We start from the raw sequence: 72,089 nt of genomic DNA on the forward strand, positions 1-72,089 counted from the left end.
TAACTTCCAAAGAGCCTTTTCTTGCTAATAAATGAGTGGCTTCTACGGAATCCCAGCCATTTGTAAGCAGTATCCTGAGCGCTTTTAGTCATCCCCTGAGGATGTGACACTCTTTGGAATTCATTCTTTATTGAAGGATTCTGATCACTGAGAATCAATCTGATACAATTGGTTATTTCCTTTTCTAACAATGTTCCTTAAAAGTTAAATTGTAAAAGTACTTGTACTCATACAATAAAGGTACTATTATTCCATTTTACAAAATAGGAAATTAGCATGGGATTTTTTTTTTTTTTTTTAGCATGGGAGTTTTCAGCTCTCAGAGATTTTCCTAGCAACATGCAATCTATCCTACCAATAAACTCAAGACTACACTATTACCTGCTCCAACAGTGACCTTACAGAGGAGGCTACCCTTGAGTCAAACTGTTTGTAGCTGCCTTTTACTCATAGGATGTAATTTCTAATCTTCTGAAATTCTGTCTGCAATATTTTTCACAGACAGCATTATACCTAATGATAAAATATAATGAAATGTTTTAATATAGTTTACCACAGATAAAGCTCCTTAATTATGCTGATTCATTTCTGTACTTGGATCATCCTACAATTTGCACATAGATAAATGGACTCATCTGCAGAAGTAATCAGGTCATAAACGTATTTAAACAAAAACATAATTAATTCCAAATGAATAACAGTTAATACGTGGTAACCCTGTTTTTTTTTTTCTTTTACATTGTTTGTCTTTTTAAAATATTTAAAATATTTCACCCTTATAGCTTATTTTGAATTTTTCATTTCTAGGTAACATGCTACGGATTTTTAAAGAAATGTACTTTTTGGGACATCTGGGTGACTCAGTCTGTTGAGCATCAGACTCTTGATTTTAGCACAGGTCATAATCTCAGGATCTTGAGATCCAGCCCTGCCACAGGCTCAGTACTCAGCTGAGAGTCTCCTTGAGATTCTCTCCCTCTGTCCCTCCACCTGTTTGTACATACATACTTTCTCTTTCTCAAAAATAAATAAATAAACCTTTAAAGAAATGTACTGCTGGGACAGCCTGGGTGGCTCAGTGGTTTAGCGCCTGCCTTCAGCCCAGGGTGTGATCCTGGGGACCTGGGATCAAGTCCCGTATGGATCAACTCCCTGCATGGAGCCTGCTTCTCCCTCTGCCTGTGTCTCTGCCTCTCTCTCTCTCTCTCTCTCTCTCTCTTTGTGTTTCTCATGAATAAATAAATAAAATCTTTAAAAAAAAAGAAGTGTACTTCTGGAAATTTAAAGTTAGGGGCTATATTTAACATATAGAATATAATCAGTACTCAAAATGAATGTATGTCCAGTAATAGGCTATGATATGGCTAAATGTGCAATAAGTGAAAGCTTAAATCTGAAAGATTACATGCAACATGATATACATATTACAAATTAAAAGAACATTTATATACTTTTTAGGAGATAAATGGATATAAAAACAGGTTAGGACATTAGGTTCAGGGTGTTGGTTGCTTCAAGGGCAAAAAGATGAGGGTACAAGATGGGGTTAGACTACACAAAGAGATTTTTGTTACCTTAGAGTCTGTTTTTATTGGGTTACTGTGTTCTTATATTACAATCCATACAAATTGATTATATATAAATTTATACTTATGTAAAATAAATAAAAAGTTTTATATAGACCAAGGACTATTGTGCATGAGGCGAAAAATATGATTAACCTAATTATTTGTACCTGACAGCCTAACAGAAAATGAACATAAAAATATAGATATGTGATTAATTTCTAGCTCAGCCACTTGCTAGCTGGGTCTTCATGGTGAGTTACTTAATACTTCTGTTGCTAATTTACTTCATAAATATTTGTGTTGAGTAATAATAGTTATGTCTCCAGGTGAGGATAAAATGATGCAATTATCCTACTTCCTGGTTAAAGTGTAAAGGTTATTTTCCTTTTAAAGAATTTAACTCACTCAAGTCTGAACTAAAATTATGTAAGAAATATATGTGCCTAAATTTTAGAAGTGTTAAAAATTCTCCCATATTATTTTTATCTACTGTATTTCTATGCATTGTTTGTATAGTGGATTTTTTGCATAAATACATATTATAAAGGGAGAATAAAAAGTAATTTATCACATAAAATAATACATGAAAAATTCTAATTCACTATTAGTCTGAGACTGTACAAAGAAGTTAAAAGAAATCACTTGCATTCTTTTATTTGGGAAACTTAGTCCTCTTAAATATCTTTTTTGCTATCCTCATAACTAATTAGCTCAATTACAGAATTCCAGATATGCCTAGTTTTCCTAGGAAGATTTCCATATTCTAGAATATGGAATATCATTTTTATTTAATATTTTTTGAAGATTTCTAAAGGGAAGCCATTGACCTTGGTACTTGAATTTCCTTGTAACAAAGATTCAACATAGCCCCTGACCTTAGGGGTGTACTATATAGATTTGGAGAAGAAATTTATATGTCAAATATATAATATCTAATATCCTAGTATAATAGAATTTATTGATCATCTGTTTCAAGCCTTTTTCTAAGTGTTTTACAGAGTATCACATGTAATGCTTTAAAATCTATTAAATAATTACATTATTTTCATTCTCATGCTATAAATAATGTAGCTAAGGCTATAAACTCTCTATGAGTTCAAATCATTTGCCAAGGTCACAAATTTTGACAGCAGCTGGGATTTGAACCCAGCTGCTAACTCCAATCCTTTGATCTTGACCACTGTGCTGTTTATTATTTTCTGTTTTTCCAGTGCCTCACAGTGTAATGTGATACATGAAAGTAATAAATGAGTACTTCTGATAGTGCTCTAAAATTCCACTGGATGGAGGTGACACTCCTATTGACCATTTAAGATATGACTGTACTGAGAAGGTTGGATTTGAAGCAAAAGTAGGATATGAATATACCTTGCCAGAGTAGTAATAATGTGATACAATTACTCATAAGAAAGTAGTGAAGAGTAACCAGCTACCCATTCGTTTACATTTTTATTTATTCATTTAAAAAAGCATTAGTGGATACTTATCATATACAAAGCACTATATGGTGCTGAAGCTACAAAAAAAAATTAATATAAAACCAGTGGTCCAAATAAGTTAATATGTAGTAGAAAAAGCTGTATGAAGCATAAATTATACACCTTACAATTGGCAGAAGTTATCCAACCTCTAATAGACATGATGGCTCATAAAATAAAGATTGGATGATGAGAAAAACATTATTAGTAAGACATTACCAATATTTCACCAGGACTTACTTTTCTTCTCCTTCCTGGGTACAGGAATGACAATTTTTCCAGTACCCTTGTAGTTAGATGGGGTCAGAAGATTAATTCTATCTTATAGGATTATAATCAGAAGTGATGCATAATAATCTACACCAAAGCATAGCACGGTAGGTGTAAGCTCTCAATGTTCCTTCTCTCCCTGCTATGGTTATAGACACTCACATTGAGATTGTAGAGCCCATTACACCAAAGGAGGCTTGAGAACAGTTGGAGAGCAGCCACCCACGTGGGTTACCCAAACACATCATGATTGTTGCATGAGGATAAATTTGCTGTAATAAATCACTGGATTTGTCTTTGATGGTTGTTTTACGCTGCAGCATAGTTTATTAAACCAGATTAACATAAATTATTACCTTTGTCTTGAAAAATTATTCCAGAATAGAAGTAGAGTGTTGTGAAAAGACCATAGGACTGAGCACAAGAAGTTAAGTTTCCTAGTCTTCACTTCGCAGTAATGATTCACATGTCTGTGGATACATCTTTCTGACTCAAGTACTCATCTCTAAAATTAGAAAATTTTATTAAATATTTAAGGTCTTTCAGTTATAAGAGTTCATGACTATATCAGATATAATCTTTGAAAATTTTACAATGGTAGCTCTATGAGAAATGCTTTTGAGAGAATGGACATGACCTTTTCTCTTCAAGATAGTAAAGGACATAAAAGAGAATGGTCTGACTTTGATAGCTATGTGCTTTGACAAAGAGAGATAGGTTAAAGTCTTCTTGTGTGTTCCTACTCCTTAGCTCAAATGCAATATTAATGTTTGGTTGAAGTATAAATATTTTTTCTTAAACCTGTCGAGACTGTTTTCCCCTTAAGATAAATTAAATATACTAAATTACTTGCTATTTGAGGTATTTAGTAATAGTTTACATTCGCTTACTAAATGTATGCATAATAGCTTATCATGATCTTCCAGTCAAGCCTTCTTACAACATTCTTTATAATTCACTTCATAATTTATTAAGATGAATAGTTACATTCATTAAATTTTGTTACATTATGAATAGAATTTTATGGATGATACTATATAATGAGTCACCAAATATTTTACATATTTTAATTCACAGAGTTCTGTTCAATAACAACTATTATCTATTTCATAAGTGTGATGAATACAGTTACGGTCAATTAAAATATTTATCCTTAAATGAATTAGCCAAGCTCACTTCCCTCCTAGGAAAAGAAAAGACTTTTTTACTAGTTAAGGAAAAGACACAATAGTCTGTCTTCTCTTTCCTTTGCTTCAAAAGATATGAGGGTAATGACCACAGAGGCACAGACTTGGTTGACATGAAGGACTAAAGAAAGTGGACACAGAGAAAGGAAAGTGTTCCAAACTATGATCTCTTTCCAGCTGCTGGCAACAATCAGTACAAAGCCCTCATCCCCATTTACTTTCCTTCTGCATGAAATGTCTCCAGATCACATCTGTAAAGAAATAAATACACTGCAAAGCTTATTAGAAGCTTTCTTTATTGTTTGATGTAACAGAAAGTATTGTTAGCCATTTCCATATGTAGCCTTGAAGCAATTTAGCTCCTTTTCAAAGACACCAAGGTTAGCCAGGAATTTTGCTGTCAAATCTATAAATGAGTCCCCTGATGTTTGTAATATTTTTCAAAGGATTATTATAGGAAAGGAAATATTTTGTTTATTACTTAGAAATGTCAGCAAATATTATTTCCAAATCACATTTTAAAAAATTTTACCTTTGACTATAAATGGCAAATAGTAAGAGCAATATTGCTATGTTCTCAGTATGAAATTGTTAAAGTTCATAAAAAAAATGCTACAGGTGATGAGAAATTCTCCATCTCTGTCTCTCTTCATTGAAACAGGCATCTGTCTTCATTCCTGTGAAGTTGAGTCATTGCACATAGTGATGGTGGTGGTGGTGATAGTGGTGGTGGTGTGTGTGTGTGTGTGTGTATGTGTGTGTGTGTGTGTGTGTGTGTGTTGGAATTGGATGTACACAAATGTAGCTAAATTATTTTTCTATGTTGCTTTCAGACAAGGAAAGGAACTGATACTCCACTCATTTTACATTTCCAGAGGTATAAGCCTTAGAAAAGACAGCAACCATAACATTTGTCACCGTCCATTCTCACAAAACTGAGTGGCAAGCCCTTCATAAAACTAGCTTAATAACAACAGATTAATACATGTCATATCGGTCTAAACAATAAATGCGGTTTAGGTTGCAAACAAATTTAAGCCAAAGTGCCTTTGCTCCTCTTTTGATTTAGGAAGCTTGCTTAAGAGAAGCCCCATAAGTAGTATTTGAATAACTGAATGCTATTGCTCTAAATAATATGGATTTGTCAGTACAATAACTTGAGAGACTTACTTAAAACAATACATTTTAAAAATAGATAAAGGCCTAAAGTGAAAGCCAAAGGTTTGAATGTATTCAGCAAGTTTAAGGATTATTGTTAAGCATCTACATGACTAGCTATTTTTGTAGACCTTACCATAGTTGCTAGGGAAGTTGTAAGGAAAGCTAATGAAGTCGCGACAATTGATGCTTTATGAGATGTTAGCTGTTTTATTTTGTTAACATTTTCCCAGTAATATTTAGGTTCAGTTTCTGTATTTGAGGTATATGAAAATATTATATCATCATGATGGATTTAAAAATGTTAAAATAGGGATTCTCGGGTGGCTCAGCGGTTGAGTTTCAGCCTTCAGCCCAAGGTGTGATCTGGAGTCTGGGATCAAGTCCCATGTCGGGCCTCTGCATGGAGCCTGTTTCTCCCTCTGCCTGTGTCTCTGCCTCTTTCTCTCTCTCTCTGTGTCTCTCATGAATAAATAAATTAAATCTTTAAAAATTGTTGAAATATTATTGTTACCCCATCTTATTAAAATTTAATTTAGATTTAGAAAGACCAAATCTAAACAACAAAACTATTAATGCCTTTATTGTTACTGTTTATCAAGCTGGCAACATTTTCATTATAACCAAATTGTGTGTTCTGAATTGCTATATACCTTCAAGAAAACTGACAGAGATGTTGGTTCCTAAATATTTTATAAATTGATTTATTCATATTCTAATTTCCTTATCTGCAAATTAGTGGTCACTTCTATATTTGATTGAATGAACATCTGTTGCAAGCAGAGAATTAATGAGGATTGAGGAAAAAGTATGTAGGTGATGATTCAGTATCTTGGGGTTCTGTATAAATTCGAGGTAAAATTGGACAGTGTACTACATGCATGAAATAAAGGAAGGTCAAAGACTTCACATTATTGTAGTCTCCAGGCCAGATAAGTTAAATTGTCTTTTTTTAATATTAAATTTATTTTTTATTGGTGTTCAATTTACCAACATACAGAATAACACCCAGTGCTCATCCCGTCAAGTGCACCCACAGTGCCCGTCACCCATTCACCGTCACCCCCCGCCCTCCACCCCTTCCATCACCCCTAGTTCGTTACCCACAGTTAGGAGTCTTTATGTTCTGTCTCCCTTTCTGATATTTCCCACACATTTCTTCTCCCTTCCCTTATATTCCCTTTCACTATTATTTATATTCACCAAATGAATGAGAACATATAATGTTTGTCCTTCTCCAATTGACTTACTTCACTCAGCATAATACCCTCCAGTTCCATCCATGTTGAAGCAAATGGTGGGTATTTGTCATTTCTAATGGCTGAGTAATATTCCATTGTATACATAAACCACATCTTCTTTATCCATTCATCTTTCGATGGACACCGAGGCTCCTTCCACAGTTTGGCTATTGTGGACATTGCTGCTAGAAACATCGGGGTGCAGGTGTCCCGGCGTTTCATTGCATCTGAATCTTTGGGGTAAATCCCCAACAGTCCAATTGCTGAGTCATAGGGCAGGACTATTTTTAACTCTTTGAGGAACCTCCACACAGTTTTCCAGAGTGGCTATACCAGTTCACATTCCCACCAACAGTGTAAGAGTGTTCCCTTTTCTCCGCATCCTCTCCAACATTTGTTGTTTCCTGCCTTGTTCATTTTCCCCATTCTCACTGGTGTGAGGTGGGATCTCATTGTGGTTTGGATTTGTATTTCCCTGATGGCAAGTGATGCAGAGCATTTTCTCATGTGCTTGTTGGCCATGTCCATGTCTTCCTCTGTGAGATTTCTCTTCATGTCTTTTGCCCATTTCATGATTGGATTGTTTGTTTCTTTGCTGTTGAGTTTAATAAGTTCTTTATAGATCCTGGAAACTAGCCCTTTATCTGATGTGTCATTTGCAAATATCTTCTCCCATTCTGTAGGTTGTCTTTTAGTTTTGTTGACTGTATCCTTTGCTGTGCAAAAGCTTCTTATCTTGATGAAGTCCCAATAGTGCATTTTTGCTTTTGTTTCTTTTGCCTTCGTGGATGTATCTTGCAAGAAGTTACTGTGGCCGAGTTCAAAAAGGGTGTTGCCTGTGTTCTCCTCTAGGATTTTGATGGAATCTTGTCTCACATTTAGATCCTTCATCCATTTTGAGTTTATCTTTGTGTATGGTGCAAGAGAGTGGTCCAGTTTCATTCTTCTGCATGTGGATGTCCAATTTTCCCAGCACCATCTATTGAAGAGACTGTCTTTCTTCCAGTGGATAGTCTTTCCTCCTTTATCGATATTAGTTGACCATAAACTTCAGGGTCCACTTCTGAGTTCTCTATTCTGTTCCATTGATCTATGTGTCTGTTTTTGTGCCTGTACCACACTGTCTTGATGACCACAGCTTTGTAGTACAACCTAAAATCTGGCATTGTGATGCCCCCAGCTATGGTTTTCTTTTTTAAAATTCCCCTGGCTATTCGGGGTCTTTTCTGATTCCACACAAATCTTTGTTCTAACTCTCTGAAGAAATTCCATGGTATTTTTTAAATTTTATTTTATTTTATTTATTTATGATAGGCACACAGTGAGAGAGAGAGAGAGAGGCAGAGACATAGACAGAGGGAGAAGCAGGCTCCATGCACCGGGAGCCCGACGTGGGGTTCGATCCCGGGTCTCCAGGATCGCGCCCTGAGCCAAAACAGGCGCTAAACCACTGCACCACCCAGGGATCCTCAGTCCATGGTATTTTGATACAGATTGCATTAAACATGTAAATTGCGCGGGTAACATTGACATTTTCACAATATTAATTCTGCCAATCCATGAGCATGGAATATTTTTCCATCTCTTTGTGTCTTCCTCTATTTCTTTCAGAAGTGTTCTAGTTTTTAGGGTATAGATCCTTTACTTCTTTCGTTAGGTTTATTCCTAGGTATCTTATGCTTTGGGTGCAATTGTCAATGGGATTGACTCCTTAATTTCTCTTTCTTCAGTCTCATTGTTAGTGTATAGAAATGCCACTGAATTCTGGGCATTGATTTTGTATCCTGCCATGCTACCAAATTGCTGTATGAGTTCTAGCAATCTTGGGGTGGAGATTTTTGGGTTTTCTATGTAGAGTATCATGTTGTCAGCGAAGAGGGAGAGTTTGACTTCTTCTTTGTCAATTTGAATGCCTTTAATGTCTTTTTGTTGTCTGATTGCTGAGGCTAGGACTTCCAGTACTATGTTGAATAGCAGTGGTGAGAGTGGACATCCCTGTCCTGCTCCTGATCTTAGGGGAAAGGCTCCCAGTGCTTCCCCATTGAGAATGATATTTGCTGTGGGCTTTTCATAGATGACTTTTAAGATGTTGAGGAATGTTCCCTCTATCCCTACACTCTGAAGAGTTTTGATCAGGAATGGATGCTGTATTTTGTCAAATGCTTTCTCTGCATCTAATGAGAGGATCATATGGTTCTTGGTTTTTCTCTTGCTGATATGATGAATCACATTGATTGTTTTACAAGTGTTGAACCAGCCTTGTGTCCCGGGGATAAATCCTACTTGGTCATGGTGAATAATTTTTTTAATGTACTGTTGGATCCTATTGGCTAATATCTTGTTGAGAATTTTTGCAACCATGTTCATCAGGGATATTGGTCTGTAATTCTCCTTTTTGGTGGGGTCTTTGTCTGGTTTTGGAATTAAGGTGATGCTGGCCTCATAGAACGAATTTGGAAGTACTCCATCTCTTTCTATCTTTCCAAACACCTTTAGTAGAATAGGTATGGTTTCTTGTTTAAACGTTTGATAGAATTCCCCTGGGAAGCCATCTGGCCCTGGACTCTTGTGTCTTGGGAGGTTTTTGATGACTGCTTCAATTTCCTCCCTGGTTATTGGCCTGTTCAGGTTTTCTATTTCTTCCTGTTCCAGTTTTGGTAGTTTGTGGCTTTCCAGAAATGTGTCCATTTCTTCTAGATTGTCTAATATATTGGCATATAGCTGTTCATAATATGTTTTTAACATTGTTTGTATTTCCTTGTTGTTGGTAGTGATCTCTCCTTTCTCATTCATGATTTTATTAAATTGAGTCTTCTCTCTCTTCTTTTTAATAAGGTTGGCTAATGGTTTATCTATCTTGTTAATTCTTTCAAAGAACCAACTCCTGGTTCTGTTGATCTGTTCCACGGTTCTTCTGGTCTCGATTTTGTTGAGTTCTGCTCGAATCTTTATTAACTCTCTTCTGCTGGGTGCAGGATCTATTTGCTGTTTTTTCTCTAGCTCCTTTATGTGTAAGGTGAGCTTTCGTATTTGAGTTCTTTCCAGTTTTTGAATGGATGCTTGTATTGCAATGTATTTCCCCCTCAGAACTGCTTTTGCTACATCCCAAATATTTTGAACAGTTGTATCTTCATTCTCATTAGTTTCCATGAATCTTTTTAATTCTTCCTTAATTTCCTGGTTGACCCTTTCATCTTTTAGCAGGATGGTCCTTAACCTCCACATGTTTGAGGTCCTTCCAAACTTCTTATTGTGATTTAGTTCTAATTTCAAGGCATTATGGTCTGAGAATATGCAGGGGACGATCCCAATCTTTTGGTATCAGTTCAGACCCGATTTGTGACCCAGTATGTGGTCTATTCTGGAGAAAGTTCCATGTGAACTTGAGAAGAATGTGTATTCAGCTGAGTTTGGATGTAAAGTTCTGTAGATATCTGTGAAATCCATCTGGTCCAGTGTATCATTTAAAGCTCCCGTTTCTTTGGGGATGCTATGCTTAGAAGACCTATCTAGTATAGAAAGAGCTAGATTGAAGTTACCAAGTATAAGTGTATTATTATCTAAGTATTTCTTCACTTTGGTTATTAATTGATTTATATATTTGGCAGCTCCCACGTTCGGGGCATATATATTGAGGATTGTTAAGTCCTCTTGTTGGATAGATCCTTTAAGTATGATATAGTGTCCCTCTTCATCTCTCACTACAGATAAACTAAAACTAAATTTTAGTTTATCTGATATAAGGATGGCTACCCCTGCTTTCTTTTGAGGACCATTCGAATGGTAAATGGTTCTCTAACCTTTTATTTTCAGGCTGTAGGTGTCCTTCTGTCTAAAAATGAGTCTCTTGTAGACAGCAAATAGATGGGTCCTGCTTTTTTATCCAATCTGAAACCCTGTGCTTTTTGATGGGGTCATTAAGCCCATTCACGTTCAGAGTTACTATTGTGAGATATGAGTTTAGTGTAACCATGATATCTATTCAGTCCTTGTTTTTGTAGATTGTTCCACTGAACTTCTTCTTAAAGGGGAATTTTAAGAGTCCCCCTTAAAATTTCTTGCAGAGCTGGTTTGGAGGTCTCATATTCTTTCAGTTCCTCCCTGTCTTGGAAGCTCTTTCTCTCTCCTTCCATTTTGAATGGAAGCCTTGTTGGATAAAGTATTCTTGGTTGCATGTTCTTCTCATTTAGGACCCTGAATATATCCTGCCAGCCCTTTCTGGCTTGCCAGGTCTCTGTGGAGAGGTCTGCTGTTACCCTAATATTCCTCCCCATAAAAGTCAGGGATTTCTTGTCTTTTGCTGCTTTAAGGATCTTCTCTTTATCTTTGGAATTTGCAAGCTTAACTATTAAATGTCGAGGTGTTGAACAGTTTTTATTGATTTTAGGGGGAGATCTCTCTATTTCCTGGATCTGAATGCCTGTTTCCCTTCCCAGAGTAGGAAAGTTTTCAGCTAGGATTTGTTCAAATACATATTCTGGCCCTCTGTCCCTTTCAGCATCCTCGGGAACCCCAATTAAACGTAGGTTTTTCTTCCTCAGGCTGTCGTTTATTTCCCTTAATCTATTTTCATGGTCTTTTGTTTTTCTCTTTTTTCCTCAGTTTCCCTCTCTGCCATCAACTTGTCTTCTATGTCAGTCACTCCTTCTTCCACCTCGTTAACCAACATTGTTAGACTTCTAGTTTGGATTGCATCTCATTCAATTGATTTTTAATTTCTGCCTGATTAGCTCTAAATTCTGCAGTCATGAAGTCTCTTGAGTCCTTTATGCTTTTTTTCTAGAGCCACCAGTAGCTGTATAACAGTGCTTCTGAATTGGCTTTCTGACATTGAATTGTAATCCAGATTTTGTAACTCTGTGGGAGAGAGGACTGTTTCTGATTCTTTTTTTTTTTTTTGAGGTGAGGTTTTCCTTCTAGTCATTTTGCTCAGTGCAGAGTGGCCGAAAGCAAGTTGTATTGGGAAAAGGAGAAAAAGAGGAGAGAAAGAAGGAAAGAAAAGAGAAAAAGAAAAAAGGAAGAAAAAAGAAAAATGAGAGAGGAAAAAGAAAGAAAAAGAAAGGAAAAATGGGTGGCGGAAGGAAACAAATCAAAAAGCAAAAAAAAAAAAAAAACCCACAAACAAACAAACAAAAAAAACCACAGGGGAGTATCTTCCGATTCTGTATACTTTAAGTCCCTTGACTTCCCCTGGAACTGGTCCGTCTCGCTGGTCTTCTGGGGGAGGGGCCTGCTGTGCTGATTCTCAGGTGTTAGCACTTGGGGGAGCTGCTCTGCCCCTGCCTGGTGCAGGGCTCAGTGGGGGTTGTTGACCCCGTGAGGCCCCGGGAGGAAGCCACAGTGGCGGGGGCAGCTCTGGGACCCTGGAGTCAGCCCTCGCAGTAGCTCCGGGGCTCTCCGTCTGCAGGGCCTGGGGGCTTCGGGGCGGGGCCGCTGATCTGCTCAGCTCAGGGCAGGAGCGTCCTCGCTGTCCTGGGCCCTCCCGGCCTCTGCCTGTCCCTGGGGGGAGGCCGGATCCTGGGCTGTGTCCCGGCGCCCTGTGCTCCGGGGCCTGCGCTGTTGGATTCGCGCTCCCGCCCCGCAGCCCCCTCCGCGGAGCCGCCGCCCGAGCCCCTCCGAGCTGCTCCGGGTCCCGCCGAGCGCTGCAGCCCTTAGGGAGCTCGGCGCATCTCCCGGGGCGCAGGTGTCTGTTAGTGCCCCCGGGAGCCCGAGGGCATCCCAGCCCTCCTGGGGATCCTGCTCCAACTCCCTGCGAGCCCCTTTCCGCCCCGGAAGGTTGGTGCAGCTCCTGCTCCTCCGGGACGGGGCTCTCCTGTCCTGGGGACACTCGCCCCGGCCTCAGCCCGGCTCCTCGCGGGGCCCCTCCCCCTTGGAGGCCTTTTGTGTCTTTATTTCTTCTTCCCCGTCTTCCTACCTTGATAGAAGCGCGAACTCTTCTCACTGTAGCATTCCAGCTGGTCTCTCTTTAAATCTCAGGCCGAATTCGTAGATTTTCGGGATGATTTGAAGGTTATCTAGGTAATTTGGTAGGGACAGGTGACCTGGGGACCCTACTCTTCTGCCATCCTGCCCCCTCTAAATTGTCTTTTTCAGTTAACACAAATTAGCATATTTTAAAGAGAAAAACATGTTGCTTTACCTTATTTTCTTGCCTTTCCTTATTAAATGTATTAAATTTTTAATCAAGATTGGCCAAAAGATATTGCCACAGGGATTGATTGCTTGTCCCCATAGCGTGGTGGTAGGAATGATGTGTTTGGTCTCTCTAGCTGAAAGGATACCTCAAGTTATACCTGACACTGAAGGACACAAAGAGAAGGCTCCCAAAGCTCAAGAGGGTGGTGCACCAAGTACTTGAAAGTACTGCTCAGAAAAGATTGCCAGAAGGTAGTAAAAGGTAGAAAAGCAAGGGATTTTAAAAGTTATGTTTTGAAAATATTTAGCTTTGCAGGGTGGAGAACTTCCTTTTTTAATCTTCTATTTTTCCCCTATAGCACTTAGTACAGTATAGCACTTAGTACTCCTGTACTAGAGAACATTAATTGATAAAATTTGGTCTACAGTTTGAAGCAGCTATTGAGCCAGTGCTATAGCTCATTTCTATAGTCCTATTGAAATAAGTTTCAAATTTAGAGAAAGAGTAAGCGATACATTTGTTCAGAATACTATTACATAATTTGACCTTTAATATGACTTCATTTTCAGAAATATGCCAATTTGAGGAATTAAAGTTATATATGTTATGGGTTTTCCCCTTTTTAAGCAAAAGTTATTCTAGTTTAGACCAAGGATTAATTATATTTCTCAATATATATATCTAAGCAAAAGTTATTCTAGTTTAGACCAAGGATTAATTATATTTCTCAATATATATATCTCAATCTCTCTCTCTCTCTCTCTCTCTATATATATATATATACACACACACACACATATATATACATATTATATACATATTTGGATGATGGCCAAGAACTTTCCATTGATATAGATATATGAGATATATATAAGATATATATTTATATGATATAATATATGATATATTTATATATATTTATCAATATGTGTATATATATATTTATATTTATTTGATGATGACCAAAAACTTTCCAAATGATATAAAGAAGCCTCCTAAAAGACATCTGTCACTGCTTTATCCAAAAGACATGCATGTTTAGCTGGGTCCTTGGCTTAGGGTCTTACTAGACTGATTGAAGTATCTATAGCTGGAGCTAAGTTTCTTATATGCTGCTCAGTCTTCTCTCAAGATCACTGATTTTTGGGAGAATATATCTTCTTTCCCAGCCTTTGATTAAAGCTTTACTCTTTTCTGATAATTAAGCCTACCCTTACCAGCATGAAAATCAGCAGATCTGAGTTCCTCTCTGTTGTATAAATAGAACACATGCTCTAATATTTCATTCAGTCTGTTTCACAACATCCTTACTCCAAAACTTTACTTCCACTTGCCTAGAAGATGGAGTCAAGAAACAAAAATGTCCAGATCTTTATTTTCTTTGTTTTTCCTCTTAAATTGTACATTCTGTGATTCTTTCATTACTCCATGGACTCTTTGATTACTGTTTTTTTTTACCTATTCAACACTCTTCCTATTTTATTTTATTATAATAGTAAGCAAATCAGAAAATGTGTTATTTGCCACAGTTAATCTGCAAAGCAATGGTAATTTAAATGAGATAAAAATTTATTTATTTTTTCCTCCTACAGGGAAGAGAAGTCTAGAGATTGGTTATTCCACACTGAGATGTGGCTCTCTACACCTTAAGGACCCAGACTTCTTTTACTTTTTTCCTTTGCTATTCCTAGACCTCACGTGGTTATCTGCAAGTCATAAAAATAAACATAGATTCCAAGAGAGTTCCTATACAACTGCATAGCAAGTCCTCCACACTCCTTTGAGAATGAACACTGCATGAATGAATGAACAGAAAGATAAAAAAAAAGTAATAGTTTTCTTGAAGTATTTAACTAAAATTAGCATTAGATGTCATTGGAACTGGCAGGTATCTGATTTGAAAAATAAATTAGCCTTAATATATTAATAAATATATTTAAAGTATGAAACTATTGATTTGCAGACTAAAAAAGAAAATACTAGTCTTTTTTGTTCAATTTGTAGTTCTCATTCTAAGATAATGATTATTCTCTGAATTTGCATTCTCTTTCAAGATTCTGATGAATATATCAGTATCAGATAAAGATATTCTCATTAAAAGTAGATGAGAGGATATAAATTATTCATGCCATATTTTAGCTATTGTCTTTTGTGGCCCTAATTTATACTTAAACACCATTATTTATGATACCAATGATATATATGTAAGTAAGATAGTTAAAGCTAGTGTACATTGATTTCTAAATTGTTCTTGTATTTTCTAGTTTGGATTTTACATTAGCATCTTATTGTTTTATAAATCAAAGACTAATCATTTTGATTATTGAATGGTTTTAGTTTAATATAATCATTTTAAGAAAATTAAGAAAAAATACTGTCAGATCAGATATCTTTTATATCAATTTAAATTATGTATATCTGTACAGTTCATAATGATCTTTTGATTTTTTCAAGATAATATATTAAACCTACAGTTTCTTTTTTCTTTTTCTTTTAAACTCATACAGTTTCATCTAGAATTGCATAATATTAACAAAATGAAAGAAATCAGGCCTGAATATTTTGCATTTCAAGCTATAATACCTTTTGGAAAATATTTGTAGAAAAGGTTTTAAAAATCCTAAATTTTTTCTAGAAATCATGGAACTTCTGTAAGGTACAAATAAACATGCAGTAGAGATTTGTTTGTTACTCCCATGTATTTTGGGCTGTTCATTCAGTGTTTTGCTGCACCATGTATACCTTGAAAATCTATGCCTGGAATGTTTATATTTATACCTCTTCCTTTCTCATCTGAGAATCAAAAATAAAATAATTGGGGAAAAACAATAAGAGAGAAAAAGACAAGAGACATACTGTTTGATGAAATAATTATTTTTTCCATGAAAAGGTAGGAGTATACATAATATGCCTATTTTCTAGATCCTTTATATAAAAACTTCCCTAGCCTTATAAAGAATTTGCATGATTTGAAACATTTCTTTATTCCAACTGAAGAACTCAACTCATTAAAAATGACTTTCCTTTACTTTACTAATAAATGTATTTATTTTCTTTTATTACTTCTCCCCAGTATACCTATAAGGATACACAAGAACTCAGCGATTACAAGTATAATGCATCACTAGTCTATGGGTACAATTTGAGAGAAATTTTGATAAGTTGAAATGTGAAAAAAGATACTAAAACTAAATTCATTGTGTATGTTAAATTTTTAAAAAGAAAGATTCTTCTAAATTTTCAAAATTATCTGATGCTAAAATATAGAGAGAACTTTTGTTTTAGAACATACTCAGGCATGTTTCATAAAACAAAACATTGTCTCAAATTTACAGAAAACTAAAATAAATTGTAACCAACTAAGTCTCAAGAAGATATCAATTTTTAAATAGAAAATTTTTGGATAAAGGCAAGCATGTTAAAGTGCTAAAAAGTAATTGAAATTACCATAGCTACATACTAAGAATGACATGAGAAACTTGTGTTTATGTCAAATAAAGCCCTCATGGGGCTTATTTTCTGCAATCTGCTTCGTATTCTTTAGCTGCCAAAATTTTATTTCAACAGCCAATTGGTTCTAATTGAAAGATGTCCTTAGCATTCCATTCTAGTCTATGGGTTAATTTAGTTTGTGATAAATCTATACAGAGCTGTTCTATTCATGATACTTTATATTCAGAACTTTGATTTCTGATTTGAATTAGAATCTGAAATGGGAAAGGCTTTCACACAAATTCAGCTGTAGGAACAGCTCAGTCAAGTACTAGCACTTGCGCTTGTCATCAAAATGCCAGTTATTTGATCCAATACACAGCAAGCAGAGACAGGAAAAATATTCATATGAGAAGCAAGTCTGATGAATGTCAATTTACAAAATACGTCAATAAAATATCTGTAATAGACCTTTATACAAAATCCTCAATAGATTAATACATTCTATAGTTCACACAAACATGAATTTTTAAGCATTCAGAGATCCCTTTGACAACAAAACTAATCAAACCTTTTGAAGGTTTATATTCTCTTCTTTGATTTTAAAACTCTTTCTTGCCATTTTCATTTTCATCATGTACTCTTTTATAAGATTACCTTTCTGAATGTTTCTTAGAATATTCACTTCCTCTTTTTCATTTCCATCTCTTGCCATTTACCACATTTCTGCATACCTTTCTTCCTGTATTTGCTTATATGCACCACAGCGCAAAGCACACAAAAGTTTAACAAATAATTATAAAGAAAATGAATGTCCTTTTAGCACTATAAAATTTTGGTCAGAAGCTACTTTTTGTTGTTGTTGCAAGACACCTCTAATACCTTTAATAACTTTTATTTTCCAACCAAACATATTCTCATCCCTCTGTCTCGTAGAGATTTCATAATCAATGAAAATTTCAGATTGGTTTTAGTAATAAAGAATATTTTTGTAGTTCCATCCCCACTGAAGAATTCATTGGAACTCTGTCATCCATTTGAAGCCCCACTATCCCTCATCCCCAGATATTTCAGGGATTTACCAGGAACTGTCTAACCAGTACTTGTGAGCAGTTTCTCTTAATTACCATTGACTCAGCAGTTTCCTTTTCTGCCTAGCTGTGGGTGTTTGGTAGTCACAGGAAGGTACCTCACATTAGTGACTGACAAAACAAAGGCAATATCATCTCCCTTTGCCTTCCAAGCCATTGGTATTGTCTGTCACTTTTGGTATCAATTTATGCCAGATTTCAGCTAAAACCCCTTAAATCAAAAGGTACTCACTGAAACTGCCATTACTACCAAAGTGTACTAGCAGGGATCGGTGTGCCAAATTATCATAGTTTGTGGCCACTGCTTTTAGGACCAATGTGGACATTAACACCACTAGCTGTCTCTAGCTTTTATTGATTCAAAGTAAATTGTAGTGTGCTATACCAGGCAACACTTCATCCTGTTTGATGAAGAAAGAGCAATCCTTAAATTTCACCTATGTTTTATAGTCTTGTAGCAATTAGGATTCATATTCGGAATTACTGAGGGAGGACTAACTGGGTGATTAAGCAGAAAAGGAACTTAAAAGGATATGGAGGCAACTCAGAGATTTTTTTAAGAGGCGTGGAGAAGAAGGCTCAACATACGTTTCCAAAAGAGTTCCAAAGCAGCATTAAAACTTGATCTTTGAAAAAATACTGCATCTGGTGCTTAATAGAACTAGATGATAGAGGTTTCCATTGCTTCCACTTATATAAAAGCAGTCAAACTTTGCAGCTACTAGGGCTACAGAGAGAGAACAAGAGATAGATATTTCCATCTCCATCGCATGTCAGCATGTTAGTCTGATGTTATGTGTCTGATTAACTGAACTGAGGTCATGTGCCTCTGCCTTAGGTGCAAAGGAAGCTGAATTCACAGCATTTCTTTTAGCTTCTAGGTGTGAAAGTGTTTATTGTTCCCACCAAGACTCACTGACATGGACTTTCCCAAACCTAAAACAGCATTCCATAGCTGTATGGTCATAGAAATAATAAATAATATATACAAAAATACATGAAACATCTTCTCTTTTCATCTCCCTGTGTTTCAGTGCTTCATAAGACCATATGTGAAAAGAGGTATTTCTACCAAGACTTGAGCAAGGCGGCCTGTTCATAGGAGGAGAGGATAATATGAGTTATAGGTTCAATATTCTGCTCAAAATTACTCATTACAGAATGGTAAGTCATTCTTTTTAGACCCAGCCAAGTGCCCCATACTCTTTAATTATAGTGAGTTCTTTCTCCATATACTGTAGATTTTTTAATTCAGTTTTCTGGTATATTCCTGGCTCACCAGGACTTTATATATATATAATATATATATATATATACATATATTATATATATATATATAACTAATAGGATGAGTGAACCTGAGTTCATTTGTGCTCTGATATGATATCATAGTTTGATGATTAATTATTCTTCATCCTTGAAATGTGCATTACTTTGGTTGCATGGTAATTTATTGATTTATAATTTTGTGGAGCTTTTTTCCTTATTTATATTCCATCACTCCTTCCAGGAAGGAGAACACATGTATGTGGGGTGTGTGTATGTGTGTGTGTGTGTGTGTGTGTAGAAAATTGTCACAGACAATTTTAGTTTTACCTTATCTTAAGCAGGTACTGAAATGAAAGAAATCTCAACTGTTCTCACTCCCAACCCCTCCCCCCATGAAGTATCTTTGAAGATATAGAGATAATACTCACAAATTTAGTTATTAACAACCAACTCATCAGTTATATTCTATGAAATTTAGGAGTGGCTGTGGTGAAACAACTTGACATTCCAGAGTATTTATCTTCTTAATACTGAAAATGAGAAAGCATGAGATGGGAACCTGCAACTTAGAATAAATAAAAGTATAGTCACTACATTTAATCTTACTGAGCACCATTGCCCCAACCAGACTCTTCAGTTAACAAGGATCTTCACTTAGCTCACTTAGTTGCAAACATCTCTTGTCTATCTTAGTCTTATGCTACAAAGAACAATTTTGTAAACACGATTTTAAAAGAGTTCATGATACCATGTCCTCTTTTTCTTTGACATTTCTTGCATATTCCAAATTTTAATCAAAGTGCATTTTTTTTTCTCAAAATGGGACCTATTTCAACAACTGCTAAGCTTTTGCTTATCATCACAGGTTAGGGGTAAGAATAGCAAGATCAAGTGTATAGTAAAATAAAAATAGGGAAGACTTAAATCTAAAATAGTCCCTCTTACATGTGAGAAGATGCTTATTGAAGAAGGAGTTTGAATCCCAAAGTAAAATTATAGAAAACACAAGCATGAAAAAATTTTTCAGAGTGTCACTTAAGAATTCAGGTCAGCAGAACTTCTCTCCATTCTTCTAAGAGACTAGCTTACTGCTCCTGAGGAGTGCATTTATACTTACTGACCCATCCATTAGGAAGTCCTAGGACAATGAAGTGTGTCCTATGAGAGGTTGGAAATCTTATGCCTTAAGCATAAGAGGGATCCCTGGATAGCTCAGCGGTTTAGCACCTGCCTTCAGCCCAGGGCGTGATCCTGGGGTCCGGGTATCAAGTCCCACATCAGGTTCCCTGCATGGAGTTTGCTTCTCCCTCTGCCTGTGTCTCTGCCTCTATGTGTGTGTCTCTCATGAATAAATAAATAAAATCTTAAAAAAATAATTCCAGCTTCTGTATGTACATCTCCTTCAAGGAACATCCAGATGAATAGTCAACTTTTTTTCTTCAGATGCCTAGATTATCCGGGATGTCTACAGGTCTGAATTTCATGGAGTGCTTAAAGCAAGTATATGAATGGAAGTTCATAAGCCATAAGTCTAAATATTTAAAAGTCATAAACCAAACTAATAAAATGTCAATATATTTTATCTCCTACTTTGAAAAAAATGTAATTCCATAAAGATCTATAAATCCAAATTATAATCTGAGACTCTTGGACTGTGGGCACTTCCACAGCAGACATTAGGGAGTGCCTATATTCCTGATTTTTCCCACTCCTGACTCTATCCTGCTCTCACTATAGATGTGTCTGTCCACTCAGGCAAGTCCCTGTTTCAGCAGGGAATGCTGGATTCCCAGATGCCTGGAGCATGAAAGTGGAGACTTCCAAATTTGAAGCCCAGAACAGGGGCTTCTCTTCCTGGGTATAAGGACCACATTACTGAACATGAGAGTACTCTCAGCTAGACATGATGAAGATATGACTTAAGTGAAGGAAGATCACTATTTGGTCATCTAAAGATCATGAGAACATAATATCTATGAAGCTAGAACAGAAAGAAAAAGAGGTAAAGTGAGATTAAGACATACCATTCTGTGATAACATGACTGCTAAATGAGAGATTGTAACAGAAGCACCAAACAGCATATTGATATTACAGAAAAAAAGCATTAGAGAAATTATACTAGAAATTTGAAGAAAGAAAAAAAGAAGAAAGAAAATATGAGACACATGGGACACTAAGAAATGTTTAAGAATATTAAATATATATAGATATGAAGAAATATGTAGAGTTATCCAAATAATCAGTATTTTACCTTTTCTGAAGCATTGGATAAAGGCACTGAGATCATCATTTCTTTCAACAAGGTTTTATTTTAATTATATGTAATTATATCTACTTCACAAATCTTCATTTATGATATAAGCCAGTAATGTTAGAGATACAATTGCAGCACATACTTTAGAAAAAGTTCAGGATGATGCCTTCAGCAATATTTTTACATTCTATATCTAAAGTATATCAGCATTGTCTTTTAGAGACAACCTAGACACTGGACTTAGATTAAAAAAAAAAGTTTGATAGTCATATAAGAATAGAAATACCCGGCATATAGAAAAAACCTCTTAGAAACTATTCATTTCCTCCTAGAATATCCCACCCGTCAATTCTTTTCTTTTTTTTTTTCTTTTCTTTTTTTTTTCTTTTACTTAATGGAGACAACTATCTATGGCCATTTTAATATGTACTCAGAGTATAAAAATATTTCAAGTTTGCTAAACCAAACATAATTTAGTTGGCACCATTAAAGCAGAAATTTTTGTTTTCTCAAAACAAAATCATTTTTTTTGCTTTTCTATGCCGTTTGTATTTATGCCATTGTTTTTACTTCATAGGCACTTCTTTTTGAGAACTATAATAAAGGAGGTCAATAATTGAAATGATAAGGTACAATTTTTATTTTATGTAAAATAAATATTATTCTTTTTAACGTCAACTTTCTTTGAATCTAGGAATTTTCACAGTCACCTAGTTTATTATATTTTTCCAACATATTAGAGGAGCAAATATTCATATAACCACTATCCTTTAATCTCTGATGCTATTTTCACATTTTCAAAATATAAGTTTCAATAAAGTGAAAGTAATTTTGTGTTTTAAAAAAACTGAAAAAATTGATATCTCAGAGAAAAGTGAATACCTAATGTGAAAGAAACCAAATACAGTATCAATGATATTGCATTAGTATTTGTATACAGAGTATGTGTTTTTGAGTGACATTCTTGGACAGGAGAGAACTTTTTATGATCAACAATAAGAGGGACGGCTGGGTGGCTCAGCAATTTAGAGCCTGCCTTCGGCCCAGGGCATCAATCCTGGAGTCCCAGGATGGAGTCCTATGTTGTGCTCCACGCACGAAGCCTGCTTCTCCCTCTGCTGTGTCTCTGCCTCTCTCTCTCCTGTGTCTCTCATAAATAAATAAATAAATAAATAATCTTAAAAAAATAAGAAAAAAATCAAATGTTAAATTTCTTTTAAAAATATAAGTTATGTAAATACAATTCTCTTACTTGCTGGGAGAAGAAAATTGTTTTGGCAGATCCTAAAACTAGTCTTTCTGAATATATAATCCCTTCCTTTTCTAACTCTATATGCATTGTACTGTCACTTTACAATCATTTTCCTTTACAAGATATTAGTTTAACATTACGCTGCCACAGCTGCATATTCTGGAAGCTTCGTAGAGCCATTAAAACAGTATCCCAGGGTTTCTGAGTTATATATTTGACAGTATATGAGCTAGATGGTAGTCGGAATATATATAAATATATAAAGTTATATATATATATATATATATATATATATATATATATATAGTTGTTCACTGTTGAATTATAAGAACCCATTCTCAGTAGGACATTGTGTTTCTTTATATGTGCGTGTGTGTGTGTGTGTGTGTGCGTGCGTGCTGGATGGGTGTCACCATTATTCAGCATGTTTAAAGAACATAATAGATTTTTATTACAAATTTGCATTTAATTTTTTACACATCCATTACATTTGAAAAAGTACCAGTGTTGCAAAAGCAATAAATATTTTATTTCCTGAATTTTAGTCGTCAGATATTTAATAAAGATCATATTTTGAACTTTTCTTTTCAGTATCTTACTCATTTTCCACCATAAAATGCAAATAACATCAACCTGTATCCTGTCAATAGCCATGAGTATTAATCAGCTTTAATCAACCAAATTATAAGAAATAAGGAATGACAACTAATAATTCCTACTATTACAAAATTCCACACATTTCCAGTGCCAGCTTGGGATATCAAGATATCCAAAAGGAACCTTGTCCCACTCCCACAGTGAAAAATTACTTTTTAAAAATCCTTTTGATTGCTGAAGTTCCAGAGCAATCTACTGACCAAAATTGTAGAGTAATGGTACTGGAAGACAGAAAGATGTGAGAAGTGCTTCTTTTTGGATAGACTCAACTAGCTAGCAATAAGAAAAGTTCAACTAGAAAAACTGACAAATGGCCCAAGACCAGGTATGAGTTAGGAGGATATTATCAAATATTTAGGAGTCTCATAAACTGTGGGAGTCCATATCATCTTGGAGAGAACTCACAGGGAAGATTTAAAAGAACCTTAAGAAATAAGTATTGTGATGCAGATCTAGGCAAGAGGAATAGAAATCTTCTAGAAGGCACAAGTTCTACTCAATCTTATCTTTACTTTCAAACAAGAGCCTTAAACTTTGGACAAAAGGACAATGATCCCTGTTCTCCTTAAAGCATTTGTAAAAATTTATTGTGTTTGAGTAAAGGGAAAGGGAGAGAAAAAAAAATAAAACTTACTCCTGGGGAATTATAAGATAGTATGTCTGGCCCCAAATTATAGTTGGGGAAGGGGGAGGAAAAAACCAAAAAGCCAGACTCCTAAGACCCAGAGACATGTATATACCTAAGATTGAGGATTAATCAAAGCAATAGAAAGGATCCTCCACTCCACCACTGATTGCCAAGATAACATGTTTTGAATAACAAATAACAGTGGAAAACTGCTGGGAGAGGGAGAGGGGAAGAACAAGAACCATCAAAGAGACTATTTTTGAGGCAGGATACAAAAATCAGAAGCAAATACTCTTTGCTCTGAGAAACCAAATCTCACCCTAAAACAAAAGATATCTGTAAACAATGGCAACAACAAATTTAAACTCGGACCAATCCCTAAGTAGATTGACTTAAACATTTCCCTCAGAGGTTTAGCAGGAACTTTGGCCCAGGGTGTGATCCTGGAGAGGCAGGATCGAGTCCCACGTTGGGCTCCCTGCATGGAGCCTCTTTCTCCCTCTGCCTGTGTCTCTGCCCTGCCCACCCCCCACCCCCCGTCTCTCAGAAATAAATAAATAAAATGTTTTTAAAAACTGTTTTTAAAAAAGTGAATCACTCAATCAGAATGTGGTTCAATCCCTAACCCAAGAGCAGACCTTTGAAAAAGACATTCAATAAAATCTCAAAGAAAGCAAAGCTAAGTTCCTTCATAAAGACTATCAAAATAGTCTAGCTTTACCCTCTTAAATATGTTATAGAAAATGACTTAGGTATACAACTTTCCTTCAAATTATAGCTTAGATATGGAGACAAATAAGTGCAAAGAAAGTCAGGCATCGTATAAGAGTAAATGGATGGTTTGCATTTTACTGTCCATATTGAACTGTCCATATTGAACATGAGTGAAGCATAAAGAAAACATGGTAGAGCAAATATATCATCACAAAAAAAGAGAAAAAAAGGAAAGAAAGGAAAGAAAAGAAGAAAAAAAGACCCTAAGAAGACAAACTACGTAATCAAAAAAATTGATAGCTAATAAAAAACAGACACAGTTGTAGCCATCTCAAGTAGCTAATTGCATTCCAGAAGATGAAAACATATCAGTCCCATGTTCAGTCATCCCAAGTTGTCTACTATAGGAGAAGTGCCCTCAAAGGGAGTTCAACATGTTTTAGATTGCTCTTCCTGGTATATTACAATTAAATTGTATTATTATGAAGTCATAGTTCATTTAGCTCATTATAATGAATAATAACATTGTGCCTGTACAAGTTAATGCAATAACAGAAAGAGTAGTTGTTTTAAACTGTCTAGATTATATTTATTTAAAAATCTGCAAGGCAAAAAAAAAAAAAAAAAAAATCTGCAAGGCAACATCTAGACACTTTTTTTGGTAATTTTTTTTGATCAATGATTATCTCTGAGATAATCAGTGAAACAATAATTATATCAATTTGTTTTAAACAATAAAGTCAATGATTAAATTATTCTAGCAAAAGCAAACAAATGCCCTAATCCTTTTTTGCCAAATACAGCTTTAACATAGATTGCTGAAACTAAACATTATTTTAGCAAAAATTACACTGTAGAAAAGAAAATGCTTATATTTTATACAACAGATTTTTCACTGATAATTAGGATTTGTTTGGGATGGTTTCACAAAATAACTGTTATTAACCATTTAATAAATTATTAAACTACTGAAGCTACCTTCTTTTGCTCATTAATTCCATCAACAGATTGCTTTATGGGTCTATATAATGTGAAACATATTATTCTAATTAAAGGATATTTTGTGTTCTAGGATCTTGACAGAAATTACCAGTTACATTAATCTGTTTATGCATCAATAGAAAAATGTATTCTTATGTTTACAAAGTATATAAAATCATATCCCATTTTATTTAATGGATCTATAAACTGGGTGAATATTACCCAAAACAAGACCATCAAATTTGTACCACACATTAGATATTCTAAAATAACCCACAAAATAATAAAAATATATAATATATATTGACAGAAATAATGTAACAATATGAATTTTCACATAAACCATAACTCAGTGGAATTCAATAAATTTCTACTAGTATTCTCTAAGGAATTTGACAAAGATTTAAAATTAACTTTGAAAATAGATACATAAATTCATAATGAAATTTTAAAATAACAGCAATGACTATGTTTGATAGAGAAAAATTTAATTTACCAAATATTTAGGTATAGATCAAAACCATGGCCATATAAAAACTTAGAAAATAAACCAAAGTTTCATATAGGAATATGATAAAAAATTAATGCGATACCACATAAAAGATTGATCCTGTGACATTAATGGAAAAGCTGGCATATATATTATATACATAATATATATATATACATATATAAAATTACAGTTGGATACCTATTCAATGCAGTGTACAAAGGTGAAGTCCATGTGGTTAAAGATCTAAAAGTTTATAATAGGGTTGAAATTAATAGAAGAAAAAATAGAATATCTTTTCAATAATGATATTTAAAGGGGGATTTTTTATATTTAAAAACACAAAGATCTAGTTCTATAACTAGAACTTGTACAAATCAAACAAAATAACTACAGAAAATTCTTAATGGAAAAATAGAGGACTCAGATGAATGAATTTCTATAAGAAGATATACTTAAACCTCTAGTGATAAAAAGGTATTAATTAAAACCTTGAGATACCATTTTATATCTATCATATTTGCACATTTTGCATTTCACATTTCTGTAATGCAATCATTTTTTTTTCTGTGTCATTGTGAGAGAATTCTCTACACTTCCTAGGAACTGATTCCTAGGAAGTGTAGAGAAGGAAAGTACATAAATTAACACTTTTGTATACTATCACATACCATGTATCTGAAATATTTCCATTCCTCTCTCACATTTAGTTGTGGATAGAGGAATATATATATATATGTATATATATATATATATATATATATATATATACATATATATAATTTGTAGATGAGGCCTTTAAGAGGTGGTTAATAAACTGTCAAAGGAGCCACGGCGTTCTCGACAGATGAATGGATAAAGAAGATGTGGTCTATATACACAATGGAATATTACTCAGCCATCAGAAAGGACAAATACCCACCATTTGCTTTGACAAGGATTGAACTGGAGATTATTATGCTAAGTGAAGTAAGTCAATTGGAGAAGGACAATCATATGGTTTCACTCATGCATGGAATGTAAGAAATAGTGAAAGATATTATAAGGGAAAGGAGGGGAACTGACTGGGAAAAATTAGAGAGGGAGACAAACCATGAGAGACTCCTAACTCTGGGAAACAAAGGGTTGCTGAAGGGGAGGTGGGTGGGGAGATGGGGTAACTGGGTGATGGGCGCTAAGGAGGGCACTTGATGGGTGAGCATGAGCATTGGGTGTTATACTACATGTTGACAAATCAAAATTAAATAGAAACAAATGTAAAAAAAAAAAGAAGTGGTTAAATTAAAATGAAAACCTCAAGGTGGATCTTAATCCAGTTTTAGTGGTGTCCTGGTAAGAGGATATTTGGATATACAGGAAAGAGACACCAAGAATGTCCAAGCAAAGAAAGAACATGTAAGGGCATAGTGAGAAGGCAGCTACCTGTATGCCAAAGAGAGAGGCCTCAGAAGAAACCAAACCTGCTGACACTTTGACATTGGACTTTTAGCCTCCAGAACTCTAAGAAAATAAATTTCTATGGTTTAAAACATCCAGTCTGTGGTTATTTTGTTTTTATAGTCCTATAAAACTAATATACTTGCCCGAAATCAGTTTATCAAAAACCATTTCATAAAAAGAAAATTCACCAAGCAACTCATTAAAAAACAACCAAATCACTGAAACATTTTGCCAAAAATCTCTATTTCCAATTATTATTTCTCAAATGGATAAATTTGGCAACAGTTCCTTAAGACAGTTTTAGAAACCAAGGCTTCAAATTATTAAGTATTTTAACTAAAGTCATAGAACTAATAAATAAGATTTCCAAATTTGAGACTAAGCTTTTAAATTCTGAATCCCAAGCACTTTACAACCATTACAACACCTTCATGGTGAATGCCATAAAATGGTACCAAGCTTTCTAAAATTTCAGAGAGAGCAGTGCCTTTTCTGGGGTTATTATGGTAGATTTACTGAAAAACAAGCTATATCTTGAAATATGCAGACGAATTTGACTTACACAAAAAAGGCAGTAATTTTACATTTTGTTAAGACAAAAATAGAGGAAAAGCATCATGAACTTTGGGAAATTGCAGTCCAACCATTTTATGTGAAATGTATAAAGAGCTTCTGGGATAATTACCGAGGAGAGATTAGAACCTGATTGTGATAGGTGTTTCTTACATGTCTAAAATTTGCAACAAATTTATTAGGCAGTGGGAAGTCAATGAAGTTGGTGTTACTTAGGATTATTTTAGTTATAATACAATGTACAAATTCTGCTTGGGTTGGGTGAAGGAAGAAGAGAAACTGGGCACAAGATCCAGTAAGAAGATCAAAACTGGGTGCATTATGATGCCATTCACCAAAATATAGAAGTGAGAATAAGCTGATCTTTTAGGGAAAGGTAAAGTGACTCCTATGTCACATACACCTTTTACATCAAATTGTTAACTTCGGGGATAAGATTATCTTTTTGTAACACTTGGAAAACTGAGTCCACTAAATGAGAAATCAAACTATATTATTCTGGTTGTGTCAAATAGTCCATTTTCCAAAAGTCTATTTATTTATTTATTTATCTTATTCCAAAAAAAAAAAAAAAAAATAGTTGGATGTCAGAAAGATGTTGAGAGTAAGACAAAGAGATGAAGGCAGAGAAAGAGACATTTAAGCGGGGGGGATTACTATTTCTCATAATTGATTTTGGTTTTTACTACACTGTCATACTTAAACCACTCATGTAAGTTTTGACGATTATTTAAACCTGTTATAAGTGAAAACATTAAATTTTTTGTTCTGTTTGTTTACTTTTTACCTAATAGCAAGTTTAACATCAGGTGTAAGTATATAGTTTAACCAAGTAAGAAGTTCATGTCAGGAACATAGAAACTTTCCCAGATCACTAACAAACATTTATTTCTAGTTTCAACCTAAGAATATTAAGCACCAGTAACCAAAATATATATTCCCATAAGGAAAAAGTCGGTAAGGCAGTATTTATGGAATTTATAATGATACGAAAGCATCTTAGGAATAACTTAACACTTGCATTTTGGTATGTAAAACAATATAAATCATACTATCACAAATCAAAGAATTTTATTACTTTCTTTTTTGCATAATATCTTTTTCTGATATCTGTTAGAATAGCATTGCTTTGTAGATTTTTTTCCTGATCTCTTAGTCTAAAATAATATTCCTCCTTCCTATCTATCCCTTACTCTCATTTTTCTTCTCAATACCATCTTTATGTGGCGTTATATATATTCCCCACCCCCCTTGTTGTTTAATGTCAGTTCCCCCTGCTAGAAGAAGGTAAGCTCCTTGGGAAGTGGAATTTTCTCAGAATATAGAGAATCTAGAGATAGAGTTTATGATGTATTTTCCCCCATGTTTTCTCTGATCTTTCTCATGATCTGTGTAGCACCATTTAGCACCTAGAAGGGCCTCGCCACTTAATTTCTGAATGAATGAATGAATGAATGAAGCAGCTTTTGCCAAACAGTTCTGGATACTAGAGTGCCAAATACTTGTTAACATATCAAACAGGGGATGGCCCGGGTGGCTCAACAGTTTAGCGCTGCCTTGGGCCTGGGGTATGATCCTGGAGTCCCGGGATCGAGTCCCTCGTCAGGCTCCCTGCGTGGAGGCCTGCTTCTCCTTCTGCCTTTGTCTCTGCCTCTCTCTCTCTTTCTCTGTCTCTCATGAATAAATAAATAAAATCGTTAAAAAATATATATCAAACAGTTTTGAATGAGGTCCTTTTACCTTTACCTTCTAATTTATGAATTTATGTGATTCCTGCCACATTTTGTTATTCATCCATTCTTATGATTCCCGTTTTAATCTTCTTCTTTAAGTTGTGTGTTCTTTCTATCACTAATATCCACTACCTTTTTTTTTCTTTCTTTTTTTGTTAAAGATTCACAACATTTTGTTTTTTTTTGTTTTGTTTTTTTTAATTTTTTTTAATTTTTATTTATTTATGATAGTCATCACAGAGAGTCATCACAGAGAGAGAGAGAGAGAGAGAGAGAGAGAGAGGCAGAGACATAGACAGAGGGAGAAGCAGGCTCCATGCACCGGGAGCCCGACGTGGGATGCGATCCCGGGTCTCCAGGATCGCGGCCTGGGCCAAAGGCAGGCGCCAAACCGCTGCGCCACCCAGGGATCCCCCCTTTTTTTTTTTCTTATTGTAACATGTCAATGTCTCTTCAGTCTTACCTTTGTCATGCTAGGTAAAATCCTGTTTACTCCATACCTATATAACAAAACTAACCTCCTAATAAACGTTGCACAACAATAATTATACCATTCCTCTATCCTTCTTAATATATAATGGATGCCAAGCTTTCTGTTCTCATACAAGAAACTAGCACTGAATTGCTTTTTCTGTGCCATTCCCCCAGCTACTCCCTACTACCCTTTATTGTCACTTTAACTATTAACCTTGATGTATTTCTCCTTTACAGATTTAGATTCTTTTTACTGTGCATAACCTTTTTCCCCCTCTTTCATCTGTCGTTCTTCCAGTATTCAATTCATAATGTACTTCCACTTATGTTTTCCCTATTCACTCCATTTTCCAATGTTCTCTCTTGAAGCACAGTATTTTATATCTGATAATATCTTGCTACTGTAGGTGACAGTAAAACATACACTTATTGATTTATGAGTATTCTATCCTCCTTCTGAACTGTTAGCCTTATTCCTTAGAAATACAAATGCATGCAGAGAAATTTATTCTAAAGTCTGCTGTTTTAAAAGTTAGTAATTTGATTATCCCACATTGCTCTGAAGATAGGACTTGACTTTTATTGAAACATGCAGATTTCTGAGAGTTGACAATGAAATATTCGTCCTGAAATATAATTTTCTGACATGGTGCAAATGTGGTGTTAGACCAGTCATACCCTTTATTGTGTGAGAGGAGAGGTAAAAAATGAGCAAAATAGAGAATATGAGTAAGGAAGAGACTCATCAAATAGAGAAACGGGTATGTCTATATATTGTAAATACTTGAGTTTTAAGCAATTTAAAAGATAACTACAAAAAAGAATAGAATAAACTCAAAGTTTATGTGATTAATGTTTCTCTCCGAATGCTTATCTAGCTGGAACAGATACTCAGTTTATATCTGCATAAGGTCATTGCTATCAAGTTGTACTCAAACTTGTTCAACACCAGATGTTATTAGGTTACCTCTAAAGCATTCTGGAATAATTGCATTTCTGTGTACTATAAAATTCTAGTGAGTAATGTTTGCTAAAACAGACTAAACAAATTGATTAAAAAGGGACATAAAATTGGAATAAAGATGGTAAACAGGTAAAGTAAAATTTAGAGGGGGAAGTAGAATCTCTGCCTGATATTGGTTGTTGTTTTTAATGTGAGATATATAAATCTAGGTCATAATTATCAACTTAAAATCAGTTTATTTCTTGGGGACACTGAATGAATATAATTGAAATCATGAGATGAATAATAAAAGTGAGGATGGAATGCAATGCTGCCATGACATATAATAAAACAATCAGAGTTTTCATCACAATAATAGGTATTACATATCCTTTTAAAAGTTAGAATTTAGTATTCTAAAAGTGGAAATGGAAAAGTTCGAAAATGGAAGATGACTAAAATTTTAAATTATGTGATGGATCCTATAGTATTACTTATACTTTATTTTTTAAAAATATTTTATTTGAGAGAGAGAGAAAATGAGAGAGCATGAGGAGAGGGGGAGGGTCAGAGGGAGAGAAAGAAGCAGCCTTCCAGATGAGCAAGGAGCCACATGCAGGCTTGATCCCAGGATGCTGAGATCATGACCTGAGTTGAAGGCAGGCGCTTAACCAATGGAGCCACCCAGGTGCCCCTTATATTTTCTTTAAAAAAGATTAGACAATCATGATAGTTAAAACCAGTGAAATACCAGAACAAATTAAAGTTACATAGTATTAAAAAAAAAAAAAAAAGACCAAGGGTGCTACATAGTGATGTTTTCTTTGCATCTATTCAGGTATATAGGCATGAATCTTAAACATTTTCCAAAGAAATTGACTTAACTGTTAAAACTATACTTTTTCTTCCCTTTGAGATGGGTTTTCACTTTTTAATTTCAAAAATAACTGAGTTATTCAGAAAACAATGTGGCTTTTGACATTTGTTGACTGAAATGTGGAGTGATTGGTTTTTTGTTTTTTGGGTTTTTTTTTTTTTTTCCTTCTTGTCCTTGTAGAACAACTACAACATCTGGTTAGTTTCTGATATACTCTGAGTACAGATAACAGATTGAACTGTTTTGACCTTTTCAATATTCTGCACTTTAATTGGCTGCCCATTCTCTCTCTTCCCTACAGGTTAGCAGGACAGCAAGCAAGGGGAAAATGCAGTGAGCAGCCAATGGAATCACAGAACACTGAAAAGGTCAAAGCTGTATAGTAGAATCCTGTAATTGACAGAACGTATGAGATATTAAAATTCTACCACATTTTTCTTATGACAAAGACTATAATGAAACAGAAAATGGCACTGCATAAATCTATTCATATGACAATCATTGTTCTGAGAATTGAGAACATAATTTAACACATTCCAATTATGGTTTTAAAAATTGCATTATTTTGGTATCCCACAGATTTTGTAGTGGAGTTAAATTACACATAGTCAGCAGAACTGTTTATCTAACAGTGGATATTCAATCCAACACAGAATGACATATCAATCTTAAATTTAAATAGGTCTATATTTATCAGAATCCAAAGAGGCATCATTAGCATAAAGAATACTTTTCTCTCATGCAGAAGTCACTAAACTTACTTGAAGAACTTAAAACTTTTTTTTAAAGAGACATGAAAGTAATAGGAGAGTTTTCCCCATTTTCACAGAAGCTATCTTCGTTTATAATAAAAACCAGACTCCGAATCCCCTAAGATAAAGCTGTAGAACCTGAAGCTGGAAATATATTCTATATCTGGTTCGTAGATTATAATCAGGGGAGACAGTTTTAGTCAGAGCATTGACCTAGAAGCCACATTTTAAGTGTGTCTCTTAGAATTTTTATTCCCTTGACCACACACATCTAGTGGAGATCAACTGGAAAAAAAGAGATAGTGAAACAACACTCCAGAATTTCATCAAATGATATTGTGATGAATATTTACATAATTCAGAAGAAATAAATGCAGAGATTGCAATGAATTGTTATGGAACATGAGATTTGATACTCTGAGTGTGCTTATCACACAGTCAGTAATAACTAATATATAGATGCATAAGGATGAGGTTAGTGTGTTTATAATTTACTTTCAACTGCTATTTTATTTGTTAGCAAGGTTGGTTGGAAGAGAGTATAAAAGAGAAATGAAAAACTACATATAGACATTTTATGAGAATGTCTTCTTATTTGAACCTATAGGTTTATAAATAAGTCTAGAAATTGTTTTCCTTTTTTCTGGAAAATAGTATAGTTTCTTCCAAGCTTTCAGTCCCTCAATCAGAATTATATCAGACATTTGGTTTACTTACATTGTGGAAATAATATAAATAATAAGGAATAATTTTCTTTGTGGAAAATGAATGTATGAGTTTAGGAAGCTTAGGTGTCAACTAATTACTTAACGTTAAATTCTAGGCATTAAATATGTTTAGTTTTAGACATATCAAATCAGACTTATTTTCTAATAGTACTAATTGAATGTTTCTGGGTTTTATTATTTTGTCAGTCACAAAGTTGCATCACCATGAGGTCTTGCATTTTATTTCTCCATAATTGAAATTCACTTGGCTTTTAAAATACTATTACCAATGATTTGGAGTTCTGGGAAAGGTAGTTAATTTCTCTTTGTTTTAGAATTGCCAATCATTGTTTTAGGATTGCACCCATTTCCTGTTGTATTCACATACTTTAAGGTACCAGTACAGCAGTGGCAGTCACAAATTGTTCTGCCTTCAAGGAAGTAGAATCTTATCTAGTATCATCTTCTGTCCTCCTGTGCTTCCCTGCAGCACATCTTGTTCAAATAATATTTGAGTTGAGTTTATCAACTCTTGTGACAGATATCAGTGAACACCAGTCATGGCCCCTCTTCATAGAGTCTAAATAACTTGCTTATTTCTTATCTTAATCCTGTGCTTTTTGGATACAACCTCATTCTTTTCGTCGCTTTGACTAAATGTGTGCTGGGAAAGTCGAGGTCAATTTTTGGAGAATCTTCTTTAATACAATGACAGTCCCTATAAGGCTTTTCTTCTGCTTATTAATCCCAGCATTTTCTTCAAACCCATGACCAAGGCACAATGTTTTTATGAACTACCTAATAGGTTTATGGCTTTTCTGGTCCAAATCCTGGGCATTAATATACAGATAAGTTCTTAGTTCTCTTAAAACAGATAAGACTTATATTAGGCTTTTCTCTTTCCTGAATTCCAATTTATTACCTCAACCATGGTCTTGTGTGACTGTTTACTCTCTTCTATGTCATTGTTCAGCATAAAAACTTCATGTTTCCATTCTCCAGAACTTGCTTTTGATTTAAAAAGCCAGACATCAAAATTACTGATTTTGGATGGCTTTTGGAAGCCTGGTTTTACAACTTAAGAGCATTTTGATGTTCAGATTGTCTCCCACATTTGATAGTTATCTTTCAAAACTGAAATAATTCCCCTAATTTATTCAACAGCCACATTAAATATGATATATGTAAAATGGGGGGAATTAATAATGGAAAGATTAAAAGTGACTTAAAAGACTTACCATCAAATTAATACGAGTTTGATCTTGTTAGATTCTGATTCAAATAAAGCAACTACAGAAAAATTATTGAGACAATTCAACAATTGTCAAAACACCCTAACAAAGACTAAAAACAAGCATTTAGTGAACTAAGGCAATCCACTTATAAAATGACTGTCTGCCTGGTCAAATTTCAACATTCTTTCAGCAACAATGGCCAGTATACAAAAATAACGTTAATAGAAATAAAAGTGAAATGGAAAATGTGATTAATAATGAAAAGATAAAACTATTAACAGAGGCAGAGCCATAGATAACCGGGATGTTGGAATTAGTAGATAATGTCTATACAGAAACTGTGATGAATTTGCTAAAGATTTTCTGGAGTTGTATAAAGATAAAGATATGGTAAATTTCTGGAAATGTAAAAACTCTAAGAAAACGAAATTCTAGAAATAAAAATGCAATTTCTAAAATAAAGCATTCATTACATGGCATTTATAACCAAAGGACAATGCAGAAGGAAGGATAAGTGAACTTTAAAAAGACAAGGGAGGGGCTCCTGGGTGGCTTAGTCTGTCTTTGGCTCAGGTCATGATTCCTGGATACTGGGATCAAGTCCAGCTTTGGGCTCCCATACTCAGAGAGGAGTCTGCTTAATTTTCTCCCTCACCCTCCCCTGTTCATGCTCTCTCTCTCTCTCTTAAATAAATAAAAAAACTTTAAAAATAAATAATAGACAATAGAAGTGATGTAAATTAAAATATCAAAAAAATCAGAATAAGAATAGAGGTTCATAACCTCAGTGAGAAATAGGGCAATATCGAGCATTGTAACTGTGTAATTCAGCACCATACAGAAAGAATGGAAAGATGTTTAAAGTACATGTTAAAGGTGTTGGAACATTTGTCAATTTTGGCTAAAATACCAACTCATGGATTCAGGAAGATTAGTAATCCTTAATCATGCTAAATATTAAGGAAGCAAAATTTAGACATCTTAGAGGCAAACTAAGAAAACCAACAAAATGTTAAGTGTTAAGTAGCCATGAATAAAGAGATATTATAGGGGAAAAACAATAAAAATGATGGCTAATTTTTCATTAAATAAACTTAGAGGCAATGAAGGATACAAAAATGTCTGGCTGGATATTTGATAACTCATAAAACTGTTCTTCAAAATAAGGCAAAAATTGAAATATTTTTAAACACTAGCTTAGAGAATTATTCTTCAGCAGACACAGCCATAGAGATGCTAAAAGAAATGCATCAGGCTATAGAGCAATAATGTCAAGAGGAAATATGGCTTAAAAAACTCAAAACACTGGAATTTGATAAGTATGTATATTTATATGCATCTGTGTGTGCGTGTGTCTTACAAAAGTAAAATAAAAAGGAAGGAGGAATCGATCAGAAAAGATGTGAAAAAAGAAAACAGGCTAAAGACCTAAACCTTACATATCGATAATTGTGTTAAGTATAATCAATTAAGCTGTTTCATTATAAGGAAGTGTTTGGCAAACTAGATAAAAAAGTAAACTTCACTGTATGGTATTTATATGGGAGACACTTTAAAAGCATTACTGAGTAAATTTGGTATATAGCATTTTATTAGTTTCAGGTATCCAACATATAAGCTTGATTTGTGTATACACTACAAAGTAATCTCTACTATCCATCACCAATTTGTGTCTTCACCCATTTCATGCATGACTTATTTTATAAGTGGAAATTTGTAGCTCGTGACCCTCTTAACTCTTTCACCACTTTTCAGCCCTCTTCTTTTTGGATCACCCTCAGCCTGCTTTCTCTCCCTCTGATACTGGTTTTATTTTGTTTGTTCATCTGTTTTGTTTTTGTAGATCACACATATAAGTGAAACTATATTGTCTTTCTGTATCTGACTTATTTTACTTAGCATAATAGCCTCAAATTCCATTCATGTTGTGATGAATTACTTTTTTTTATGGCTGAGTAGTGTTCCATTTTGTGTGTGTATGTGTGTATATACATTTTCTTTACCTATTCATCCATCAGTGGACTCCTCGGTCATTTTTATATTTTAACTATTATAAATAATGCTACAGTGAATATAGAGGTGCATACATCTTTTCAAGAGAGTGTTTTGCTTCTTTTCAGATAATACTGAGAAATGGAAAAATGGAATAGCTGGATTACATAGTAGTTTTCTTTCTCTCTCTCTCTCTCTCTTTTATTTTTTTGAGGAAACACCATAGTATTTTTTTCTTCTTCCTTTTTAAGGCTTTATTTATTTATTTGAGAGATTGCAGTGTGAGAAAGAGAATGAGAGATAGAGCAAGCATGAGCAGGGGTGAGGGGTTGAGGGAGAGGGAGAAGCAGACTCCCCACTGAGCAGGGAGCCTGATGCAGGGCTCAATCCCAGGACTCTAAGATCATGACTTGAGCTGAAAGCAAATGCTTAACCAACTAAGCTGCCCAGGTGCTTGCCATACTGTTTTCTATAGTGGCCACACCAATTAATATTCCCACCCATAGCATAGTGCATAGGATTTCCCTGTTCTTCACATCCTACCCAACACCTATCATTTCTTGTCTTTTTGAGAATAGCTGTTCTAATCTACAGTTAGTGCAATCCTTATCAAATTCCCAGTGACATTTTTCACAGAACCAAAACAAATAATTTTATAACTTATATGGAACCACAAAATGCACTGAATAGTCAAAGCAGTCATGAGAAAGAATAAAGTTGGAGGTATCATGCTCTGACTTTAAACTATACTACAAAGCTATAATTTAAAAATTTAGTAATCAAAACAATATGTTATTGGCATAAAAATACGTATAGATCAATGAAACAGAATAAAGAGCCCAGAAATAAATTCACACATGCAGGGTCAATTAATTTATGACAGAGGAGCCAAGAATATAGAGAGGAAAGGACAGACTGTTCAATAAACAGTGATGGGAAAATTGAACAGCCACATGCAAAAGAATGAATTGGACTGTCTTACACCATACATAAGAGTTAACTTAAAAGGGATTAAAGACTTGAATATAAGGCCTGAAATCATAAAACTTCTAAAAGAAAACAGGTGGGAAGCTTCTTGACATGGATGTTGGTATCAAAATTCTGGATCTGATTCCAAAAGCAAAGAAAACAAAAACAAAAATAAACAAATGGCACTATATCAAACTAAAAAGCTTCTGCATAGCATAGGAAACTATCACCAAACTGAAAAGGCAACCTACCGAGTGGGAGAAAATTTTTATAAATCATATATCCAATAAGGGGTTAATATTCAAAATATATAAAGAGAAAATAGAAAAAAAAAAAAAAAACAACTCTGATGAAAACAGTGGGCAGAGAATCTGCATAGACATTTCTCCAAAGAAAATGACATACAGATGGCAACAGGCACCTTAAAAGATGTTCAATATCACTAATTATCAGGGAAATGCAAATCAAATCAGAATGAGATAGCACCTCAAGCCTGTTAAAATGATTATCAAAAAGACAAAAAACAAATGTTGGAGAGGATATGGAAAAGCAGTTTAATTATGAAGGCCTGAGTTGAAAATAAAAGGATATGAGTATAAAAACAAAAGAAATGTAACTGGATTATTTCAGATAAAACTGACTTGAAACAAGGTATATAGCTAAAATTTTAGAGCAGAGTTTGGGGCCATATTACAGTAACAAAGGAGACTTCAGAACTTAACAAACTCAGAGCTGGGTATCTCCTTGATGAAAGCCAGTGAGATCCTAGACAAGCTTACATTAACCAGAATTTACACCCCATTATCATTATGACACATAAGTTTCCCTGTGTCCAGAACCATCTATGACAGCAAAAGAAGAGGAGTTAGAAACTTGAATTGGTTCAAGTAACCTGAAAGAAACTAAATTATTATTAAGAAGGCTGTAACTTAATGTAAAAGGTTAATGTTAACCTCACATCAATGGAAATAAGATATTATAAATAAGTGGAAATCACTAATAGAAAAACAAGGTTTCATTTCCTCTGAATTCTAGAATGTAATTTTTATATAGTCCAAATATGTATACTTTTTTAAATAAAATTTTTATGTTAAACACATTTTGATTTTCAGAAAATTGCAAAGATAGTACAGAGAGTTCCCAAATATCATGTACCCAGTTTCCCTTCTTATTAAGATCTATTTTAGAGAGAGGGGAGTAGGCTCCCTGTGGGGAGCCTCTGCTTGTGTCTCTACCTCTCTCTGTGTGTCTCTCATGAATAAAGAAATAAAATCTTTAAAGAAAAGTGTTTGCCTTCTGCTCAGGTAGTGATCTCTGTCCTGGGATCCAGATGGCAACAGGCTCCTGCTCAGTGGGGGAGTCTTCTTATCCTTCTCCCTCTGCCTTTGCTCTTGCTCTCCCCACCCCTCACTCAAGTCCCACCATGCTTGGGCTCCACCCCCAATCCCCCCCCCCCCCCCCCCCCCCCCCCCCGCCAGTGCTCTCTGTCTCTCTCTTTCATCCTGGCAACTCACTTTTCTTTCATACTCACATACGATCTTTTTTCCTTTTTCCTAAAGATTTTATTTATTTATTTGAGAGATAGATACATAGGCTTTTAAGCTATAAAAACTGATTGGAAGTAAATCTTATGGAAGGATTAAATCAAGGCCTTCTTGCCAATTATCAAAAACTTGAATGGACTAATGTATTTCAGAGGAAAGGTCCAACTCATTTTGTGGCACCTTTTAGTTATATAAAATCTTTAAAGTAAAGAGAATAAGTGTGTATCATCAAAACCTGATATGCTGAACTAAAATTACATTAAGAAAGAGAACACGAGAGAGAAAGAGAGACGCATCAATGGCACATCACCCAGAAACTGTGGATTTTACCTGATAGTGTGATTGAACAGTACAAAAGCAGATTGTGGTAGTTGTGGGGCTGTTCAGAAATAATCTTGATACATGATAAGATTGCATATCCATGTTTCTCTTTGAAAGAAAATGTGGCCATCTGACTAGATTTGATCTATATAATACGTGTGGAACTGATGAATAATACTTCCAGGTAGAAGCTTTAAGAGCCAGTATACAATGCACATTTTCCCTTTCCCTGCTTTGGTGATTCTGAATCATGTATTGAGATTGAACATCTGTCATCTTGGGTCTCTGAGTGACAGTGATCTGAGGTTTACAGAAATTTTAAGTAAAATACCCTAGGCCACACAATCTGTTACAATACAGAGATGGGAATGAAACATTTGCCTGTCATCATAGTAAAAGTGTATGTTCCTAACCACAGTATTGCAACAGAAAAATCGACAGCAAAGGAAAAGCAATTCACAGAAGAATAAATACAATTGGTCCAAAAGATATGTAAATATTCACTTCAGAAAAAAACAAGTAGGAAAAATAACATATTGTCTTAATATATGTACACACACAATCACACAAAAAATGTAATATCAGAGATTAAGGCAATGAAATAGGAACAGTCATGCATTGAGCATGGTATTATGTTAGTATGTCCTTTATGGAGAGTAATTTGACAATATTTACTAAATGCCTTGATAATATACATTCCTTCAGATCTAGCAATGACAGTTCAAGGAAAGTATCATAAAAAGATAATTTTACTAGCACACAAATCTTAATATATATGGATATATAAAGTGCTTTGTCACTTCCAATAATATTTTATAGGCCAATAAAAGTTATATGATCATGTCTAAATTCCACACACAGAATGCAATCTTATCAAATATGTGGAAGAAGGATAATTAGAATGATCCCTAATGTTGGGTTTACCATATATTATATATTCAATATATATTTCCCCTTGTGAGAAGTATTCTGACCCAATCCCAGACAGTATCAGACTAAAGTCTTACTCAATCATGGCATTGAACTTAAAGGTAAGGATACACTTTTGTTCCAGGTTCCAGTTCTGCACGTAAGGAATTTAGAAGTCATCACTCTGTCCTAACAAAAGGTACAAAGCTGAACAAACTGAAAACTCTACAACTCTTTTGAGGAGGACACAAGGCAAACTGCTGCTCTCAAGATTAGAGCAACAGAGGAGTGAATTCAAGGAGTCATGGCTCACTGGAGCAGATACTCAGAGCAGAAACCACTGCAGGAACCAGTGTCCAGGTAGAAAAACCTGAACTATGATTGACAAATAGATGGAGACTCAATGTGGACAAGCCTGAGAATTAAAAACTCTAGGGATACCCAGTCATAGGAGGAGGTCTCATAATATTAGAGATTTGCCTCCAGAAACCCCAGGAACTCAGCCAACTTTCCACAGCAGGTATCTTAAAAAAATCCCCTGGTGCTTTCAGCGGGAGGAGGGGTAAAGTAGCAATTTTGAAGTATACCAGAGCATTTTGTTCTTCTAAACAAGGTGTGAACTCAGGACAAATTAGTCAACTTAGAGCCAAAATTGCTGGGGGGGGCGGGGGGGGGGGGGGCGGCTATTTAATTGACATGGCCATATTTAACTTCAAGAGGTAAGAGAAATACAATCCTATAATGTTCCTCAACTTCCCCAAAAGAACTAAAATATCAGTGGATAGTTGACTTGTAAAGTCAGTTACACCATTATTTTGGGGCTGATAAGCCTATATATTTTATCTTTTATGCTCTGTGCAGGCCACTATTTAGCTCTTATCTTACTCTTTTGCTAATTATGATTAGTATCCCCAATTAGGTTATAAACTTATTAAGTCATAGCCTATAGGGTTTTTTGTTTGTTTGTTCTTGTGGGTGTTTTGTTTTTCCTCTGGTATGAGTCAGAATGCAAGTCTTGATTCTAAGTATGTGCTCAAGAAATGCTATTTAAATGATTACCTGCCTGATTCTTTTCCCCAGCCATTGTAAGTATATACCATGTTAGTGAGTTGGAACATATAATCACTATAATTACCTGCCTTCCAAAATATCACTGTGCAAATCAATTTAATTGTATTAAATATTTTGCAGTGAATGAAAAAAATATATAGCATGAATTACCATCATTCAGTTTCCAAGAATAGTTTTCTCATTGCTTGCTGCCTAATTGCTTCACCAATATAACTTATTATATAACTGTTGAAAAATATCAGGCAGGTTTTTATAGATATGTGGAAATTTTTTTTTTTTGATATGTGGAAATTTATAACCTGAATCATAGTCCATATTTTCATGGCCTCTTTTCTTCTCCCAATAACTTAGTTCAATGGGAAGTATAAGGGGGTCTGGTCTGTTTGCATCCTCAAGATGTAGCACCATGAGGGGATCCCTGGGTGGCGCAGCAGTTTGGCGCCTGCCTTTGGCCCGGGGCATGATCCTGGAGACCTGGGATCGAGTCCCATGTCGGGCTCCCTGCATGGAGCCTGCTTCTCCCTCTGCCTGTGTCTCTGCCTCTCTGTCTCTCTCTGTGTGACTCTCACGAACAAATAAAAATAAAATCTTTAAAAAAAAAAAGAAAAAAAAGATGTAGCATCATGAATTATCCTTTATTATAGAGTGTGCATAAACATCCTTTCTTTTGTTTTATCTGAAGTAATTTCGTAGGAAATGGAGTTTGCGGCACATGAAAATGAGTTGCTGTCTGAGTGTATGCAACAGAAACGAAGAGCAGGGAAGCAAAGATATACAATTGCAAAAATAACTAAAAATGAAGAATACCCACATACATGGTATCAGAGGTGATTAGGTGAAGTGTCAGCTCCTTCATCTCACTCCCTTCTAACCCTCCCCAATATTAGAATGAGAGTCCAAACTAGTTTTACCTGAATTCTAAAGAAAGAGACACCCCCCCACCCCCGTTATCTGGTTTAACATTCATCCTGAAAAACCTGAATTTTAGAATAAGTTGTTTGGAAGTAGGGATAGCATATACTTATTTGTAGATGCAAAATCCCTAGTGCTACTGTGACTTTAGATATTATGCTTTCGCCATTTTTCCATTTGATCATGTAAGCTGACCATATTTCCTCAGCTAATTAATTGAGAGGACAGGATATTGAATACTGGAATTATCATTTAATTGTATTGACTTTAAGGTCCTTGCAGGAAGATTACGTGTTTTAAATTTCCCTTGTATCTACACAATGCTGAGTACATAAACATCACTCAGTACATGCTTATTTTGACTATGTAAATGAAATATTTATATTTAACATTCTGGAGATAGTAGGATAACCCCAATTGAAATATTTTAGGTCCTAAAATAGGCCCGGCCCTTGGGGACAAGATGGAGGCCTAATTTTATGGTTCCAGGGAGAACTGCCATCCCCATCTTTGCATCAAGTCCTCTTTGTATAGTGAATTACATGAATTTCACCTGGTGTCCCTTCCCCCACATAATTTAATTGGTCAAAGATGAGGCTTGATAAAAAGGAATATATCCTAAATTTTATGATAAAATAGAAAATGAAGATCTTATTTTACAATAACTCTAGAATTAGTCCTCAGTAAAATCTGATATTCCCTTGACTTCTTCTTCTTTTTTTTTTAGAACTCTGGGGTAAATTTTAGTAATTTCAGTCATTCCTTGGTTTGAGAAATTGGAAACACAGATTTAAATCACACTGATTGTAAAGGATGGTTATTTCTCTTTCTGTATATAGGAAAACTCTTTAAGTAAGTCAGTCCCTTGTATAATAATGAGGTGGAACAGATCACTTTAAGTTCTAAATGAATATCTGTTACAGTTAAGAAAATAGTTACCTTATAAGCATGTTTAAATTATCTTACTTCTAAAGGGAAGTTAATTTTCAGTGAAAACCAATACAATTCCAAAAAGGTGTTTTTTAACAGTAAACTACATGCATTGTTTTTAAAGACTTTTCAAAGCAAGTACTGATTTTTCTCAAACGTCTGTGTTAAAGGAATAACTAACACTGAAATGTTGTCCTCTATTGCCAAATATATGTCTATTTGCTATTTATGAGGATATTTGATTTATTTAAATAAAATTCTTTGGGATAAAGATGGATAGTTTAGAAAGTATGACAAGGTGACAGACTAGGCTTATTTGTGTTTTTTTTTTCTTACCTATAAAGAATCTTAGACTTTTAAAATTCAAAATATATTTCTAGTATATTTATGTAATTTAAAAAATGAGCATATACACTAAATTGGATTTTCCCAAGTAGTTATTTTATTGTATTTATTTATTATTTATTTTTTAAAAAGATTTTTATTTATTTATTCATGAGAGACACAGAGAGAGAGAGAGAGAGACAGACAGACAGACAGAGAGACAGAGAGGCAAAGACACAGGCAGGGGGAGAAGCAGGCTCCATGCAGGGACCCCGAGGTGGGACTGGATCCCAGGTCTCCAGGATCAGGCCCTGGGCGGAAGGCGGCGCTAAACCGCTGAGCCACCCAGGCTGCCCCAAGTAGTTATTTTAAAGATTGCTCCTGTCAATTCTTTTTTTTTTTTTTTTTTTTTTTTTTTGCGCCTGTCAATTCTTAAGGATAAAAACCAGCATATATATGAGAATCTTAGATTCTATTAAAGAACAATAAATCATGCTTTCTTGTGGTGTCATAAATTTTTCCCTAAATGCTGAATCACTTAAAATATGATATATATGCTTGTATTTCATTTTTACATAATTTAGTAACATTACATTATATTATTATTATTATTATTATTATTATTATTAATTATTGACTTGTTTCAGGTCCCAGAAAGATGAGTCTAACAAGATTTAAAGAAAATTTGATTCTGAGATGAGTTTTAAAAGCCTGCTACTTTGACTTTCTGAAAGCTTGTCAAAGATTTACCATTTTGTCTATGCCCTTTTCCATGTACTAAACAGTAATCCTTTCAAGTGGTTGCTGCCCCAGGAGAGATAAGCCTGATTAACAACCACATGGGGTTTTATTACAGTTTCTCTTCCTTGTGTTTTGTTTTCTTTTGTAAAGCTCCAAGCTCTTCTCCATGATTGCCTACTACTCCATGAATGCTCTACTCCTCAAGCTATTTCATTGTGTTTGTTTGTTTTATTGTTGCTAACATAGGATTGCTATTTTATTTTATTTTATTTTATTTTATTTTATTTTATTTTATCTTATCTTATCTTATCTTATCTTATCTTATCTTATCTTATTTTATTTTATTTTATTTTATTTTATTTTATTTTATTTTATTTATTTATTCATGAGAGACACAGAGAGAGAGAGGTAGAGACACAGGCAGAGGGAGAAGCAAGCTCCCCCCGGGGAGCCCAATGTGGAACTGATCCCGGAACTCTGGGGTCACGCCCTGAGCGAAAGGCAGACGCTCAACAGCTGAGCCACCCAGGCATCCCAGATTGCTATTTTCTTTTAGTCACTATTTTAGCTTAAAGATTCTATCTCACATTTACTTCCCTATTTCCTATTTGCTAATTATTTTAGAAATCTGAATAATCTCATTATCTTTTCTATAGTTATATGATGCCATGTCTTAACAAACATTTACAAAATTACCATTGGAAATATATACCTATAAGCCATCATCTACATGGTGTGACTTTCCATGTTCCAGAGATAGTCTCATTATTCTCCTAAATGTGTAGAATTTGAGAGATGACTGTATGACTTTTGATATGAGACAGAGCAAGACAATTTCATTTCCAGTGCATTGATAGTAAAGAGACTCCAAAAAGGGCAATTGGTGGTGAAGAGTAGCTCTGATTGGAAACGTTTGCCATTTTCCATGGATACTGGGAATGGGATGTGCATAATAGGCTCTATCAGGCCAGTAGCAGCTTAGGTTCCAACAAACCACTATCTCCTTCCCACCCAGCCTCTCTCTCTTTCATGCTGCCTGGCATTTCCTTCATTGGAATCATCTTTCAGTGTGAGGTATTGCTTTCTGAAATCCCTAATTAAAATATAATTGTTCTTTCCATAAGTATGCATCAGCTATCCATGTGGTAGGGCTTACTATAATAACTCTGTGTATGGAGAGCTCACAAAAAGACAAATAGTAGACAAAAATTAATTGGAAAAGAGAAAAAAACAAATGCAAAATATAATCGGGAGATAAGTAAATGCACCTACAAGAAGTTTAATATTTATAAGGATTAAAATGCACAGATGCTATATGTATAACTTGACAATTTTTACAAATACACTCATGTGTACACTGAGGTATGACTCTATGAAGATATGAACTGTTTCTGCTTTCCAGGTTCTGGTGCTTCCTCCTTGTCAACCCTGGTCACTCACCAGAGGAAACCACTGTTCTGATTTCAAACACAAACGATTAGTTTGCCTGTAGTTGCAGAAATTCCTGAGAATGTAAGAATAGACTCATAAATGCATACTCTTTTGAGACTGGCATCTAGCAAAATACTTTTAAAGTTTATCCATATTTTTGAAGGTATTTGTAGTTCATTCTGTTCTACTGGCATTGTATAATATTTATTTTTCATTTTTATAGTATCTACCTCTTGACTAGAGATGCTTGATTTGTTTTTAGCTTTGACTATTATGAATATTAGCCTTAATAAGCCTTTGTATACAAATATAGTTGTTGACATATATTTAAATTAACCTGGGTTAATTAGGAACAGAGTTACTGAGTTACAGCCGAGGTGAATATGGAACTTTATTAGATATTGCCAGGATAGCCGTCATGGTTTTTGTACCAATTTGTACTCCCATTGGTTATTCCACATACCTGCCTACATCTGGTGATGGTGGTCTTTAATTGTCCATTCTGGTAGACCTGTAATGGTATCTTATTGTAATTTTAACTTGCATTTTCTTGATGACTAATGATATTGAATGATTTTTAAGATGCTCATTGAATGTTTGTCCATCTTTCTTTTTTTCCCCATCTTTCTATTATCCTTTGTAAAGTGTTTCTTAAGCTCATTTAACTGTTTTTATTGAATATTTTGTCATTTTTAGTATTGAGTTGTAGGAGTTTTATATATATTCTGTACACATGGCTTCTTTTTGTCAAATATATGTGCTGTGAATATTTTCTCTATATAGCTTATTTATTCATCTTCTTAAAAGTTCTTTTGATGAGAGAAGTGTCTGTAGTTGTTGAAATACAATTTAGCATTTTTCTTTTATAGATTGCTTTCTGTTTTCCTTTTTAAAGAAATGTCACAAGCTCCAATTATGAAGATATTTTGTTTCTTTCTACAAGCTTTAAAATTTTTGCTTAAAAAAATAAAATAAAATAAAATTTTTGCTTTAGTATTTATATTTGTGATCCATCTGAAATTATTTTTTATATATGTTTGAAGGTAACAGCAATTTATCCTTTTCCATGCAGAATTGTTCTAGCACCATTTGTGGGATAAAACTTCCTTACACCATTGATTTTCAATGCCTTCCTTAAAATCACTTGACAGTATGAGTCTATTTCTGGTCTTTCTTTTCTGTTCCGTAGGTCTATTTGCCTATGCTTATTACCAGCCTGTTAATTTCCGTAGCTTATTCTAAACTGAAATTAGTTGGTATAATTCTTCCAATATTATCCTTCTTCAAGATTGCTTTGCAGAGGGGTGCCTGGGTGGCTCAGTTCATTAAGCATCTGCCTTTGGGTCAGGTTACGATCCCAGAGTCTGAGATCAAGAGTTCTGCATTGGGCTCCCTGATCAGCAGGGAGTTTGCTTCTCCCTCTACTCCTCCCCACAGCTCCAAATCTCTCACTCTCTCATGTGCTTTCTCGCTCTCTTTCACATGCTTTCTTTATCTCAAGTAAATAAATAAAATCTTTTTTAAAAAAGATTATTTTGCAGATAAAGACTTCACATATTCAATTTCTTGTGTTAGTTTTGCAATATTGGGGGGAAATTTTCCATTTATCCAAGATGCCCTGTTTTAAAATAAATGTGTTTGTTATAATCACTTGTTATGTTTGTAATAATTGGAAGTGACATCCTCTCTTTCATTTTCTTTTTTGGTAATTTTTGTCTCTCTTATCTTAATAACTATTAATGGTTCTTAAATTGCTTTAATCTTATCTAACAGACTTTTTATTTTCTTCTGATTGTTCATTTCCTTTTTTTTTTTTTTTAAGATTTTATTTATTTATTCATGAAAGAGCCAGAGAGAGAAAGGCAGAGACGTAGGCAGAGGGAGAAGCAGGCTCCAGGCAGGGAGCTGGATGTGGGACTCGATCCTGAGACCCCAGCGCTAAACCTCTGAGATACCCAGGGATCCCTGAATTATTGTCTTTTTCATTCCTTTCTTTTTCCACTTTTTTCACATTGTATAATTTCATTGGCTGTATTTTTTTAATCCATAGATTTTTTAAGCTTCAGTATCCAATTTACTATTAAGCTTATGTAATGAAATTTTAGATATTTTATTTTTTAGTTCTAGAATTTTAATTTAATCCCTTTAATAGTTTTTGTTTCTTTTGTGAGGTTGCCCATTTATTCACACATGATTTTAACCTTTATTGCTTTAGTGCTAATTCCAATACGTGACTTGCCTCTAGGTTTTGTTCAATGGAACAAAACCATTGGTTTTGTTCCATTGATGGGTTTTTGCCTCATTATGGATTACATTTTTCTGTTTTTTCACATGCTTTATAAATTTGTATTTGAAATATCCTGATCTTTTGGATGACTACCTTTTTGAGATTCTAGATTTTATTTCTCTACAGATTGTAGATTTTTATTCTTGCAGGCATATTTATGATTGGATCAGATTGCTCTGTCAGGGTTTATTTGGGGCCTAGTTGGGACAGATTCAGGATAGCCCTTTCAGGAGGGCTAGAGTAGTTCTGATTCAAGACATGGTCCGCAGCAGACAATTTCTTCCAGGTCATGCCAACTCTTAACCCTGCTGATATATAGCTTATAATTTAGCCAGAGACACAAGAGTATTACATGCAGATTTTTAAGCTGTTTTTCTGTATGATTCTCTCCTCTCCTATATTCTGACCCACAAATTTCAGCCTGTGCAGGAGCCCTGAACTTGATTTCTTTCTTCCTCTACCCAGTGAGATTATTTTATGGAATACATAGTTCAGTTTCTCGGAGAAATATTTCTCAAACTAGTATTGGTGGAATGCTGGGGTTGCTTAGAAGGATTCTTTTAAGTTTGAAACTTCTTTGATGTTTGCACTTAAATTTGGAAATTTTGAATTAAATATTACATAAAGTTAATAAAACTCAAGCAGTTTTGAGGTACTCCTGAAGTTGCAGGGTGGTTATGAAATGAAGCCAAAATTGCAAAGTTGCATATTTTTTTCTCATTATGTCTGATCAGCATAGGAAAGGAAGGAAATAAAAGTGGTTTGGCATGATTTTTATGTTAGCAGTACAGAGTTCTCAAAACATTATGGAAGTCAGAGAAGATAAAATGCTCAATTAAAAAGCTGGCACTTCCCAAAAGATTCATAAAATCAGATAGGCTTAAGAATCATATTTCTTTTACACAAAGGTAATAGGTACACTTCAAGCACTCCCAAAGATAGTATTTCAATCCCAAAATTTGATCAAAGTATTGAGTTCATACATTCATCTAACATCAGACTCTCTACTTGAAAATGTATTAAAATTGTGATATTTGTAAAACTCCACTTTAATGTATTTATATATCTCAACTTCTACAAAGCTAACTACCATCTCCACTCCCTCTAAAACCATGCCAAACATATATTTTCTGTAAGTGGAACACTTTAGGATACAAGAGTGTAAATTAGGATTGTCTCAGAAAAACAGAAGTGTGTTCACTCCATGGTTGTAATGGTACCATAATCCACTCAACTATTAATGATAGAACTATGTTTTTTTTTTTAATGGTAGAAACTGTTAATACAACTTTATTCTATGTTTTCTTTCTTCACCCTCACATCTAATCTATAAAAATTTATTGATTGTATTATCTACAAAATATTCCTAATATATGTCAATATATTTTAATTTCTACTACCACCACCTTGACAGAGAAGATAAAAATTTCTCATGTTGACCACTCTAAAGCTTTTCTACTTCTAATCTTTGTCTCCTCAATTACACACTCCACAGACCAACAAAAGTGCCATTAAATGTACATTAAATTATGATAATATCTTCATTAAAATCCCTTTAACATCTATTCAATGCAATTTTTTTAATTAAAGACTTTAAATTTTTAGAGGAGTTTTAGGTTCACAGCAAAACTGAGAGAAGAATACAGAGATTTCCTATACACACTCTGCTGTTGTGCATATATAGCCTCTCCTGCATCAACATCCTGCACTAGTATGTATAGTTGTTACAATTGATGAACCCACATTGACACATCATAATTACCCAAAGTTTATAGTTTAAATTAGTGATTACATTTGGTAGTGTACGTTCTGTGGATTTGGACAAATGTATAATGACACAAAGCCTTTGTTATAACCAGAACATGTACCATAAAGTGTATTTTCACTGCCTTAAAAATCCTCTGTGCTTATCCCTCCACCTTTCCTCCATCCTCACCCAAGCTCCTGATAACACTAATATTTTTACTGTCTCCAAAGTTTTCCCTTTTCCAGAATGTCATATAGTTAGAATCATACATTATGTAGACTTTTTTGAATGGCTTCTTTCACTTAGTACAACATATTTAAGATTCATGTCTTTTCATGGCTAGATAGCTAATTTCTTTTTAGCACTAAATATTTCCTTCCCTAGATGTACCACAAATTATTTATCCATTCAACTAATGAATATCTTGGTTATTTCCAAGTTTTCATGATTTTGAATGAAGCCTCTATAGTTGAGTGTGTGGAGGTTTCTGTGTGGACATAAGTTTTCATTTTTATTAGTTAAATACTAAGGAGTATGATATCTGGATCTTATGTTAAGAGTATGTTTTGTAAGAAACCTCCACAATGTCTTCCAAAGTGGCTGCGCTGTTTTGCATTGCCACCAGCAATGAATAAATGTTCCTGTTGCTCCACATCTTTGTCAGCATATATGTAAGTATTCTGGATTTCTCCATCTTTTAATTTTATTACAAGTACTATAATTGCAAATACTTAATTTTACTTTGTAACTTTCTCCCTCACTAGAATAACAAACCAGTGATAATGGGATCCAAATCTATTGTATTTCCATTATATTCTGATACCACGCAATTTCAAGTAAATAGTGGGACCTTAAATATTATTGAATGCTGAGTAAAATGACTTGTTATAAAGTACATTGATTTATTTCCATTCACCTCTCATGAAATAGATGGAATTTATTTTGGGGAGAAATCTTAAAGGTCACTTAGTTAAATAGCTGACTTCACCGAGATTCCCATTGACAGATATACATACAGATTTAGTTTGAATGCTTCACCCTGAGAAGATCAGCAGTGACATTTTCCTGAACATCTATACAGCCTGAAGAAAAGCAGAAAAAAAATTACCTCTAAGAATAAACACTTTTTTTTCAAAGCTAAATAATAAGGTCCAAAGGAAATCTAGAGTTTGTTCTTTTCAGTGGATTGCCTGTACTTTCTGCATTGCTAGTGTCTTTCAAATGTCCTGGGCATAAGAAAATCGCATGGATAATTCAAAATGTTAATAAGCAAAGCAGTTTCAATCTTTACCAAGGATAGTGGCAGCTTACTGACACAGTTCCAACTTATTTTCTGGTAATATTTGCTGAATATTATATATATATATATATATATATATATATATATATATATATATATATAAGCACGCATGTTTACTTTGTTTTGTTCTGTCAGGACGGAAATTTTATTTCAAGTTATAGAAAATCTTATCTCTCCAACTTGGACCATGCTACTGTGAATCCTAACTTCAGTTTCCTAATGTTTGACTTCCTTTTTCATCTCTTTTGCAGATTTCCTTAGGTCTGCAGTATACCGGTTTGTGGCTACTTTGCTTGGTGTGTTTACTGTTGGAAATTGATATCATTTACTTATAGTTTTCTGTTAATGTATTAGTGACAGTATCATATAGCATTGACTTTTTCCTTAAACAATTGTATGTGTCAATAACAATACTCTAAAACCAATGAAACTTATATTTTAATAAGTGTGAGGATAAGCTTTCCTAACATACCCCCTAAGATGTTTGCTGAATGGAGAATATGCTATCATAATATGCAAAATTAGAAAAGAATACTCTGAGGCCTTTTTCTATTAATTTTACTAGAAATAGGTGATAATCTTCTTAGATTCTATAAGTCTTCATTCTTCAGTTATTAATTACTCTTGACACTCAAATCTCTAAGTATTAGTAAATGATGAATTTGTATGTTTCCATTTTTAAGTCATTCTCTAATATTAAAAATTCTTCTAAAATATTTCTTAGAAGGTCTGATTATAAATTTATTCAAATATAATACTGAAATGTTATTTTAGATTAGGATGTCCTTATACATAGTCCTCACTCTACCATGAATGGAAGTTTAATTTTCCATAAAAGTTGGTAATTAGTGGGTATTTGGATCAGATCCTAAAAAATAAATGTTTAGAGCTACCATTATATTGCTTCAGGTGCTTTAAATAAAGATCCTCACAAATTAGTAATGTTTATCTGTTGTGATCACTGTGCTAAACTAATACCACAACATCAATCAATTTAGTAAATATTTAAAATCAAATTTGAGAATTCTTTCAACTGAGCAGAGGAAAAATGACTAATTGAATTATCATGATATGGGAAAATTTAAATTTGAATATATATGAACATGTGTGTTTGTGTTTCTTTGCATGTGTGTGTTGTGAAGGGAAAGAATGGATATCAGAAGATGAAAACAGTTCATGGTACCACTGATATTTTGGTCTGTTTTATGTTGTGCATTTTAGATTTTGAAGTGAGACAGAAATATTGCGCGTCATGATGAGTACTGGGTGTTTTATGTAAATGATGAATCACTAAACTCTCCACTGAAACTAATGTTGCCATGTATGTTAACTAACTGGAATTAAAATAAGAACATGCAACTAAAGAAGACAAAAAAAAAAGAGAAATATTATGCCTCTGCTAAAGTAAAAGATTCATCTTTTACATTTTCTTTCATTTTTGGGCATATGTAATTGGGGCTGTGTATATTACATCAAAACTGAAACCAAACAAAAACCTCTACTTCCACAAACTTCTGCAGTTCTATTACCTAGAAAAAATATTTTCTAAACAGTTTCAGTGTATCTGAGCTAAGTATTTTATACTATGGTGGTTTTTTGGAATATTTATAGAATAAGTACGTTTAATTATAACATAGTATATGTTGACTTTTAGAGTAATAGCAAGAGGGATTTTACATAAACCATGTTTAAAATTAAAATTTTTCTATAAAAGTATGTCCAAATATATGGCTTATATTTTAATTTTTCTCAATAAATATAACAGAACATTATCACAGAACTATCAACAAAGATGACATTCATAAGATATTTTAACTGAAAAATAAAATCTGTCCTTGGAAAGCAATATAAATATGTTCCTGGCTCTTTTATCCCAGCTTTTGTATTTGTTTTGTGGAAGGTATTACTATAAGGATCTTATCAATTAACTGAATATGTGAGAGGGGTGGGGCAAGATGGCAGAGGAGTAGGGTTCCCAAGCCACCTGTTCCCATCAACTTACCTAGGTAACTTTCAAATAATCCTGAAAACCTACAAATTCAACCTGAGATTTAAAGAGAGAATACCTGGAACACTACAGAGAGAAGAGATTGTGCTCCTAACAAGTACAACTCGATTCTTGCCACTCTGCACTGAGCAAAATGACTAGAAAGAAGAACTCACCACAAAAGAAAGAATCAGAAACAGTACTCTCTGTCCCACAGAGAGAATTACAGAATTTGGATTACAATTCAATGTCAGAAAGCCAATTCAGAAGCACAATTATAAAGCTACTGATGTCTCTGGAAAAAAAGCATAAAGGATTCAAGAGAATTCATGACTACAGAATTTAGATCTAAATAGGCTGAAATTAAAAATCATTAAATGAGATGTAATCCAAACTTGAAGTTCTAACGATGAGGGTCAATGAGGTAGAAGAAAGAGTGAGTGACATAGAAGACAAGTTGATGGCAAGGAAGGAAGCTGAGGAAAAAAAAGAGAAAAACAATTAAAAGACAAAGAGGAAAGGTTAAGGGAAATAAATGACAGCCTTAGAAGGAAAACTCTACATTCAATTGGAGTTCCAGAGAAGGGTACAGGGCCAGAAAGCATATTTAAACAAATCATAGCTGAGAATTTCCCTAACTTGGGGAGGGAAGCAGGCATTCAGATCCAGGAGATAGAGAGGTCCCCCCCTAAAATCAATAAAAACGGTTCAACACCCTGACATTTAATAGTGAAACTTGCAAATTCCAAAGATAAAGAGAAAATCCTGAAAGCAGCAAGAGACAAGAGATTTCTAATTTATATGGGGAGAAATATTAGATTAACAGCAGCCCTCTCCACAGAGACCTGGCAGGCCAGAAAGGGCTGGCAGGATATATTCAGCGTCCTAAATGAGAAGAACATGCAGCCAAGAATACTCTATCCAGCAAGGCTCTCATTCAGAATAGAAGGAGAGATAAAGAGCTTCCAAGATGGCAGAAACTGAAAGAATATGTGACCACCAAACCAGCTCTGCAAAAAACATTAGGGGAGACCCTGTAAAAGAAAGAGGAAGCCCAAAGAAATAATACACAAAAACAGTGACTGAATGCGTATTATGAGGACACTAAATTAATATCTTTCAATAGTAACTCTGAGCGTGAATGGGCTTAATGATCCCATCAAAAGAAGCAAGGTTTCAGACTGGATAAAAAGGCAAGACCAATCTATTTGCTGTCTACAAGAAACTCATTTTAGACCTAAAGACACCTACAGCCTGAAAGTGAAAGGTTGGAGAACGATTTACCATTCAAATGGATCTCAAAAGAAAGTTGGGGTAGCAATCCTCATATCAGATAAATTAAAGTTTATCCCAAAGACTGTAGTAAGAGAAAAAGAGGGACACTATATCATACTTAAAGGATCTATCCAACAAGAAGACCTAACAATAATGAATATTTATGCCCCTAATGTGGGAGCTGCCAAGTATATCAATCAATTAATAACCAAAGTAAAGACATACTTAGATAATAATACAATAATACTGGGAGATTTCAACACAATGCTTTCTGCAAATGACAAATATTCTAAGCACATCTCCAAAGAGACAAGAGCTTTAAATGATACACTGGACCAGATGGATTTCACAGATATTTACAGTATTTTGCATCTGAATGCAACTGAATACACATTCTTCTCAAGTGCACATGGAACTTTCTCCAGAACAGACCACATACTGGGTCACAAATAAGGTCTTAACTGATACCAAAAGATTGAGATTGTCCCTTGCATATTTTCAGACCATAATGCTTTGAAACTTGAACTCAATCACAAGAAGAAATTTGGAAGAAACTCAAGCATGTGGAGGTTAAAGAGCATTCTGCTAAAAGATGAAAGGGTCAACCAGGATATTAGGGAAGAATTAAAATGATTCATGGACACTAATGAGAATGAAGATACAACGGTTCAAATCATTGGGATACAGCAAAAGCAGTCCTAAGAGGGAAATACATCACAATACAAACATTCCTCAAAAAATTGGAAAAAACTCAAATAGACAAGCTAAACTTGCACCTAAAGGAACTGAAGAAAGAACAGCAAATAAAACCTACACCAAACAGAAGAGAGTTAATAAAGATTTGAGCAGACCTCAATGAAATAGAGACCAGAAGAACTGCAGAACAGATAAACAAAACCAGGAGTTGGCTCTTTGAAAAAATTAATAAGATAGATAAACCATTTGCCAGCCTTATTAAAAACAAAAGAGAAAAGACTCTAATTAATAAAATCATGAATGAAAAAAGAGAGATCACAACAAATACCAAGGAAATACAAACGATTTTGAGAACATATAATGAGCAGCTATGTGCCAATTAATTAGACAATCTGGAAGAAATGGACGCATTTCTGGAAAACCATAAACTACCAAAAATGGAATAGGAAGAAATAGAAAACCTGGACAGGCTGATAACCAGGGAGGAAATTGAAGCCGTCATCAAAACCCCCCCAAGACACAAAGTCTAGGACCACATGGCTCCCCAGGGGAATTCTATCAAACCTTTAAAGAAGAAATACCTATTCTGCTAAAGCTGTTCCGAGAGATAGAAAGGGATGGAATACTTCCAAACTCGTTTTATGAGGCCAGCATCACCTTAAATCCCAAACCAAAGACCCCACCAAGAGGAAGAATTGTAGACCAAAATCCCTGATGAACACAGATGCAAAAATTCTCACCAAAATACTAACCAATAGGATCCAATAGTACATTAAGAAGATTATTCACCTTGACCAAGAGGGATTTATCCCTGAGATGCAAGGGTGGATCAAAACTCGTAAAGCAATCAACATGATAGATCATATCAACAAGAGAAAAAACAAGAACCATAGGGTCCTCTCAATAGATGTGGAGAAAGCATTTGACAAAATACAGCATCCATTCTTGATCAAAACTCTTCAGAGTGCAGGGATAGAGGGAACATTCCTCAGCATTTTAAAGGCCATTTATGAAAAGCCCACAGCCAATATCATTCTCAATGGGGAATCACAGGGAGTCTTTCCCCTAAGATCAGGAACACAATAGGTATGTCCACTCTCACCACTGTTATTCAACATAGTACTAGAAGTCCTAGCCTCAGCAAACAGACAACAAAAAGAAATAAAAGGCATGCAAATTGGCAAAGAAGAAGTCAAACTCTCCCTCTTCACAGATGACATGATACTGTACATAGAAAACCCAAAAAACTCCACCCCAAGATTGCTAGAACTCATACAGCAATTCAGCAATGTGGCAGGATACAAAATCAATGCCCAGAAGTCAGTTGCATTTCCATACACAAACAATGAGACTGAAGAAAGAGAAATTAAGGAGTCAATCCCATTTACATTGCACCCAAAAGCATAAGATACCTAGGAATAAACTTAACCAAAAAAGTAAAATATCTATATCCTAAAAACTACTGAACACTTCTGAAAGAAATTGAGGAAGACACAAAAAGATGGAAAAATATTCCATGCTCATGGATTGGAAGAATTAGTATTGTGAAAATGTCAATGCTACCCAGGGCAATTTACAGGCTCAATGCAATCCCTATCAAAATACCATAGACTTTCTTCAGAGAGTTGGAACAAATAATCTTAAGATTTGTGTGGAAGCAGAAAAGACCCCGAATAGCCAGGGGAATACTGAAAAAGAAAACCAGAGCCGGGGACATCACAATGCCGGATTTCAAGTTGTACTACAAAGCAGTGATCATCAAGACAGTGTGGTACTGGCACAAAAACAGACACATAGATCAATGGAACAGAATAGATAATCCAGAAATGGGCCCTCAACTCTATGGTCAACTAATATTCGACAAAGCAGGAAAGACTATCCACTGGAAAAAGGACAGTCTCTTCAATAAATGGTGCTGGGAAAACTGGACAGCCACGTGCAGAAGAATGAAATTAGACCGTTCTCTTACACCACACACAAAGATACACTCAAAATGGATGAAAGATCTAAATGTGAGTCAAGAATCCATCAAAATCTTAGAGGAGAACACAGGGAACACCCTTTTTGAACTTGGCCACAGTAACTTCTTGCAAGACACATCCATGAAGGCAAGGGAAATAAAAGCATAAATGAACTATTGGGACTTAATCGAGATCAAAAGCTTCTGCACAGCAAAGGATACAGTCAACAAAACTAAAAGACAACCTACAGAATGGGAGAAGAGATTTGCAAATGATGTATCAGATAAAGGGCTAGTATCCAAGATCTATAAAGAACTTATTAAACTCAACAGCAAAGAAACAAACAAACGAATCATGAAATGGGCAAAAGACATGAACAGAAATTTCACCAAAAGCATAGACATGGCCAACAAGCACATGAGAAAATGCTCTGCATCACTTGCCATCAGAGAAATACAAATCCAAACCACAATGAGATACCACTTCACCCCAGTGAGAGTGATGAAAATTTATAAGACAGAAAACAACAAATGTCGGAGAGGATGTGGAGAAAGGGGAACCCTCTAGCACTGTTGGTGGGAATGTGAACCAGTGCAGCCTTTCTGGAAAACTGTGTGGAGGTTCCTCAAAGATTTAAAAATAGATCTGCCCTAGGAGCCAGCAATTGCACTGCTAGGGATTTACCCCAAAGATGCAGATGCAATGAAACGCCGGGACATCTGCACCCCGATGTTTATAGCAGCAAAGTCCACAATAGCCAAACTATGGAAGGAGCCTTGGTGTCCATCGAAAGATGAATGGATAAAGAAGACATGGTCTATGTATACAATGAAATATTAGTCATCCATCAGAAAGGACAGATACCCACCATTTGCTTCGAGGTGGATGGAACTGGAGGGTATTATGCTGAGTGAAGTAAGTCAATCAATCAGTGAAGAACACACATTATATGTGTGAATATATAATATGTGTGAATTATATAATTCATTTGGGGAATATAAAAAATAGTGAAAGGGAATAAAGGGGAAAGGAGAGAAAATGAGTGGGAATATCAGAGAGGGTGATGGAATGTGAAAGACTCCTAACTCTGGGAAACAAAGAAGGGGTAGTGGAAGGGGAAGTGGGTGGGGGGATGGGGTGACTGGGTGATGGGCACTGAGGGGACCCCTGGACAGGATGAGCACTGGGTGTTATGGTATATGTTGGCAAATCAAACTCCAATAAAAAAATATACAAAAAAATTAACTGAATGTTAATCAGCTTAGATAAACTGAATGTTTATCAGTATGTTAATACTGATAAATCAGTTCCCTGTTTCCCATAAATGATGATGATCTGGGGTTATACTAAAAAGTTTAAATGAGATATTTCATGATGTCTGTCATATTAAGAACATAGAAAATTGCTGTGGATAATTCTCCTAGAGGTTTTCTTGGTTGAATGCTACTGCTTAAAAATAAAAACATCTCTAATAGCAAGGACTGCATTTTTGTTTTGATGTGTTTTTTTCCAAGGGCTGAGGTACTTCAGTGCTCAGAAGCAAATACGATTTGCCAAGTTTTGCCTTCTTTGAGATACCGCTTTTTTTTTAAATAGAAAAAAAATGAAGGAAGAGTAAAATAAATGCTTATTTGTCTATTCGTTGATTTCTTTCAAATTGCCACATAGGCAATGAGTAGGAGTTCTTTGAAGTTTATATACTTCCCAATGCTCTAGTACTAGAATTTTCTCATGCCTTTCATAATAGGGTGAGCACAGTTGTGAAAGAAAAGCTGAGTCACTGTTTTCAGTGATACCTCACTTCTACAGAAAGTGCTAAAGATACTAGCTTTGTCATATGGAAGTTTGCCTGGCTTTAGTGTTTGAGATACAGTATACCTGATTCATACTAGTCTCATTGGTTTTGTTAAGGAAGCAGACAGCATTCAATAGCATGTAACTTAACACTTTAAAACATGGTGATTTGGGGGGGCACCTTGGTGGCTCAGTCAGTGAAGCATCTGACTCTTAATTTCAGCTCTGGTCATGGATTTGGGGTTTTGAGATTGAGCCCCACAATGGGCTCCACACTCAGTGGGAAGTCTGTTTGAGATTCTCTCCCTCTCCATCTGCCCTTCCTCCAGCTTGTGCACTCTGTCTCTAAAATAAATAAATAAATCCTTCTTAAAAACTTGGTAATTTGAGACTTTAACAGGTAAAGAAACTCTAGAAATAGAATTTTTAAAAATTATATGGATGTTTCTTAGCCCACCGGTTACTATTTGTAAGTCAAAGCCACACAAAAGAGAAAAAACATCTCTTGAAAAAATGGAGATAACATTTCTAATATCTGTCTGAATATAGTTTTTTGAATTATAATGAAGTTATGACATATAAAGTGGAGGAGTAGACATTAGTGTTTACAATAATGTGTAGTTTAAAATGCATCTCATGATGCATTAGAAAAAGTGAAAGGCTTAAAACGAACTAAATCTTTTATTTCAAGACAATAATAAAATAACAGTAAGTTCATTTCATTTTTTTCAGTAAGTTCATTTCAAAGAAAGTAGAAATAAATAATAAAGGTAGTGCCAAATTTAAAGAATACTGAAAAAGTTATAAAAGAGAAAAAATAGACAAAAATCAAAAGTTACTTCTTTGAAAAATTAGTAAGATATTAGTAAAAATTATCAGGAAGTTATGAATAAAAATTTACCAATATTAGAAATGGAAAAGAAGATATTAATATACTTCCCTCAGATATCAAAAAAAGAAAAAGATATTTTCATAAACAGTTTCAGGGAATAGAAAAGAGAGAACACTCAGCAGTACAATTTCAATTTTAATACCTAACAACCTCAGTATGAGAATGGAAGGTTACAGAGCAAAACAACAATAAAACAAATTTGAAACTGTTACATAGGTAAATGTGGTAATCCATTGATTGATAACCTCTAATGACCCTCTCAGTATCCATGCTCTTGTGGAGTTCCATTTCTTCAGTCTGACCAAACCTATAAAGTGATTTTGCCAATGAAATGTGGTAAAGTGATGCAGTGCAAGTTTTCGAAGTGAGTTTAACAGAGGTCCTGTGTTTTGCATTATTGGGAACTTTAGGCAACATGTAAGAAATACATTTATCCCTCTGGAGACCACATGAAGTGGCTAAAGGGACAGAATTTCTGTAACTACATGCAGCTACTAGGCATACTGTTCCATTATTCCAGGTAACGTCATCCTCAACCTACATGAGGAAGCAACACTAAGATAAAACCCACCCAGCTGTGTTCAGTCCAGACTTCAGAATCATAAGCAAACAAAATGGTTTTTGTTTAAAACTCTGAAGTGATTTGTCATGCAACGTAGATAAGTAAAGTAACAGAATATCTTATATCTGATTAGTTCTAATCTTAGATATACAACAAAAATGGATCTCTGGTTCATGAAAATACATGTGCTGGGATATTTCTGGCACCATTATTTATGTTAGACAAAAGGTAGAAAACACACATGAATCAGCAATAGGAAGGATAAAAATTTTGATGTGGTTGGAACACTATGCTGCAATGTAAAATGAACAGCTACCTTCAACTATTTGAAATGAATTTCACAAATATAGTGCTTGGCAACTGAAGTCAGACACAAGAGTTCTGAATGATTCCATTTATAGAACGGAAAAATGCGCACAAATCTAAGCTATACGGTTAGAACCCAGAGCAATGGTGATCCTGGGCAAGAGAGTAGTGTTCTGTAGACAGAAGCAAGACTGGTTGTTCTAAGGTATTGGTACTATTTTCGTTCTTGTTCTTATTCTGATGATAGGAGGAGGGTGTTTCAGTTAAGAAAATTTGTTGAGCTTTAGACTTAAGTGCATTTTACTTCAGCGAAAAGTTGAAAAAACTTCTAAGATGTGAAGTGACAAGTGTAACAAAGACATTCTTCAAAAATGAGAATACTGACTCTATCAAATATAATGACTTATTATACAGCTCTAATAATTAGGAAAAGTGTATTGTTAGTGAAACAAAGACAAACAAGCAAACAGGAGAGAAATCAGTAAGTAGATCATACATGTACATTGATTTATGACCAACATCATATATTACTGTGGGACAAGGCATGATAGCCTCAATATGGTGCTGTTTCCATTAGCTATCTATTGGAAAAAATCTTTTTAAAAAATTATTTAAAGATTTTATTTATTTATTCATGAGACACACACAGAGAGAGAGGCAGAGACACAGGCAGAGAGAGAAGCAGGCTTCATGCAAGGAGCCCAATGTGGGACTCAATCCCAGGTCTCCAGGATCACGCCCTGACCTGAAGGCAAATACGCAACCGCTGAGCCACCCAGGGGTCCCTTTTATTTATTTTCTTATTTTTTTTTAAAAAAATATTTATTTATTCATGAGGGACACAGAAAAACAGAGGCGGAGACATAGGCAGAGGAAACCTGACTCTTTATAACCTTATATTACATCATTTTAAAATTGATTAAAGATCAAAATGTGAAAGTCTAGATAACAAAGTATACTGAGAACATCTTTTTGATTTGGGGACCAGGAGTATTTTAAATAAGACACAAAATGGAATAAACAAAAAAAAATGCAATTTAACAAATTGAACTGCATTGAAATTAAGAACATCTGTTTATCAAAAGAAGCCATTAAGGAAAGAAAAGGAAAGTCACAAAACGGGAGAAGATATTTGCAGTATATATAATTGATAAATGGATTATATCTAGGATGTAATAAAAACAAATAAACTTCTATAAATCCATCAAAAAATAAAATGAAGCATATATGTGAAGAGACATGCTATTCAACTTGTAAGGTGGTTGGTGAAAGAGGGCTTTATCTCATCAGTCATCAGAGAATACAACGTAAACCCAACATACATTGCTATATACCTGCTAGAATAACTAAGATTAAAAAGACTGATAACACTTAAAATTAGTAAGGATATTAAGCAATGAAAACTCTTAGATCCTGCTGTTACTTTGGAAAACAGTTTGGTAGTAGCTAAAGAACTTAAACATGTATATCCCAAGATTCAGTTATGCCATATTGAATTAAATAACTGGAATTTAAATACAAACTTGAAAAAAATTACTGCTTTCAAAAAAAAGAAATGTATTCATATGTGCATTGAAAAACTTGTAGAATGTTCATTATAGCATTTATAATCACCTCAAATTAGAAACAACTCAAATTTCCATCACCAGGATAAATAAATCTATTTTTACTTATATTATTTATATTAAATATATGTATTTGTGTACAATAATATACCATAATAAAAATTAATAGCTATAACTATGAGCTATAACATGATGACTGTTTCAAAAATCATATTGAAAGAAAGAAAATGCAGAAAATTCAAAGGTACACATAGTGCAAGAGTCAATTTATTTAAAGTTTAAAAATAGGTATGACCTATAGATAGTGTTTAGAAATCAAAACATGAAAAAAAGAAATCAGATCATTGGTTTTTCTCTGGAGAGAATGGTAGGTGTACTAGAAAGCAAAAGGAGTGCTTCTCAAGAGTTTTGAATATTCATAACATAAAATAATCCATTAAACTGAATTTATACTTCACCTCTATCTATCATCTATGTGTATGTTACTTATTCAGAAGGTTAAGAAAAATATGTATTAGAATCAACATTTTGAATTTTGTTACAAAAAAAGTCTTTTGTCCGGATATAATTTAATAAAATATGTCAGGAGTATGTCCCTCTAGATACAATAAAAATAACGTGTTTTCACAGTAACCAAGAGAGAAACCTAACTGATACCTGCATTAAACAAAACAATTTTAAAAGGAATGAAATAGGTGAAGAAGATCAAGAGTACACTTATCCTGATGAGCACTGAGTAATGATGTATAGGCTTGTTGAATCACTACATTGCACACTTGAAACTAAAGTAACATTCTATGTTAACTATACTGAAATTAAAATTAAAAAATAATAAAAAATAAAAAAATAAAACAAATAGCCCCTATTTTAAACAAGTGAGCTAGTATAAGATCAAAAAAGCAAGATGTGCAATTGTTCAATGCTGTATAATTCCACTTATGTTGCAGTTTTCATACATTGTTAATTTTTTTAAAAGAACTTCTTATGACAAATATATAACTATGGGAGGTACTCACTACACATCCTAAGCATAAGAATTACCATGTCCTATGTAAAATCTTTTTTAAAGACACTGAATTGGGAATTCTAAGATAATTGTTTCTCTATTACAGCAGCGTATTGGTTATGTATTTAATACAGCTATATCCATGATGCTTTGGAATAAATAGAATTGCAAGGATTTACGCATTAGGTATTAAGATTATAAAACAGTTAAAATGAAAATAAAAATGCTACATCTGAGTAAAAAGACTATGGAAAAACCTCTACAGCATGTCAGTATTGTCATTGGTATTTCAGTCTTTCTTTTTCACTGGTGTATTTCAGTCTCCAGTATCTACAGTGGCTGTACCGGGTTATGGTGAAGTATTACATTAATTAGATTAATGGTTCTGGTGATAAAGATAGAGGCACGCACATAGTGAGGCAACAACTATGGCATCTGCATTCTCCTCCTTGAGCTGCAACACTACAAATTGATAAATAATCAAAGGGAATCTTGTGCTTTCAGCTTCTACTTTCCACAAAATGAACAAGTGCACGCAAGAAAGAAGAATGGATTAGGTTCAAAATCACTACAATTCAGCTCTGTATTCTGTGTGTTTTACCTATGTTTGTTTTCTCTCCCTCCCTCCTACTCTCACCTCCTCTCTCTCCTTGCTTGGCTTTAGTAATACACTTTTAGAAATAAATTATTAATCACTACATGCATGTGGGTGGGCACATACCTGTGGCATAATAGGCACTGTTTTATATTTTACCTTTTCTATGTTATTTGCTGAGGAAACATTCATAAATGTGGAAAAAAAAACAGTTAAAACTAAAAATGGAAAACAAGCTAATTTGAATGGGAGTGGAAAGAGAATTAAAAAAATAAACTTATTTTTTTATAAAAAATAAGTTATACCAAATAAGGTGGGTCATTTGGAAGGTTCATGTGTTTATTTTTATAAAGAAAAGGAAATTAAGCATGTATTTTACTTAGATTTTTAAAAGACAAAAAATTTTAAGAGGTCTGACTGTTTATTCAAGTTTTAAGGATCTTGGGATCATCTGTTAATGAATTATAGAGGCTTCATTCATTTTGCAGTCAGCCAGAGAGCCATTTAGTTTTATGGTTTTCTCCCTCAAAAGCTCACAGGGCATCTTATAATTCAATTATATTATAAGTACCCCTAAGAATTTTAATTAAATAAGGCAGATGACTTTAATTCTTGAATTTGTATGAGATATACTTGAATAAATATGCATTGAAGTTTTGAATCCTACTTTCCCCTTGAACAAAAAAAGACATATAAATGACACTGTCTTAGTTATTAAGGAAAATAAACTGTTTTATTCTCCCTCCAGGTTATCTGAAGGAACCTTCTCTAAACTGGCCCCACCAAAGAAAATCTGGCAATCCCATTAGACACAGTATTACCTATAAAATGCTAAGAAAGGAAAGAGACTGAGAAGTCCTCAAGAAATTTTCCATGACATCTGTAACTTTTTCCTTCCTTATCCCGTCCATAAGGAAGACTATATGCACTGACTGGCTCTGCAACATCCAAGAAAGAATATTAGCAAAATAAATAGATGACAAAAAGTCTAATGTTATTAGATGTTATTAGGAGAATTCTGTTCTCCTGTATTCTGTTCCTTTTTATACAAAAACTGATCCCCCATGCAGGTTGAATTCAAACCAAACCAATAAATAAACAAACAAATACAAGTTTAAGTTCCTTTTTTCTTGTTCGCTTGATAGAGCACTAGTCTTAACTGATGCTATAGAGTAAAGTCTAAATAAATTTAGGAAAAACTCTGTCCTATACATATATATTTCAAGGTCTCATAATAAAAATTATGGTGTTAAGAGTTCTGAGAAGTATTGCAATGAAGAAATCTATTTCGCTCTTTAACACATTCTCTCTCAAAACTATTGGCCAGAGCTCTATTCTCCAAGTACTTGCTATCTGCTTGTATCAATATTTTCCAGAATATACCTTGAGAAACTCTTCTTTGATATAATATGATAAATATGTTTGGGAAAATTGTATGCCGTGCTATTTTTTTTAATGTAACTACTGTTCTAGATGAAATTGTAAAGACTAAAGTTTTAATAATTTCTAAATATATGCTTCATAACTTTAGGTTTTGGCCTATAGTTTTCTTGTACCAGAGAACACATTTACTATGAAATATTTATCAACAACTGAATTTAATAACTTTACATCTCTTCTTTCAACCAGATATTTGTAGTAATTTGCCAAGTGCATTTTAGGAATATTGTAAATTAGTTCCTTTGCTGGCTTTAGTTGACTTAGTTATTCAGTACATATAGTTAGCCACTGTGACAGGCATGGAAATGAAATAATACTAAATATAATAAAAATTTGTAATGAACAGTAATTTAGTACTTTCTATTTATTTCATATGTGTTATCGCAATTCATCCTGAATAGTGCCCTATACGATGGAACTATTGTTGTTCACATTTTCTAATATTAAAAAAATAATAAAACTATTACAATGACTGAGGAATTTGCTCAATATCACATCACTATTAAAATACCTTAGTAAGATTTGACCCTTGGCAGTCTGGTTCCAGATTCTGTGCTCTGTGTCATGTAACTAATTGTACTCTGCAATAGAATGAGTAATACAGAGATGAATAAGATAGGATTTCCTTTGGAAGTTTAAAGTCTACTAAAAGAGCTATGCCTAAAAACAGATATGGGAAAACTTGAGGACAATGACAATAAAAGGGAAATGGAGAAATATAAAGAAATGAACATATATGAGTCAGAAGAAAAGGTGAGAAGCTCAGTGTTAGATTTGTCTAGCTACGGTGTCAGGGGTCATCTGGTTGGAGATAATAAAGAGAGAATTGGTATTCCTCACAAGAGTTCCAGAAAGAAGTTAGCATGAAAATATAACTATGAAATTGTTAGGGGACAGGCTTGGGTGGCTCAGTCGGTTAAACATCCAACTCATGATTTCAGTTCATATCTTGATACCATACCATGGGTAGTGGGATTGAGTTGCATTGGGCCCTGCGTTCACCACAGTCTGCTTGATATGATTCTCTCTCTCCATCTATTCTCCTCTGACTTGTGTGCAAGCTCTCTCTCTCTCTCTCTCTCTCTCTGTCCCTCTCTAATAAATAAACAAACCTTTAAAATAAAAAATGAAATTAAAATAAAATAAAATAAAATAATTAAATAATTAATAATTAAATTATTAAATATAAATAATTATTATTAATTATTAAAATTATTAATAATCAATAATTTTATTAAAATAAAGTAAAAAATGTCAGGAATATAATTGAAATCAAAGGAATCAAGTAAGCAAGAAGATAATGTGGACCAGGATAAATCCTGGTTAATATTAGCAATTAACCCGTGATATTAAGTAGTGTATATATATATTTTTTTGTTAATGTTCTCAACGAACAGGAAACATTAATCCATTCAAACGGCTCTTTTAATAATATGGCTAAATTATATGGGGAGCAATATAAATAATAAAATAAGTATATATTTTAAAATTCTATACTGGATCCTGCATGCATTTTTATTTAATTCCATTCACTTTGACAAATGTAACTTGTAAAAAAAGTAGTAGAATTTCTTATCAATGTAGGACTATTTATAATTTGATCCTCTTTGTTAAGAATCAGCTTAGACACAATGCAGTTGCCATCATTGCGTGGTCAGGGAGTAACTACAAGAGTGAGGACAATTACATTCTCAGGACTCAAAACACTAATACAGTTTCTGTATAAAAGTTTTTATTGAGGCACAGGGTAGTTTCACAAGCATTGTTGATGAAAGTCACATTTTACCTTACAACACAATATAAATTCAAACATTAAAAAAAACATTTCTTACTAACTTCACAAAAATAAAATTTTAAAAATTATCAAGCATTTGAAGATAAAAATATGCTTTGGAAGTTATTTTATCATCATCAAGTTTTGAGTTAAACTTTTTCTCTACTCTTACTAACAACTCCATATACAAACCGGGTTTTTTTGTTTTTTTTTTTAATGTCTGGGTGTGCTTATGTGTTGTGGGGCAGGCTATGTACATGTAACACCAATCTGGCAACTTTTTGAAATCATAGCCTCCTTGATCTACAGTTTTATTTTATGTCTTTCAGTAAGTGATCTTTCCATTTCCTGAAATATAATATTGCCTATTCAATTCCAGTTCTTCAGATTTTCTCTAAATTGTGTAATTCCTACACTGAAAAATGTTAATGTACACATTTATGGAAAACTATGTCTGTTAGTAATTGGGCAAAAACAACACTTCTGGTGTGCTTTTTAAAAATTGTTTCAGGGGTAACTCTACCCTCCTAATTCCTACACTGAAAAATATTAATGTACACATTTATGGAAAACTATGTCTGTTATTAATTGGGCAAAAACAATACTTCTGGTGTGCTTTTTTTTTTTTGGTGTTTAAAAATTGTTTCAGGGGTAACTCTACCCTCTTCCACAGACCCAATTGAATTATTACATGATGAATTGCCCTACCTTTCATGGGTATTGTTTTGTTTCCAATACTTACAGAGTATTGCTCAATTGTTGAATTTTAAAATAGCATTCTAGTTTTCCTTTTTTCTGTATTGCTGACTTTAAGGATCTATTTTGCACTGCCCCTATCTTATTGCCCATTGTGTGACCTGCAGCATCTATTTATAGAATGCTATGCTTTGTTCAGATTTGAACCTTTTTCCAACTTAACCAAATACAAATCAGATCCAGTGGACTTTACTAAATAGTAGTGATAGAAAAAGAATGTTCTAAAGCAAGTTATATTAATAGTAGTTCTTTGGACAGCTACGTGAAAAGATAAGTGTGGGGTGTGTGACTCTAAATTCATGTAGTGGGTAAGGATATAGAATTCTTTTTAGGTAGTGTCTCAGACAGCTGTGAGCTTCTGTGACCATAAAGAAATTAAAAAAAAAAAAAAAAAACTTTGATGGGGAAAAAAAAAGGACTACAATAGCAATATGGGTTCAGTCTATTTCACCATTTCCTCTAACACACTGAAAATTAGTATTTGGAAAAGAAAACAAGCAGCAGATAGATAACAAAAGGTAAATTGTCACTGGAGTTATTTTCAATGACGATATATCTTCTTAACACTTCTAGAGCAGAAAAAGGAAAATAGGATTACTCCACATGGAAGTAGAGTATTAGTAGAAGATATATACTCAATAGTTTGTGATTACCAAATTGCTAATGTCTATAAACAATGTTTCCCAGTAAATTAGGTTTTGGCAGTTATACCAACTCTTTTAGTTTGTAGGAAACCAGAGAGAAAATACTGAATGACTCAGGTTAAAAACTTCTATTTTAGAATCAATCTTTTAGGGAGCTAGCCAGTTAGCTTGTTCAACTATGTAATTATATTAGTGAAAAAATGGAGGTCCAGGGAGATAAATGGATAGATCAGTGCTATATGACAATAGCAAGTTTCAAAACTCTGAGATCAGGAAAGGTTTTGGTATGCCATGCTTTGCCTGTTTGTTTTTCTGGGGGCCTGGGCCTCCATAACACAACAAATAATGTTTTTAAGACAGTTAAACTGAAGAGTAGATTCCACTGGATTGGAGAATTCATCATTCCACTAAAGTGATGGAAAAGAAAGATTTCCTTTTCCCCAGCATGTGGGAGATGGATTGGAGAGGATAGGGAGGAAAGGAGGAGCTCTTTTAGCATCAGACTGGATACATTCTCCACTGAAGACTTAAAACACACAGGGAATTTGCTGCAGTGGATTCTGCACAAAATTTGGTCAAGAAGAACCCTGCTGGACCCTATTTTTTTTTTTTTAAATCTTTCAGACATCAGCATGACTTCTGCTTCATAGAATCTGTAGATATTGAGCAGCTTTTTGAAAGGATGTGTTTTTTAAAAATTTTTTTTAAAGATCATGATATTATAAACCTGTGCAGGACTGTATTTCTCAAAAGGTGGGTCTCTTACTGTGCAAAGAAAGACATCTTGCTGTGTCAGCCTCCTTAAAGCAGCATTTCAATTTTGAAGCAATCTGTGTGCTGTGTTATTGTAGGATTTCCTTATTTCTCACAAATTACCTAATTTAAACCAGTCAGTAACTCAGAATAATTCACTTGGCATAGAAAAATAAAATATAAATATATATTTTTATGCATGGTAGAAAGTAGTCATGTTTATTTTCAATGAGATTACAGATAATATCTTGTGTGAAAGATTGCTAAAGTCTGAGAAACCTACAGTGACAGACCTTTATTTATTTTTGGAATAAAACTTGTCAAGCTTTAACAGTCTTCTATGAACTGAATTAATTTTTTATACTGTAGTACCATTTTTTGCCAAAGCATTTGCTTGACATTACAAAAGACTTGTTTATTTACAGAAATGGTTTTGTATGGGAAAATGAGATTATCCTATCTTTTCTGAGAATATGTGAGGTCTCTGAATTTTTTTAAACAATATCCACCATAGCTTGGGAATTTGATATGATTATAGCTAAAATTCTTTTAATAATCAGCAAATGCACTTTAGCAGTAGAAATGACTCCTCATTTCATTGCATAGACATGGAATAAGAACATAATCTGCATCTTGGAATTTAAGGACAAAAGTAATAGTACTTGCTTTAGGCAAGTACTGTTGAATACTGAAGGAACTGATGGTCATTCTTCCTAAGAGGAATGAAATCACATGTATACATTGATTAATACTAAAATAAAAATATTCCTGTGATTTTTTAATAATCCACTAGACTAAAGATAAAGCAATAAATTATACAACTTATCTTTTTAGTTATTTGTATTTATACAGTGTAATTTGTTTTAAGTTTTTTTTTGTTGTTGTTGTTGTTGTTGAGAGAGTAAGTGAGCAAGCAAGAGAGAATATGAGAGAATATGAGCGGGGGCTGGGGGGATGAGGTAGAGGGAGAAGCCAACTGCCCACTGAGCAGGAAGCTCAGGGGCTCCATCCCAGGACACTGAGATCATGACCTGAGCCAAATACAGACTGACTGATCCACCCAGCGTCAAATCACAGTGTAATTTGTTTTAGACCTTTCAAAGCAATCAACTCTATAGAATTGTGGTCAACGGAGGGCCCCATTCAAAGTTCCATTTCTGTTTAAATGCATTATTTAGAGAACTCAAAGACCAATTCCAGTCCATTTCTTTTGCCAAGAGTCTGTTTATTTTCCAGTCTTTTCCTCAAGATTCTCAGAGGTACCTGGATTCTAAAGGAGGAGATGGGTAGGAAATGGATGTCCATATGTTCTAGAAGGCTTGTTCACCAGATAATTGTCAATGACTATAATTAGGCCTGTCCACAAAGGAAAGGATTCCATACAGTGGACAGTGCTTTAAAAATTTTAAAATGTTGACTCAACAGCTTAAGCTGACCTGGGTCTCCTGATTGTATGTAGAGAGAATGACCCATCTGGTGAGTTTCTGCTCACTGGTACATATGATGGTGGTTGTCCACAGAATGGTGCTGCTTTTCTCTGGGCCCTGCACATTGACAGTTTATAGTTTACACTGGGGAAATTGAGGAGAATCACATGCCTTAGGGAATATTAAGTAATAAGTCAGCTTGATTCCAAAAGTATAGTGTGCTGGCCCCCAACCCTATTTATTTATTTTAAAAATGTAAATTTAAAAATTATACAAAAAGATACTGTAAAAGGCGAACCGTTCCTACTCCACCATAGAAACAGTTCCACTATGATAACTCTTAAGACCCAAATCACAGTACATGGACCATGGTAGTACAAAGATTATTGGTATTTGTGAAAAGAAATTTAAACTAATTAACTGTGATCCCTCTTTACTAGCTTTAAAATTTTTTTTGTTCTACTTGAATAGGTTCTAATTTTATACAAACTTTATTTGCTTAGTTAATTACTTTTGCTTCTAAAGTTATTTCTCTAAAGAAATTACTAGCAGTTTAGAAAGCATGCTGTTCAGAATTGTTTTGACATATGTGGGTAGAAAAAAAAACGATGCTGAAATATCAAACAAATGCCTTTGGTTTGGAACATTCATCCTTAAACATCTGTTAATACAATTGGTATTGCAACAGAATGCAAACAAATTTCTCACTTTTGAACCCCACAAGGTCTGAAGCATATAAGATTTACAAGTCATATGAGCCTTGCTTTCAATTCCAAAGAATGTTTTGCCTAGGCTCACCAATAACCCACTTGAAACAAAAAGACCTCACTTCTCAAAACCGCATACCGGATTTATAATTTCAAAAGCTTGCTATTTGTCTTATACTTTAATTCAGCATTACAGTCTTGCATTCCGACCACCTCAAATGACAGCTTTGAAAAATCATAAGTACTGTTATTCCTTACACATTCCTAAAGAACCATTATCTCAGTGGAGCTCTTGGGAAAAGAACTATAATATATGTACTGACTTCTAACATAAGTTGTATTTTTGTCTTCCTTTAGTTGCAAACTAAATGTTCTCTTTTGCTTTTTATTTCTTCACTTCTTACACACGGTTTTGGAGATGCACTTTCCTTTTGCTGAAAAAATATACAGAGCAAATTTCTTGGTTTTGTTTTTGGTTGTTTTTTTTTTCTTGTTTTTCTTGTTTTTGTTTTTGTTTTGTTTTTTAATCTCCTCTGAAGCTATACCAAACTAGGAGCATGAGCTTTGGATTCGTCCATGACCCCAGCATTCTCAGCAGGTATGTCCAGGTCCTGTGGTGTGGTGAAACTAGTAGACAGGATGGAAATGACAATACCTCTCCTGTTGTAGTCACAGGGCAGCTGCCAGGAACGCCATATTTAAGTGAGTTGAGTTAGCCTCTGACAGACCCAAAAGTGCTACCAGTTCAGAAAGTTTCTTGAAGCATTTTATTGTATAATTTCATTATATTTCCAAAAGCAGAAAGCATATACTATGATTTAAGTAGTGATAATAGATGTCCTTGATTTTCATTAAAAGACTATCATAATATATTAGTAGAGCATTATACCCATAAGAGCACTTCTGTCAAATTCCCAGCTAATATACATG

This window comes from Vulpes vulpes, chromosome 14 (genome assembly GCF_048418805.1).
Source record: "Vulpes vulpes isolate BD-2025 chromosome 14, VulVul3, whole genome shotgun sequence".
Lineage (NCBI taxonomy): Eukaryota > Metazoa > Chordata > Mammalia > Carnivora > Canidae > Vulpes > Vulpes vulpes.